We start from the raw sequence: 72,089 nt of genomic DNA on the forward strand, positions 1-72,089 counted from the left end.
ATCAAGAACTATTGAAGCTGAATATTAAACTTGAAGTGTTAACTTCAAGCATGTCATAAAATCTGAGGCGGAACTAGGTGGGTGTTCGTGGGTTCGGACGAATCCACTAGAGCTTGTTTTTTGTGTGTTTGTGTTATTTGTGAACCCCCTAACAAAATCGATTGACAGCTCAGTAGTACGGAAGGACGGTGAAAATATTTTTTAACCTATTGTTGTTGTGGGTTCCAACCCCACAATCAACAAAAAAAAAACCTCTAGTTTTTTTTTTAAGAAAGCATGCTTTGCAATAGTTTTTTCTTATGTCCTAAAATTTAGAACCCCTGACTTTATTTCTATTTCAAGTTTAACAAATTTAAAATATTTGATATGTTATAAAACTAAAGCAAAATAAGACAAGAAATATAGAAGATGAAAACAATAGAAATAGGGAGACAAGAGAAGAGAGCTTTTCTCATTATTCCAACTCTTCAAGTGTTCACCAAATCTTCAAGTGTATACAATATGAATCATTATGCCTCTATTTATCTATCTATATCTATATTACCTTAAAAGCATGAACTCCTAACTTGAATTTCAAATTACTATAATATCCCTAACTTAGGTTGTGACTTTTTCGATTAGTTGTGACTTTTTCGATGAGTTGTGACTTTTTCAATAAGTTGTGACTTTTTCGATGAGTTGTGACTTTTTCGATCAGTTGTGACTTTTCCAAAGAGTTGTGACTTTTTCAGTAAGTTGTGACTTTTTCAATAAGTTGTGACTTTTCTAAAGGGTTGTGACTTCTCGAAAAGGTCATGATGATTTTTTAGATAAGACACAAAAAACATTTGTTCATACTACCCTTTGTTGACTATAAATAGAGGGGCTTCCTCTCATTTTTCAACCACAATTTTTTAATCTTCTTCTCTTTTTCTTCTTGCCTTTTAAATTTTTTTGTGTGATTTATTGTCGTTGAGTGAGTTAGAAGTTTAGCGGCTATGAGGTACCACTATTCTGATGAGGTAAGTTGTTCTATCCTAAGAGGGTATATTCCGTAACCTCGAGTACTTGAGGAAAATAATTTTGATTATATAATAATTATTTTTTTCCTTAATATATACATTAGTATGTAATGTTCCAATACATGAAGTTAACATGATGTAGTCTAAATTCATTTGTTTTTGTTAAAGATTTCTCTTGTGATGTAGATATATGCTTCTTAATATCTTTTCCAAAATTTAAAGAATTGTCACGATTTGTTTTTGATCCTCAAGACAAAAGAATGACTTCATTTATCAATGCTACTTATGTGATTTAGTCTCTCATGAAGTTTGCTTCAAAATATTAATTACTATCTAAACATTGCCCTTTTGTTTTATTTATTTACTATTTCTTAAAATTTCAGTATTTTAGACAAAGAAAAGTTCATATGACTTGTAATAACGTCAGTTGAAGTTTGTATTAGTTTAATTTTTATTATTTCTTTAATATTTAATTTTATGAGATAAATAATTTCATTAATGCAAATATATATTTATATTTGGGTAGGTTTTTGTATTTAAATTAAAGTATTATATATGTCACATATCTTTTAATACGCTTTGAATGTTGCCTCGTTAAAAACCTTACCAGAAAAATCCAATTGGGATAAAACCATGGTTAAGGAAAAGAGTACAATGCGTAGTTTTCTCCCCCTGATAAAAATTTTACTTAATATCTCGGAGACGATGCATTCCAATCTTATATCATAACTTCTCAAATATTGATGTTGGCAATCCTTAGTGAATAAGTTTACAAGATTATCACTTGAATGGGTCTTTGAACGTCTATCTCACCATTTTGTTGAAGATCATGTGTGAAAAAAGACTTTTGGTGAAATATGCTTTGTCCGATCTCCTTTGATTGTTTTCTCCCTTCAATTGAGTTATATATTATTTTCGTATATGGTGGCTGGAATATCCTTTCCTAGAGAAAATAACATATTTTCTGAATGTGATAGATCATGATTTCAACCAAACACACTCCCGACTTAATTCATAGATCAATATTATTTTTGCATGCATGATTTGAAGAAGTGGTTACTAATGTGATTCTTTGAATGCCAAGATATTGTTGTGTCTCCATATGTAAATAAATAGTCCATTTGCGATCGAGCTTTATGCAGATCAAATAAATATTCTGCATCTACATAATTAAATCATTTCTGACTCGGAGATTGATTATTTCAATTTTATTGAAGTTCGTCTTTTCTTCTGAAAGAAAATCACACATCTTTTATGTGTTGAGTCACTTGCTTTGTTAGTTTCTTGTCATAACTTGAATGATAATATGGCATTCCCTTCACATAACTTTTGTTATGTATATAAAATATTCTTCTAGCATTTGCATAACCAACAATCTGTAAGTGCACCAATTGCACTAATACATGGCATTTTAAATCATTTTCATGAGATAAAAAGATTCTTTCTCTGTGTTAAACAGTCTCAGAACCATTGGGTACTCAATGGAATTGCTTTAAGACCTTTTAAATCCTTCAAGATTTTCATATAACCTTCATCGTCTAGTTAGACATAATAATCATTCATTATGCATATTCAAGTATTTCATCTATTGCCAGACTGAAACAAGTCTCATTGCATCCACCACTAGAGAATATATCTCCATTTAATAATGTCAGGATTTTTACAAAAACCCTTTATGCTCCGAGGCACAAACCGCACTTTATATCTTACGGTTTATACTTTCGCACAATGATTCATTTGTACCACACTGACATTATATTTTGATCCATGAACTATAAGATCAAAAACATCACTTTTCTAAGTGAAACAAAATATACTTGAATAGTGTCAATCATTTATCTATCCACACAATATGACAGATTCAAATTTAAGATCCTCGTAATCATTAGTAGAATTGAGTGCTACTTCATATCAAAGATACTGTCGACGGTCATTTTGATATCGATTCCAATACGACATATCTTATAGAGATCTCTTCATTTTTCATCATGTTCAGGTACCTGAACCTTTGCCAAGGTTTTATGAAGTGTTATGTCATAGTGCTCTTTCAAAGCACTTACCTCATTATCATGACCATTTTGATAATTTGCTCCTCTCCTTTCTCAAGGAGTTTTACGTTTGGAATCGATAAGTCTATCACGCTTCTGGCGTACCATAGACTCTGTCCTTCAAGGACTATTTATTGGAGCATTTGCAGTTTAATTAAAATATTGGATCAGCAAATACATCTGGCAATTTATTTGAAACATTTTGCAAATGAATTATCTCTTGAGCTTCAAGTTCACATTTTTTTTAACTAGGATCTAGATAATTCACGCCACACATAATTTTCAGCTGCTAAACATATCTCCCCTAATATTAGGAAATCTAACATTTACCCCCAACCGCATTTGGGGATCCATCTTTGTGCGTGGTGGAGCAATAAAATCATATGTGCACTCATCAAATTTTTAGATGGAAATTATTTGGTTCCTGACCTTGAACCAATTGTGATAGGAGAACCTTGTTGGCTTGATGCATACATGTTAAATAAACTCATCTCATACCAAATTTTATTTGAGAGATTTGTTCTCATAATTAGTGGTCTAGCTATAATTGGAGGCAAGCAATTTCTGTTAAACCAACCAGTATTATCACATAATTTTATCGTTTGGAACTGTGCTCTTAATTTAACAATTTGAGCAAACAACCTTACAAAAACCAATTTGTAAGTTGATACGAATGCACATGTGACCATACCATAGATGCATCTATTAAATCATAATAGTAAGCGGTCCACATGACAGGTGAACGGGTCCATATTCACCTTTTTATATGTTCCAAATAATTTCAGGGGATACAATCTCAACCTTAGCTAGTACAATGATCATTTTATCATGAGAACAAGCAACACAAGAGAATTCTAGAAGAATCTTTTATTTCTTCAAGCATATATATAGTCACATGAATTCTCAATTTCTTTTGCATCACATTTGAATCGGAATGACCAACCGATTATGCAAACTGATATTTATTCTAGTAAACTTTTAGTTTACTTTTGCATGTGATTCCATCATCATGCTCATATTTGTCTACAACAAACAACGAGAAAAAATGGGTAATCTTATACGTAAATATTTATAACCCACTTTGGTTGTAGCAATTTGAAGATATTAAATCTTCCCATAATTTATAGTCTCGATATAATATTTTTTCTTTTCAATTCTTCCGAAACTTAAAAAGTTTCTTTTGAGACTTACTACAACCCCAATATTATGAACACTTTCATTTCTCCGGATAGTAACAAATTAGCCTTTTCGAAACTCTCAATTAATTTTGTGTACTGCCACAAATTTCACAACGCCATTCTTATGGTGACCATCTCCTTCAAGGAGAAAATTATTATTATTGTCATGGTTAAAATTATCACATGCAAGACTTATTTCTTGACAACCAATGACAAATTTGTGTCGCCACACAACAATATTTATTTTGGTCATGGCCACAACCTTTATAAGAAAGAATTATTTCTTTCTTTTGTCCTTCAATAGTTCATAATTTAACATACCACAATATTTGTGTAGTACTTAAAGTATATGACTAAATGACCATTTATGTCATAATATTTCTTTTCAATCTCTCAAACCTCATGTAGAGGTGAGATGTGACATTTATCCAACAATACATGAACATGTTCTCATCCATAAGAACACAAGTCACATTTTCGGTAAGAAATGGACCATAACCATTTGAACATGCTCCATAAGTTTTTATTAGAAACTCATTGTCATGGTTTCACATTTATCAAATATATGTGACTCACCTCAACATCACTTTAAGAGGTCAAATGTACCAAATGTGCTATTACTTTGTATTCCTCTATTTTGATGGAGGAATTACATAACTTTTCAAATTGGATTGCACCAACAACAATGTGGCCAATAACTACTTTTCATACCACTTTAATGGATAAAAATTACCTTCACATTTTGAAGGATCATTTTAAGAATCCATATTGTTCTTTCTTTTAATTACCATAATGATGATCATTAACATTTTACCACGCGTATATTCATACATTAAATCACTTGTCATCTTTCAGACATATTATACACTGCTATCACATTCACATAAGAGAATGGAGCAAATCAATTGGGTGGATTTCATGACTTTTCACCAAAAGTTCATCATTTTGCCTTGGTCATTATCATATTATCACTATAGTGCATTAGGACTTAAACCCAATGTATTATCCATGTAAAGAAGACTTAGCCCATAAATCAATGGGACTTGAACCCAACATATTATTATTAGGACGCACCGAGACTTTAAATCGATGTCTTACACAGTTGGTGCGATGAAACTTGAATTCACCGTCTTACCCTCAATCAATGTCATAATAGGCCAAGTATACTTAAACTCGCCTTCAAACTATTTTGTAATTTTATACATAAATAAATTATTTCTTAACAAGACATGAAATATAGTCATATCACTCCAATTCAAGTTTCATGAAAAGACACAAAGACTAGCCCATCCACCTTTAGATCCAAAAATATCCAATTGTTAGATTAAAAAAAACAAATAAAAATGCATAAAATCTTAACTTACCCAATTATGCCATAAAAGTTGGTATGACTAATCTGCAGCTCAATAAATCATTAAGGCTCAAATATTATAAAAATATAGATACGATGAATTGAAATTATGAATGTGAACCACTTAGATTCTGGATCATCTATAGATAATATGTAAATAATTAAATACATATGTTATCACTGAGTTACTAAAGTAATATTAAATAACTCAAGTAACATTATAGTACATATTTTGTTGATCAAGAAACATACCAGTATATCACAAAGAGACCATTCGACCACTTCGAAAACAGAATTGCTCCATTCATGAATATCCCCTAATTAAATTGTGATACCAATATTATAAGAGAATCATGTTGATAACGTGTTATAAAACTAAAGCAAAATAAGACAAGAAATATAGAAGATGAAAACAATAGAAATAGGGAGACAAGAGATGAGAGCTTTTCTCATTATTCTAGCTATTCAAGTGTTCACCAAATCTTCAAGTGTATATAATATGAACCCTTATGCCTCTATTTATAGTGTAACATAGAGGCATACAAGAGGTTAGTCATAAACATGACATTAACATGAATATAATGGAGGAGGTTATGGAAGTGAAATGTTATAAGAATAATTGTTATAAAGTTGGAGGTTATGGAGGTTATGCTTATCTTCATAATGGAAACAAGTAATGAAGATAATGGATGAGAGTAACTTTTTGGTGTAGTGGACATCCACACTATAATATTTTATAACATGATACATATTAAGGGATAATGTATAAGTGCTTTCTAGACGATGATCGAAATCCTAATGGAATAAATGTCACCCTAAATGCTGACATGAAATACATAACCAAATGAGTACATTTTGGTGTATTACATGTGTTTCACTTTCTTTAAGCATTAAATTTTTTTCTCATTAAAATTCCTCTTTCTCTTTCTTAATTTCCGATGTTGTTTTTGATTTTCGAGGACTTATATTCCTTTTAATGGCAAATTTATTCTGTCAAGCAAAATTTTATTAGCTGAATTAGGAGTTACGAGAAAGCACGCACATTGAGCGGAGCTGATGATCAGAAGTCGCCAACAACTCATTTCTTTTCAATAATGTATGCTTATTTCATGATTGCACTTTGATGATAAGTTGCAGAAGAATGAAGTTGCAGGAGAATAAAATGATTTCAACGAGAAGACTAGGTTTAGGAGATGAATGAATCTAATTACTTAAATGTAACTAGTAAAATAACTCGCGTCTCGAGAGCGAATTTAATATCACGGAATTTATAAAATAATACTTAAAACATATCAGTTACTAAAACTAAAACACTATATTATATTATATACAAGATTACGTACTAACAAACACTAATAATGTAAAGGAAGATATAACTATAACATCTTATCATTTATCCTTCAATCAATCATCTTAAATTTGATTTTATAATTTATCCTTTTGCTTCCAAGAAGTGTTACTATTTGATATTTTTGGGGAATCAAATGAACACCAATCGAAGATATTAAATTTTCTAATAATAATTGTTGGTGAAGGAATAAATAAATTTTAAAAAACTGAAAAAAGTGAACAAATATTCTAATTTTAATGTGTAGAAAGTTCAGTCATACCGTTTGCTTTACATATATCATTTTAAAGTTTCTCATTTAAATGTTTCATAAGTAATTATTAAAATGAAAAATTAAAGGGAGAATGTATCATATAAGACAATAATCCAACTTATTATATATACTTGAAAGAGAAAACATTACATAAAGCTATTAAGTTTATTTGAGTGTTTTTTAAAAATCAACATACAATAGTGATGAAGTTCAATTTGAAACTACAATTTTAGTAGAAAAAACTTGCGTGAATACTCAATTAATGTGTGTTATTTAATCTATACTAACAAATACTTATAACAATAACTTTGCAGAAAAATAAACAACAAAGTATAAAACAAACATACCAGGATCTGTAACAATAAAATGAACCAGAAAGGAAAAAATTGATCCCATCGAATGCACAGTGTCCCCTTAAGGAAATTATTCTCCTCTAGTACCCCAGGTTTAAAGGAATAGATCCTCTCAGGATAGAACAATTATATTCAGCAGTGTATTGATACAAAATTAATATTTAATTGTGCAGAAGAAGAAGAAGTTCAGAATTTTCGTTGTTTTAAAATGAGATGAAATCCCTCTATTTATAGAAAACAAAGGATAGTGTGAACAAACATTTATTGTGTCTTATCGGAAAGGTCACAACTCTTTGAAAAAGTTACAATCCTTCGGAAAGGGCACAACCATTCATAAAAGTTACAACCCTTCGGAAAGGTCACAACCTTTCATAAAAGTCACAATTTTTCATAAAAGTCGCAACTCTTCATAAAAGTCGCAACTCTTCATAAAGGTCTCAACTTTTCATGAAAGGAGAATGCTAGTTTTGAAAATAAATAAATTTAAAAGGAAATTCTTGCTTGTGGTGGCGCCACGTAGGCGGCCTAAGGTTCTCTTCTCACCGACTCAACCAAAAAATCTATGAAAATAACCACCAAATAGTTTTTCATGAAAAAATAGTAAATTTTTAAATAGTGTTTATCCTCCAAACAAATGAGTTTGCAATGGACAAGTCTTTATTATAAATATTGATTCCAACAGGAAGGTTTTAACAAAGTTTTCTTTCAAAATATTGATTTCAATAGAAAGGTTTTAACCAAGTCATTTGAAAGTGTTTTTTTTTTTTAGAATTTATTGATTTGATTTTTAAATCATCTTATCATATTGGTGGAATGTATTCCTTTTGCGTTAGATGAGTTGTCAACATCTCAAGTAATCATTGAGCAACACTGAGCAAAAATCACTAGAGGGGATCTCATTCCCTAAAGATTATGTATATAATACATAAGAGCTTAATAAATAATAAAGTCATTTAATAATAATTAAATATAATTTTAGAAAAATAGTAAATGACAATTTCATCTATTGTAAAATCGTTTAAAGAAGGATAAGAAGTTCAATCAACATTTCTAAAACCCTTAATACTTTTAATTTAATTAGTTTAGTATATCAAAGTATGTACCTCATTTGTCAACAAACAGTACAAAGAAAATATTAAACTCATCTACGAATTCATCGTCAAACTATTGCTAAATTTTTTTAGCCAATATTTTCTTTAATTATTAGTTACTAATTTATCACTAAATAGAGTTAGTGATGAATTTTACTGTTTAATTTTACTTTTCGAAATACTTTTAATGTATTCAAAATTTTAAAGAATTTTTTTAAAAGAACTCAAATTCAATGTTGAGATAAATCCTCGGGGAAATTGATATGGTATATATTATAGTTACTCTAAATGATTCAAACAAGGAGAAAAAATTATGAAGTAAGATTTTAATTGATTTAATGTATAAACAATAAAATTTCCTGTAGATCCAAATAAGAAAATATTTAATATGCAAAATTTCTGTTGACTTTAAATTTCAAAATATTTAGAAAAATTAAATTACATGTTTGATCAATATGAAATCTATATTTAAAAGGTAGTATGATTTGATCAATGGTTAGTCTTCTTTTAAATTCGAAGAAAAAATAAATCAATCACTGATATTTAATAGAACAATCTTAAATAGCGAATAAATATATCTCCAGCTAAAATAATCAACAATAACCCAAATGTCAGAAAATCGATATGTGATTATTTATATACAATTTGATCAAAAGATTAAATCAGTAATAAAATTAAACATCTACGTATGCATCATCAAATGTAGTAAATTTAACTTGAAAATACAATATTTTTAGAACATAGTAAAATTAATGTATCTTCAATTAAATAATTGAGCAGCCAAATTTTCTTAGGTTAATGTCACGATCCAAAAATGGACGTGATGACACTCGTCTTATCCCACCAAGACAAGTCAGCCTAAAACTCAACCATTACATAAAATGAGGAAATTTTATAATCAACTCAAAAATATCTCCAAAATTTGGTTGTCACGCATACAAGCCTTTAAAGTATTACAATTGATTCAAAAGAAAAACACAAGTCTCAAATGACATTGTTTCCAGAATAGAACAAAATCATAAATAGGAGTAAGAATGTCCGCTGAAATGACAAGCAACTACCTCGCAAACCTCCACAAGAAGCCTCAGACAAGAAGATGAGAAATTATCACAAAGGTCCGGACTAGTAACCTACAAAAATGTAGAAGCAAGGGGTGAGTATCAAATCACACGGTACTCAGCAAGTAAACTTCTAAACACAAGCTAAGGTAATAAAATACGAGTACTCCTTACACCCCAACTGAACCTCCACAACTACAACCTGCATACAACCAGCCCAACCTAACAGTTCACAGTTTACATAATACACAGCTCAACAACAACACTTTAACAATTATATATCCTCAACAACAAACTCCCTATTCATCAAATCACAACTTCCACAGAAAAGCACTCACAAGATCAGCAACACACAAGATCAAGTTCATCAATGATAAAGATGTGCAATGTCAAGTATAGTGATGCATGTCTGACCTAACGATACACACCTGATGTCTCTCAGTCCGGGTGTCATGGGGGACATATCTATCCATGCATTCATCGCGGTGTGCGACACGTCCCTCAATAATAGTATCCATCGCGGCGCGCGACACGTCCCTCGAAATAGTACATCTTCTTTAATTTCTTATTCTTTCTCAATTCACATAACACTTGTCACAACCATGTCTCAGAACAATGCAAATGACATGTTCACATAAATAATGAGGAGATGACCATTTTCATAATAATGCACAATTCACAACAACACAATCGTTATGCTACATCAACAATGAGTCAATAAGCCTTTCAAACCATTCTCAACACATCACACATCAATAATTAATCACAAATTGCCTTTTATTACCACTTTTTCATCATTATAATTATTCAATATGGACAAGTCAACCCATCACCAAATCCCATTACTCCCCAACACATACCACAAGGAAATACACGATTCTATACACTTAACAAGGGTTTAGAAATCCACTTGCCTCAAATAACCGAACAATCACTCTGGGACTTGAGCCTTCTCTTTTCGTTGAGCTTCCAAATCAATGCAATCTATTCAAGTACATATTCACAATAAGATTTCAAAACTAACAACACACATTACTATGTGTCTAGTCTAGACCCAAAACCCACTCAAATCTATTATCAAGTTCCTAACATTGATGCTAATTAACATGTCAATCCTCATATTCTCTAAATTTCAAGCTTAGGATTAGGTCTTAATTCCTCCAAATATCATAAATCTTATGATATTCATATAATACAATACACCTATTATTCAATTACGTTCACCTAATTTATAAAAATCGAGAACTAGATCATACCTATAAAAATATTTCCAGGATGAACTTAACCCACCAAAATAATAACAGTTATGTAGAAATTACACCCATACACATTTTCTTTAATCGCTTTAGTTTACCCAGGGATTACCAATGGTTAATTGCAATCACTGCCCAATAATTACCCCAAGACTATTGGCCATTGATATTTGATGCCATATCGATATTCTACTGAAATTGGCATACTGCCAAAGGAAACATCAACATTAACTTCTCCAAAACTAACTAAAGACATATCTCATAATCATTATATAATTATCAACTAATTATTTCCTAATCACTTATAACCCTACAATTTTTTTGTTTAACCACGAATAGTACCTGTGATTTTAAACTCAACATCGAGGCTACACTTTCTCCTTCCAATAATAAGAATAATATAATAATAATAATATGACTCTTCATTAATTAGAAAAGAGCTAATCATTTACAACAATTATCAAATTGAAAATTATTACCTCAATGCATTGCTCTTATGCGACGGCGCCAGGTTGTATTCCCTCACCTTTTTCCTTTTCCTTCTCTTTCCTAAAATAAACCCTACTAACTTATTTTTAATAAATATGGGTCAAGTGAATAGGGTATTAAATATAGGGCAAACTACATAAATTCCTCTAATTTAAATTCTAATTACTAGAATTCACGATAGTTTCAAAAATTAATTCTTAAATCATATTTCTTCCTTTGGATACATGTATCATTACTCACCAGATACATGTATCCCACGGTTCTAAAAATTGGGATACATGTTTAATTAATTCATGGACAATTAATTCTAGAAATATTAATCAACTCCTTTATTATAAGGCGGAAATCAAGAAGTGTATCTATGTTTAATTAATTTTATTTTATTACTCTTTGAATTAATAAATTCATTAATATTATTAATAAAAGATAAAAACATGTATATCTTGATTATGAAATTTGATTAATTTCAACTTATTACTCTTAAAATAATAAATTCATTAATTTGATATATCTATTATCAATATATGATGTATCCAATAAAAATAAACAAATTCATTAATTTGATGTATCTATTATCAATATATCATGTATCCAATAAAAATAAACACTTAGATACATGATTGTACGGTATCTAGTATTAATTTCATGTATCTATTTACATACTCTAATATTAAATTCACGTATCTATTTATATGTATCTAGTATTAATTTGATGTATCAAGTATCAATTTAATACGTTATATCAAAAAAACATGTATCTCGAATACATATTGGTAAACATATACATCTAATTATGTGTATCTAACTATGAAATGTGATTGAAACACATGAATTTAGATTAAAAAAATCACAATTGTAGAGTATCTATCATGTCATTAATCCAAAAAAAAAATATTCAAAATTAATACCCAAGAAAGATTAGATACATGCATACTTAATAAGATACACTGATAAAAACTAGATACATATAATTGTATCTCAATTATGTGTCAGATACATCAATAATATGTCAAAAAGATGCGTAAATCTCCACTTATTGAAACTTTCCGATTACGTTCATGGCTGGTCAGAGCATCTCACCGTGGCGGTGTTTGCTTCACTTTTTAATTTGTCGATGTTGCTCATTACTCGCTGCACTTAGATCCAACTGACCTCGGTTAGATCTACCAAAAATTTAACATGAACACTCCTCCAATTGGGCCTTTCGACCTCTTAATCACCTCTGTCGTTGATGCGATCTTCGGATAGTAACAATTTGAAAACGAAAAGTTATAGATTAATTATATGAATATGCATTGATACATTTAATTTAAAGAGGGTAAGAAACAAGAAATTGATGAATAACTTGTACATAACTTCTGGTTGATTGTGGCAGAAACAATTTTAGATGTAAAAATCTTGACTAAACGTTAATTAGCAGGGGTGGGGGAGATATTGATAGGGTTGTAGATTGGTTGTCATTAAAACATTAAATGTGGAATTTAAATATAAAGATAATTAATCAATCCTAATTTTAAGGGATGTAGGTTCTTTGATTGTATCTTTAAAATATATGACATAAATTATTAAAAGTGGTAATATATGTAATTATTTGAAAGTAGAGGTAAAATTAGTATATATGGTAATGATGTAGGTATAGTTAGGTAGTTTTTCCTTAAATGCATTATGGACTTGACCCATTAACCATCAACAAGTAAATCAATTATTTAAAATTTACCCACTAATTAAATAAGCGTAGTTAAACGAGTAATTCAAAATTCACATTTAAAATTTATGGAAAGGATCTTTCATGAAAGGAAGAGGACTAATTCTCAAAATGATTTAACGGGTCATTACAGTTAAAATATACACATATAAAAAATAAAAGACGTAAAATTAGAAAATGTCAATGAATAAAATTAGAGCCGTCAATATGGGCTAGGCCCGTTGGGCCGGCCTGGCCTAACCCGTGATTTGATAGGGCTGGGCTACGATTTTTGGAGCCCATTTAAGAAAAGGGCTTTTTAGCCCGGCCTAAATAAGCTTGTCGATTTGTGGGGCTTGAGAAATATGGATAGGGCCGGCCCGTGGACCAAATAAAAATTAATTAAAAAGTAAAAATAAAATAGATTATTAAAAATAACAGGAGTCTACACTCAAAATCTTTTTAAAGTTTGAAATATTACAATTTAAATACAAATTATGTTTATAAAATGTGTACTACATAAAATAAAGTTCCTACAAATTATCATAGTTTTTGTGTTTTATTATGATCATTGGAAAACAATTAGGTTAATATTTCTATTTAACTATTTATGTTTTTACTTGAAATCAAACTTAATAAATATTATATAGATAATTTTATTTGTGCATTTGATTAACAAATAGTAATACTAGTCGATATTTATGATAATATATTTAAATTATAATTTAATTTAAAAAATTATTAAACAATATACTTTTAAGAAAAGAGGGTTGACCCGGCAAAGTCCGTAGCCCACACACTTCTGGGTTGGGCCGACCATTTTCTAACCCACATAAAAAATGGGCTAACCCAGCTTGACCCGTTAAATTGCAAAGCATGTATGAATTAGCTCGAATGGGGTGGATCAGCCCATATTGACACCCCTAAATAAAATGAAAAAAACACATACAATTATTCATAGTTAATAAAAAAGAAAAAAAAAAGAAAAAGAAAAAAGAAGATACTCATACTATCTTCACTCTATGGTTTATATGATCTAGGAAATATATAAATGTTAACATGTCTTCTTCTTTTTAATTTTTTTATCCAATAATGATTTGTACTTGTATGGATCTTGACTAAATTCGAATGCATGTTGAAAAGTCCATATTAAGGGAGATTGCTCCCTAACAACAACGAATATGTATGCTGCAGAATTCAAATATGAGATTTCTGATTAAAAATAAAGAATATTTATCACTCCACCATAATTCTTATTGATAAGATTAATATATCCAGATATCATAACATACAGAGAATCAACCATCAAATCGATTCTATAATCAATACGACTTGGCATATCAACAGTTTGTAGTCATAAATATTTAATATGAAAGACACATTAGAATTTTACATACATGAAAAATTAGAATCTTAGATAACAAAGACAAACAAAATTACAAAACAAACAAAGAAAAAAAAAATTAAACTAAAGATCCAGACTTCACGAACTTGACCAGTGACCACATATACATTAAGGTATGTATTTGTAATTAAACAAATATCAAGAACTATTGAAACTGAATATTAAACTTGAAGTGTTAACTTCAAGCATGTCATACGATCTGAGGCGGAACTAGGTGGGTGTTCATGGGTTCGAACGAATCCACTAGAGCTTTTTTTTTGTGTGTTTGTGTTAACTTGTAAACCCCTGACAAAATTGGTTGACAGCTCAGTAGTAAGGAAGGACAGTCAAAATATTTTTTAACCTACTATTGTTGTGGGTTCCAACCCCACAATCAACAAAAAAAAAAAAATTCTAGTTTTTTTTTAAGAAAGCATGATTGGCAATATTTTTCTCTTCTGTCCTAAAATTTAGAACCCCTGATTTTATTTCTATTTTAGGTTTAACAAATTTAAAATATTTGATACATATTAAGGGATAATGTATAAGTACCTCCTAGAATATGATCGAAATCCTAGCGACACACATTAAGTTAACTAGGGACTTACTATTACCCTGATCTATTTTAAAATGGAATAAATGTCACCCTAAGTTAACTAGGGACTTACTATACACCAAATGAGTACATTTTGGTGTATTACATGTGTTTCACTTTTTTTAAGCATTAAATTTTTTTTTGATTACAACTTTAGTCTTACAACTCATTTGATTCAAATATGCTATGACATGTACCCTCTCCGTCCGGAAACGACACTGGTTCTCATTAATTTTCTGTCAATATTTTGATCAACGATGGCTCGCCGGGGATATTTAGACGAAAGAGATGGGTGGTGCCCTTCGATTCTGACCATGACGGAAGAGATAGTAGTCCTAAAGGGAGAAAATAGAGAAGAATCAGAGATCTGATTTTTGGATTTGAAGTGCAGGTGTGGTACTTCGCATGGTGTTTACAGATGAAGAGAACGCTGGAATCGAGCGGCGAAATAGTGGTTAATAAAATGGAGACATGAGACTTAACAATTAAAAACAAACATGTGCTCAAAGTTGGATGACAAAAACAAATATATCAAAAATATGGCGAATGGTACATATAACCTTTTTTGAGAGTAGAGGGACGAATATAACACTTTTCTGATTAATTTATGTATGTTAGTCCTGTTTAAATTCAGATAAAATATATTTTTACCAGTAAATTAAAAATCAAAACAATAATGCTAAATTATGATTTGATGCAAACTATACAATATTGAGAGAAATTTTAATTTTTACTATCGAGATTATAATAAAAGAGAAAGACAAAACACTAAATCTAGCTACAAGCATAAAATCAATCCGTAAAATAAAAATTCAGAATTATCAAATCAATCATTTACACAACATTTCTCCTAAGTTGCTTCAAACACCAACAACGGTTGTGGTGGAGTGGTAAGTACTCCTTCATCTTTAACCAAGAAGTCTCGGGTTTGAGGCCCCTTGGTTACAAAGTCGCCTTTGTTAGGGAGCGTTTTACCCCCAATGTGAAACTTCCCGGTGCGAATTCGGATTTAGTCGGGCTCCAATGTGAGTACCCGACACCGGATGGAAAAAAAAAAAATTGCTTCAAACAAATCGCCACAAATAACTGGGGGCATATTAAAAAGAACAAACATCAAAATGAAAAAAATAACGACTTTGACAGACAAGTTTAAAAAATATGTGATCTATAGTTTAATAAATCTTATAACAAGGATGCTTTCAAACACTAGGCAGTGCGAGGATTATTCCAGCGCGCCAGCCAACAATATAAGGCAGTTTGGCCTTGACACAATTAGACAACAATATGAATGAAGAACAACATAATATAGTTTTACAAAAAAATCAACTCCCAGCTTGTATTATTTGAAGTGAATATAAGAACACTAGATTTCGTTCCACCATTAACACTAAGACGATCACCTAGACCTTACTTAAATTCTGCCCTCAAAAGTACTCCCTATTATTCTACGCAACACAATTCGTTTTTGCCCAATCATATGACATTGTCTTGCTTGCACCTTGTCAATTCCTCACCAAGCTGCCTTGCCACATCCAAGCCTTGGTTCACACTTGTCACTCCGATGTCAAGTCTTGGTGTAATTGTGCACATCTTTACTTCACAAACAGTCTAGTCCCATTGTCGACGCCTACCTTGCATTCTAATGTTGCTTCGGCGTATGCGTGTGACAATGCCAACATGACCACAACCTTGTCATTGTCGTCTACTATCCGAGCTCGTTAATCAAGGAGCTAATAGACCATAATAATCATACAAGTTTTTTTAATAACATGAATAACTTAGAATAAAAAATTGGAATGCATGTAACGACTATTTATGTCGTTATGAGTGAGAAAAAAATGTGTAAGAAAACTTTTGGTTTGAAGAGTTGAAAACTTCAGGTTAGGTAAGGCTTGAACGAAATCTAAGCGAGACGAGGTCTAGGACAGTTCGGAAATGAGATTGGGTGAAACGTCAAAGTGGGTATGTTTTTCTTACTGCTAAGACATTAATGAGTCCATAGGATTTCTCAAAAGTGAATTCGGGTAAGTAAAATTCATGATATCGAACTTGACACGAAGGAGTTAGTTTAGAACGTTAAGGTTTGAATATGTGTTGCGAATTTGATTCTTTTTTAAGGATTGTTGAGGTTCTATCTCGTGAAAGACTCTACAGCGAATGACATGTTATCTCCTGTATTCATATTAGCAAACCAAAAATAATAAAAGATGAAAAGAAAAACACAAAGAACTATCCGAGTCCACAGAACCTACTGTGTGTCCTTAAGAAATTTAATCCCCTCAAGTACCCGAGGTTGCAGATTAATTCCTCCCAAAATAAAACGGATTAACCATTAAAGAAGTAGTGATACCTCAAACTTCAATAATTTCAACGAACTCAAAATGACAACAACGAATCATACACACAGACACGATCGATCGATTTTATTTTGTAAGAAATGTATGCAAAAGAAGGGAAGAATTCGATGCCGAAAAATGGGAGAAATCCTCTCTATTTATAGCCAACAAAGGGTAAAGGTCACAACTCTTAGGAAAGAAGACAACCTTTCAGAAAGGTCACAACACTTTGGAAAAGACACAACCTTTCAAACGGTCACAACCTTTTAGAAATGACACAACCTTTCATAACGGTCACAACCCTTCGGCAAAGTCACAACCCTTCATTTCATGTTCACGCCTTTAAAACCCAACAATCCCCCACATGAATAGGGAATGACTATTGTTAAAACATATGCATGAAAAACTGTGTGATTCGTAAGTAAGGATTGATTGCATCTAGATAAGTGGGTTTCCCTTTGAACTTTCCATAGTGAACATACATCGGATATACTCGGTCAATCGATAGATTTGATATCTTTGAACCGTCGAGCTTTGGTGTATGCCTAGACAACATAAGTCACACAATCAACCCTTGAACTGTTTTTGGTTCTCATTGTTTTGTTCGTTTCAGCCATGAACACGTCTTGGTTTATAAGTGCATAGAGAACTGGCCTTACCAGATTCTCCTTCAAGAGTTTTACTTCACACTTACATAGGTGATTTCTAAATGTGTTATCCCATAGATACACCATTTGATATACCCTGTATCAAACTTAGAAACCATTAAAAAGTTATAATGTATTTATCCTTGTTACTGAACATTGTCTTATCATGAGAATGGACCATAAAAAATATTTTGACAATGTTAAACCGTCATCAATGACGTTGTTTGATCTCCTTGAACCTAGATCTTGGGATCTATAGTCTTCTAGGTAAAGTTACCGCCACAATGACTTATCCTCGGCCATAGTCTCATTCCTTTTGATAATCTATCAACTCCCTCTCTAGTTAGGCCTTTTATAAGTGGATCTGACACATTATCCTTTGACTTTACATAGTCAATTATGATAATTTCACTAGAGAGTAGTTCTCTAACGATATTATGTCTACGTCATATATGATGAGACTTTCCGTTATACATCATGCTCCATGCCATACCTATTGCAAATTAACTCTCACAGTGTATGCATACTGGAGCTAAAAGGTTTGAGCCAAAAATCTTTCAAGAAATTTTGGAGTCATTCAACTTCTTCGCCGGCCTTATCTAGAGTGATAAACTTTCATAGTAAAGTGAGAGATACATTTCTGTTTGGAAGATTTTCAAGAGACTGCTCCTCCACTAATAGTAAATACATACTCACTCGTGGATTTTACTTCATCTAATCTGGTGATTCAATTTACATCACTATATTCTTCCAATACTGTTGAATATTAGTTATAATGCAAAGCAATAGTTTTTTAAGTATGTTTTAAATACTCCAAAACTATTTTCACTGTCATCTAATGAGTTTGATTGAGATTACTCGTGAACCGCCTCAGTTTACTAATAGCACATGATATATCTGATCGCGTACACTTCATGATATATATCATACTTCTCAATACTCTAGCAAAATCCAATTGTGAGTCACTTTTCCCTTCATTCTTTTGAAGTACAAAACTCACATTTATTGAAGTCTTGACAATATTGAAATCCAAATGCTTGAACTTGTCAAGTACATTTTCAATCAGATCAGTAACTTCAATGTCTTTCATATCGAAGTTACTTTCTAGCATATGCTTAGTAGCATTTATGTCAGAAATGTCCCTTTTGATGATTTACATGTCATCAACATAAAAACAAACAATGACCTTGTGATTTGGAGTGTCTTTAATGTAAAAACATTTATCACATTCATTAATCTTGAATTCATTTGCCAACATAGTTTGGTCAAACTTCGCATATCATTATTTGGGCGCTTGTTATTAGTCCACAAAGTGACTTAACAAGTATACATACTTTCTTTTCTTTACCAGGAACCACAAAGCCCTCGAGTTGTTCCATGTAAATTTCTTCCTCCTATTCTCCATTTTTAAAAAATGTTGTCACATACATTTTGACGAATTTGAAGGCCATATACCGCAACTAATGCAATTAACATCTGAATTGATGTAATCCTAGTTAGTGGATATTTTGTGACAAAATAATCAAGGCTTTCTTATTGTCTAAAGCCTATGACAACAAGACTTGCTTTGTATTTGTCAATAGTTTCATCAATTTTCTTTTCCTTTTGTAGATCCACTTTGAACCCAAAGGTTTATTTCTTGGAGGAAGATCAACCAACTCTCAAGTACGGTTGCTCAAGATTGAATCTATCTTACTATTGATAGCCTCTTTCCAAAACGAATGATTCCACAGAGGACATATCTTCTTCGAATTTATGAGACTCATTTTCAAGAATAAATGTTACAAAATCAAACTCAAAGGAAGTAATTTGTCCATTGACATTTACTACGCCTCTGAATCTCTATATTAAGTATATTCTCATTTGGTTCTTTCCAAGGTCGTTTAGACCCTTTACTTGACTATCGACGGTTTGGATTTATGAACCATAAATCGACATGTTTTACTGTTTGTAGCATATCCAATGAACATACAATCCAAAGTCTTAGGTCCTATTTTGACCCGTTTGGGAATAGTTCCCTCATTTCCATTTCTCATATGAAATAGACTGTATTGGAAATTGTTTGATCACTCTCTTTCAAGAGTTATTGCTTGTATAAACTTTAAGGGACGACAAACAATTCTCTATGAGGATACAACAAAGCCTGAACAAACACAACTTTCTGTTGCTCTCTTTCTTAACAAACAAAAGTTTTTTTAAAAAAAAATTGTTACTCCCTTTACTAACAAACAAAACTTTTTGTTTCTCTCTTTCTGAACAAACAATATTTTTGTTGTTCTATTTTGATATAATGATAGCACCCCCCACAATTTTTGTGGTAAACCTGAACTTATAAATAGGACATTCAACATTTTCTTCAAAGTTTGGTTTTTTCCTGTCAATAATTTCATTAGATTGAGGTGAGAATGTGCAGTAATTTGATGGAATATTCCATTTTCCAAATATATTTCTGCAAAAGAAGATTCATATTCTCCATATCTACCACTTCTAATCATGACAATCTTTTTATCCAACTAATTTTCAACTTCAGTTTTATATGGCCAATATGTTTCTATTGATTCATCCTTACCATTCAGCAAATAAACATAACAATATCTAGTGCAATTGTTAATAAAATTTATGAAACACTTTTTGCCACCACGAGATGGTGTTGACTTCATATCACAAATGCCATTGTAAATCAATTCTAAGATATTAAACTTCCTTTCAACAACACGTACTTGACATTTTGATTTATTGCACTAGAAGTTAGGCAAAATATCTAAGTTGATCAGTTTTTGCAAGGTTTTGTAATTGACATGTCCCAAACATTTATGTCACAAACAATTTGATTCAAGCAAGTAAGAACAAACAGAAATACTAAGTTTGAAAAGACCTTCTGTGAGATAACCTTTTCCCACAAATATTTTGTTCTTTACTTTTTATAACTTTATCAAATACAGACATTGTTTTAAAGTCAACACCTTGCCATATGTCCTTTTCAGAAGGACCTTTCCATAACATTCAATTTGTTATAGAATTACCCATGATCATAGTCTCATCGGTCCAATAAGGGCAATATGACCCAAATGTTTGTTTTACAACACAAACATAACAGATCACTTTTCACCAATGTTCATGTCTATACAAAAAAAAATTAATTTAATAGACATACCTTTTCATGAAAAATCACAATATTTTAAATGAAATTTTTTCATCAAAGAATACAATTCTTTTGAACGAGTAATATAATTTGTGGTTTTATACTAGTCATATCATAAACTAGTAAAGAGAGACTCAATGTCCACAATATCGAATATACTCCAAGAATTTTGTGTGTTAATATAATACAAGAATGTCATTAAATTTCATATCTTGTACTTTCAAATTTAAATTAGATAGCAAGTCTAATTTTGTTTTTATCACAAGTAAAGAACCCCCCATATTTTAAATATGTTCTCAAAAATATTTTTCAAGTATTTGAAATTATTTTCCACATATTTTTTTCCATGCTTACACATTGGAAACACGAGGCTTTCTTTTGGAGATTTAATTATAAACACCCATTGCAAGCACAAAAATCACCAATTTTATGTCACTAATATTTTTTTCCCGTTTTGTCACAACTAGACAAACCAGTTAGTATTTAGAATACTAACAATAAAGATTCAATCTTTATACAACTTGTTTCTAGTTTAACGATGAAGGTTTTATATTCTTCTAATCGTTAACCGAATGAACCTTGAATTCTGATGAAGTTTTACTATTCTTCGAATCAGTTTCACATTCAGACAGAGTAGTAAACCAAAAAGGTTTTAATCTCCAGAAACCTCAAATACAACACTGTTTCGAGCTAACGATGAAGATTTTATCTTTTTCAATCATTTAGCCTTAATATTTCTGACAAAGATTTTGTACTCTTCAAGTCAGAATATTCATTCAAACAGAGTATTTAACATATTGGTGAAGTTTCTATATTCTTCAAACTAATGCACAATCTAATTTGTTCGTGAAGTTCTTATATTCTTCAAATCAAAGGAGTAAAAAAAAAATCTCCAAAAGTCAAACACAATCAGATTTCACATGGAGTAGAAAACTACAAAAGTTGTATATTTCCTCCTCTAAACAGAAATACATATTAATAATAATAAAGACATATTTTGAGATCATCACATGACCATCTATCCTAACATTTATGAAATAAATTTAATAACTTATAAAGGATAGAAAAAGAAAATAATAATGAAGGGAAATAAAGATAGAACCTGATTTTTACTCTCATTGAATTATATTCTATCTGTCAACGATAATTCCATGCAAGTCACTTTTCTTGCTAATTTTTTTTTCCTTTTCTCAGTTTCCATCATATTCCTATTTTCCTCAAGAAGACATTTAATTTCAACAAGAAACTAAACTCATGTTCAAATATTGTTAGGAGGCAACATATGTTCATTTACTTCTTCTCATAGTTACATAAAATCAAGAATATTGGGAAAAAATTAAAGTGTTCATCTTAGCCTTTATGTACAAATAACTTTTCTCGTTGAAAAGAAAACTGAAGGGGTGCAATGCTTGAATGCACTTGGGAAGAAAATAAAAATAATCTTACCCATCCAAGGAAAACTTACTACAAAAAATATACTCGAAGATATTAAAGTAGTACTAATTCATCCCAAATCTCTTTTATCATATGATAAAATAATTCTCTTTTTCTTCTTTTTCTTTCCCCAATAAAAAGAACTCAGAAAATAGAAGTAATTTCCTTACAACAAAAAATACCAACATTAAATTTCTTAAGCTTGTTATCTCATGTATTCATATTAGCAAACCAGAAATAATAAAAGATGAAAAGAAAAACACAAAGAACTATCCGAGTCCATAGAAGTCACTGTGTCCTTAAGAAATTTAATCCCCTCAAGTACCCGAGGTTGCAAATTAATTCCTCCCAAGATAAAACGGATTAACCATTAAAGAAGTAGCGGTACCTCAAACTTCGATAATTTCAACGAACTCAAAATGACAGCAACGAATCATACACACAGACACGATCGATCGATTTTGTTTTGTAAGAAATGTATGCAAAAGAAGGAAAGAATTCGATGCGGAAAAATGAGAGAAATCTTCTCTATTTATAGTCAACAAAGGGTAAAGGTCACAACTCTTAGGAAAGAAGACAACCTTTTAGAAAGGTCACAACCTTTCAAATGGTTACAACCTTTTAGAAATGACACAACCTTTCATAAAGATCACAACCTTTCGGCAAAGTCACAACCCTTCATTTCATGTTCACGCCTTTAAAACCCAACATGACATGCCACTAACACAACCCAGATTAATTTCCATTATAGCGGAAGATCCCGGTATAGCACCACCACTATAGTGAGATTGAGCCACTAAACGGGGTAAGTCGCTAAAAATGCAGAAAACTCCTAAATATCGCCCATTATCATCTAAGAACGTTTTGGAGAAGTGCAGAGGCGATCTAGAACAATTTTCACCTATTTTTTTAATTGAAATCACCCGTAAAGGTAAGTAAATTACTCCCCTAGCTTGGTAATTCAATTACTAAGCCTTAGAATCCATGGTAATAACATTAGGGGAGTGCGCTTTTGGTTGGACTAAATGGTGGTAAAATCCTGGTTTGGGTAAGAATATTATTAAATTGGCATGTGATTTGAGATTAGAATTTAATCCGGTTGTATTTAGATTATTCGGGTCTAATTATGTGTTATATTGATTGTTTGTGGACTAAGAACAAGCTAGGTATCTTAATAAGGGGGAAACACAGGTTCAATAGAGTATTTCAGACTTGATTCAAGGTAGATAATGATTGTTTTGTTTCTCGTTTAATGTTATATGTGTTTGCTAACTGCTTCGTTAGTATTACATTTATAGTGTATGCTTAGGAAAATAGAAGGAGTATAAATTGAAATGTTAGTCTATTGTCAATTTCATGTAATGAATGTGTTTATTTTGGGGGTATAAGTGTGATTTTATTCATTGTGATGTGTGATTGTCGGTTGGCTCGGGTACCACACCTAGTACATACTAACAGTTAGCTTGGGTACCACGCCTGGTACATGATATCACTTGGTTGGATCGAGTACACACTTGATACATATTCGGTTGGCTCGGGTACCACGCCTAGTACAAAATGTCCATGTGGTTAGCTCATATACCAAGTCGATATAGGTTACTAATGGTTGGCTCGGATTATCTCTCTTAATTATACCTTGGTTTGGCTTATCGCGAAATTAGACCTGCTATTAGTGTCGGGTTATCTGTTAGTCACGTCGAGTCTATGTGATTGTTTGTATATGGGTTCCATGAGTGAATTGGGTTGGCTTTGTTGTAATGTTGTTGATATTTTTATTGTGAATGTTGAGTCGGGATGAGAACAAAGAGTCTGGGTTATGATTTTGACTGTGGTTATAATTATATGTTATCTATTTTACTAAGTTGGGTTATCTGTTCATATTTTGTATAACTGGAGTTGATCGTTGATCCTATCAATACATTGTGAATTTTGTGTATTGATAGTATATTTGCTCTTTCTTTGTTGAGTACACGACATATTTAGGCGGCTGCTTCGCAACCTTAATTATGACTCCAACACTTTCCGAATCAATAGTGATATGGTTTTTTCGAGACACTATGAATTCCTCTTTTTCCTTTGGTTCATTTTCCAGACTATTTTTGTTTGCGGGTTGCATGCCCATATTCTAGATTACATTATAGATGTTTGATATACAACTTTCAGGTTTTATGGGGGGTTTTCACAAGTATTTTGATGATGGTTCATATAAAGACTTGTTTTATTTATTAAAAATGTTGTTTTAAGTTGATTAATTGCTTTTGTGTTGGTAGATAGTTGATTCTCCCACCAAGAGTGTAGTGTGGATGCCACTCATGACAAATTAGGTCGTGACAATGCCCAATTTAAATGCTATCAAAAAACTACTCTATTAATTCAATTGCTATGCATTTCTTTCATTTCTCCCTATCAATTAGAGTAACAATTTTTGAACAAATATTTTAAAATGAGACAAATTATTTTTTAATTTGGCTCGAAATTAATTATTCATGCTTTCAATTATTTTTAAGTTTTCGGAAAAGGGTCAAAATTGCCCCCGAACTATATGAAATAGACCATTTATACCCTTCGTTACATTTTGGGATAAAAAATGCCCCTGTTGTTATCCTAAGAGACCACAAATACCCTCAAGAGTTAACACCCCAAATTTTTGTTGACGTGGCAAGCCACGTGAGACTAATTCTTCCACCTAAGCGTTGCCAACTAGGATTCACTACAAAAGAACTAGACCTTTAGCGGCAACAACAGTCGCCACAAAAGCCCAGAAAATCGTCACTAAAAGTTTTTAACATTAAATTCTAATTTGTATTTTTTTCTTCATTGTTTTTAAAAAACCAAATATGATATCGATTAAGTAGGAGTTTGAAGACACTATATGTTTTATTTTTATGTCATATGTAAATGTATAAAATGTACAATGATGCATTATATATATATAATAGGAGATTTGAATCGAGAAGTAATTTTGATTATTTTTCGTAATAATATTGGATGTTTTTAATATGGATATTGCAAGTTATTTATTTTAGAAAATTAGGTCGCAATCGAAAATTAATTATCATATTTTTTTTTGAAAAAATAGGTTTTACTAGCGAGTGGTTGTTGGAGCTTTAGTCACCACTAAAAATACTTATAACCTTTAGTGGCAATATTTTGGGATTTTGTGGCGACTTTGTCGCCACTAAAAGTCAAGTTCTTTTGTAGTTAATCTTAGTTGGCAATGCTTAGGTGGAGGGATTAGTCCCATGTGGCTTGCCACATCACTAAAAAATTGGGGTGTTAAATCTTGAAGGTATTTGTGGTCTCCTGGGATAACTGCGGGGGTATTTTTAATCCCAAAATGTAATGAAGGGTATTAGTGGTCTATTTCGCATAGTTCAGGGGCAATTTTGATCCTTTTCCGTTAAGTTTTTCATACCTCCAACTGCATTAAATTCTAACTTTTCTATACTCCTCAAGTTAATCAAAATTTCATAATTCATTTAATTATAAAGTTTAATTGCAATTACTATGCATTTGTTTAATTTTTCTATAATAATTAAATAAATAGGTTTTGAACAAATTTTTGAAAATGGAACAAATCATTTATTAATTTGACTCTAAACAAATTATTTATGCTTTCATATTTCGTTTAATTATAAAGTTTAATTACAATTACTATGCATTTATTTTATTTTTCTCTAATAATTAAATAGGTTTTGAACAAATTTTGAAAATGAGACAAATCATTTATTAATTTGACTCAAAACAAATTATTTATGCTTTCAATTACTTCAAATTTCTCATACAAGTCATGTATTCCTCAAATAACTTTTCTATATTCCTCAAAAGTTAATGAATAGTACTTCATAATTCATTTAATTGTAAGAATTGAATTTAATTTCTTCTAAAAATAAAAATACAAATAGGGTAAAAGAAGCAACATATTGCTTATATTTTATACATTTTTTTTTTTTTTTTACAAAACAACAACTCTCTCCTTCTCTTCTTTTTCTCGTTTTGTTGCTTCAACAGCCGCACTGTCCTCCTTCTTCTTGTTGTTCTTCTTCATCAACACCATCTTCTAGGGTTTCTTTTAGGGTTTTCCAGAACCTTCTTGAAGCTGGATTCTCCTTCCTTCCTTCTCCCCATCTCTCACCGTCGCTGGTTCACTGGTTTCATTGATTAATCCTCAAGAAACAACCTTTTTCAATCTCCCTTTACCATCACTACTGAAACCCTGATCTTTATTGCAAATTACCGGATAAAAACGGTATCTTTAGGGTTTTTGGTATCTGGGTCGATCTGGGTTATGAGTTTCACTCCAAAATCTATTCGATTAGGGCAAGGTTAGGAAAATTTTCAGCTTCAATTATTGGCGATTTGAATGGCATTGGGGGATTTGATGGCGTCGAGGTTGTCACAATCATCAGCTGCTTTGGATGAGTTTGGACATGAGGATGGGGAAAGGAATAATGTTAGAGATTTGGACACTGCTAGTAGTAGCTATGTTGGTGGTGGGGTTGCTGATAATGCGATGACGACAACAAGTATGGCTTATTTTCCGCAGACAATTGTGTTGTGTGAGCTTAGGCATGATCGTTTTGAGGATTCTGTTCCTTCTGGTCCATCTGACACTGGGTTGGTCTCTAAATGGCGGCCTAGGGACCGAGTAAGTTGTGCTCTTTTCGTGTCATTTTCATTTGTTTATCTCAATGTCCTTGGTTTGCCATGAAAAATATTACTTACCAGTATTCGAATGAGATGAGCCAATTCATGAGGATTTATATCAAGTTGATGAGTAGTTTCTTGATTGTTACTCGTGGAGCATAAGTAAGGTGGTTAGTGGTGCAGTGCATCAGCTTGTTGCTTGATTTGTCAGCTGATTTTCATCTGAAAGTTGAATATTACTATCCATTGTAAGATAGCCTGCTTTCTCCAGAGTGAATCTTATTCTAGGATTGGCTTATAATTCAAAAAATTGGAAGAGAAAGTAGACATCAATGACATTTTAAATTGGGTATCCTGAGATTTAATTTAATAAAACAAGTTTGTTTCTAACAGCCAGTTCAAAGATGGAGGTTCGAACAAGAGATTCCAGCCTTTGCAGTTTGTGATTTTGGTATGACTACTCTGCGATCTGCAAGGAATTGGCGGAATTTGGGTATTAGATTAATTTAACGCTTCGTGATTCACTGTGAAGATTAGAACTGTATGGGAGCATGAGTTCTCATTTGTCACCATTGCAGAAGAAGTATCTTCCTTTGTGAGCCGTAGTAAAGCTGAAGCTTGTTTTCATCCTGGATGTTAACTTGGGGAGTTAGACATGACAATTTCCGTTAAACTAATTGCTTATTGTGCTCTTATTAGACGCGTTTGGCATAAACTTATGTCGAAAATGTTGTTACTTTGATTAGAGCACTTTGCACATGCCCGTAGTGTCTTCCAATATTGCAGAATCCGTCAACCAATATCAATCTTGACTAAAGACATCGACATACAATTCCTTAAAGATTAAGAGGATGAAGTGATTCTGCTATGAGATTAAATGTTTAAGTGGGTTTCTTAAAAAATTTCCTAGGTTTCTGTAATTCTGTTGAAATGTCATGTTTTGACTTCCAACATGTAGGATATTAAGGAGTCAATGGGGCTAGATACCAAATGGGGGAACTCATTGGGTCATTTTGTTCTTTTATTTTTTAAGGCTTAGAACATTGGACTTCAAGAGGCTTGTTAATTGCTGATCAGTATTCTGCCCACTGCCTTCCCGAAGTTGGGGTTCCCCTAAAGTGTACCAGTTTCTAGAAAGGGAGAAATTGATGTGTCAATCAAGACACTTGTTGATTAATGGGAGGGATTTCGTGGGAAGGTCTTCTGGTAAGACTGAAAGTAGAGTGTGCTTTAATTTGGTTAGAGTACAATATGTGGTTGAACACAATTTTCTTGCTATATGGATATTGTCTTTAGAGGGATCAATAGATAAATATGGACATTTAATTTGAGGCAAAGTGGGGCCCCCAAGGCCTAGGCTCAAGTGGCAAAAGGTGGAGGATTTGTGGCTTAGGTCGCAGGTTCAAGCCCCACACCATGCAAAGCGAAGCCTGGTATTTAAGTGGAGAAGGGTAGAGGGGCGGGCCCATCATCCACCGAGTTTAGAAGGCTGTGATTGGTCCAAAAGGGCGGGTCACAGACGGATTTCTCGGTTATCAAAAAAAAATAAAATAAATAAAATTGAGGCAAAGTGGGATAATGGATTTTATTAGAAACAGCTGGAAAGAAAAGAACATAGGAAGAGCTCATACGACTTTAACATATTTTAATATCACAAGCAAATGTTAAATTGTAAGCACCCAAGATTGTGGTCTAGCTGTCAATGTAGTGGGTGAAAATCATGAGAAACATCAGTTCAAATTTCAGCAGAGAGAGAAAGCACCAAGTCTTTTGTGTCTAAGACTTGATGGGCAGGCTACCCGACACTAGTGTTGATGGGAGGTAGTAGGTACCCCATGATATAATTGACGTGTGTGCAGGTTTCTGGACACTCACCTTATCTTGTGTTATTAAAAGTTATCACTTCATTACTTAAAAGCTATTGAAGCAGCGAAGCGAGGAGTTATCGTTTCATAGGTGAAGCTATATGCTTCAATGAAATGTGGGCTTTAACCAATGAGTGGCGAAGTGATCCAAACGAGAAGGGGTTGGTTCCTTAATTTCAGCTTTGAAGTTGGATTAATATTGACATTGCTATATATGGATGTTGGAATAGTTATATTAATTGCAATTTGATTAGCTTAGTACTAAATTCATGTATTTGGTGTTCTCTAATTTTCTCTAATTGTGCACTTTACCTTAAAGGAGCATATGCTTCACTTTTTGTTTTCTCTTCAAGCTCCCCGGACTTTGTCGCTTCTTTTGCGCTTTTTGCTTTTTAAAACATAGCCATCACATAAAAGCAAATATTCAATTTTTATGGATAGTGATGATTCATATACCTGTACCCAACTAATTCGGGATTGAGGAGTATAATAATAGTTTCTTCGGAAAGAAAAGTTGCAACTATTACGCTTCAATAGTATTAGTGGTAGAAGTAGTTGTATCAAAAGCCAAAATTTTAATAACAATGGCTGTCGAAGTCCGCACACATTTGACTTTGTGAGGTCCTCTTTTAGTGTTAATCTAGACATTTAAAATGAATTGGAGTATAGTTTGAAGATGCCATTGTTCATTATGCCCCTCAATAACTAAAATAAAATGCATAATAGCATATAGATAATTAGGGTTAAGAATTTGGCAACATATTGGATATGAGAACTTCAATTTGGATTTTTGGGTTTCTCGATTCAAGAAATTACAATCCAAATAAGTTCGGATTGGATTGGGTTTTCAAGTTAGGTTTTTTATTAATCAGTATGGTTATTTTTGGATTTTCAGTTTGAGCCTATAAGTTGAGCTCTTCTTCTTAGAAACAATTAACATCCAAATAAAGTTATTCATATTAAATTGCACCATCCATTAACCACAGTAAATGCATCTCAGTTTGCATTAATTATAACCTTAATAGGGTATATTAACTGATTTAGCCGGGTTCTTAACTTAGTATTGGGTATTTGGGCTTATGTCTAATGGGTAGGGATTAATATAAGGTATAGAGCATTCAGATTATCAGATATCCGAAAATTTGAAGTCTCAAATCCCAAATCCATTTTTTTTAAGAATTAATTCCAAAATCCAATTAATGGTATGGAATTCAAACGAATATTTCATAATATTTGGATTTTGGTTTGGATTTCAATTTTGCCCAATCCCCTAGAGATAATACAAGCATTGAGATGGAATGATGTTTTTCTATAAATCTGGGGGTTGATTAAGCTTACAATAAAGAGTGCCTTTACCTTAATTCTGAACTAACATCACTTTTTTTTTAACAAGCAAAACACTTTATTAGTTTTTTGGATTACAAAAAGGGAGTACGGTGTATAATACCATGTTGGCGTCAAAAGTATGTATATGATGAATATAGGACTGCACTGAAGTCATCCAGATTCATCTATCAAGATTGACTGTTTATACAATAAAGTATTATTCTCCTTGCACTGAAAGTATAAAAAATATATATTTAAATGGACTGCACTAGAGTCATCCATAGTATTCTTTAGTTTGTGAAATAACTAAGGTATTACCTCCCCTCTAATCGGAATAGAGGTCCATTACATGAGAAGTGGAGGCGATTATGGACCAATTTTTTTTTTTTTTTTTTAAATATGCATCTTTAGATTATGTCCAGGTACTATGATAAAGTGTATTCCTTCAACAATATATTGCGAATGGTGTACCCTTGTGTGCTAGTTACTGGTATCTGGATGTGATTGTTTACTTCTTTGAAAAAAGAGACAGCTTAGTGCTGGTAGATTTTTTTTTTTTGATGACAAGGGAAACCCGCAGCCGCTACCCTTTGGGTGCGCACAGGGTAAAACCCTCGCTCCTATGCAATAGCTCGCAAACCACATAGGAGAGGTAACCCGCACTAGGCAAGCCTGGTGCGACGAGCTCGACCCAGAAGGCAAACCCCTTGCTTTCGCTGGCAAGGGGTTTCGAACTTGAGACCTCCAACATGGAAGTCCCAAGCTCAAACCACTGGGCCACCCCGAAGGGTCTTAGTGCTGGTAGATTGAAACAACAGTTTTGCAAAGGAGTCCAGAAGTGACTTTGGATTCGTTGTTTGATAAAATTTGTTTTTACTTGTTGCTTATTAACCTGTAAAGTATTACTTGACACATGCAATGCCTGAGGAACAACGTGTTTCAACTGTATTTTGCCAGCTCGCTAATATAAGTTGCATTTGGAACTTACCCTCCATGCAGTAAACATGCCCAATCTTTTACCTTCTTGTCCATCTTAGCATGCAAAATTTTCTGCAGATGAAAACAGGATGTGTTGCCCTTGTTTTGTGTTTAAACATCAGCGTTGATCCACCTGATGTAATAAAGATATCTCCTTGTGCTCGAATGGAGTGTTGGGTTGGTACGTCTCTTCTTCTTCTTCTTGTTCTGCTTGTACAATAACTAGCTACCGATCTTCATTTTGCTATATTTGATTTAAATGGATGTTCTTTATTTCATTCTATTTACTTTTAGTAATTTTCAGTGTACTTTATATTCTGAAGGATGATTGTTCATAAATTCCCCCTTTTCCCCTAAGAAAGAAATGTCGGTGGTAAATTTGTTTTAAAGTGAGACCTTTTCTAAAGGATTATAACTTTTCAATTTTCTTACTTGCATTGTGATTGCGATAGTTGTTGAAAAGACAGACGATAGCTACAACTTCTCAAGAATTAGCTATTGATGAAGTTCACAAAGAAGACTTGAATTTGATATGCTCTGGCGGACTTGTTGCAAAAGCAACCTGGACTTTCAAATTTCAGGATAGACTTCTCCTGAAGCCATGGAAGTTTCATTTTTCAACACTTCCTTTTGTTCCTTGATAAATAACCGTAGTAAAGTTTTTTTTTTGATAATCAACCGTAGTAAACTTAATGATAGGTTCTCCACTCTCGTAGAAAGCTTTAAATGAATAAGTGCAAAATTTAACCATCTAGAACCTCAGCCAATGCACTGTGAGATCTTGGTAATTGCCTGCGTACCAAAAGGGGGGGGGGGGTTCTGCACAGTGGATGTGACATGCCATCAAGAATGTATGCTTTTCCAGTAGAGAATATTCACATTTTGCAAACTTACCGCCAGCAATTGTTGAATGTGTCCCAAAATTATAGATCCAACTAAAACCTCATTTTTCTTTTGTTTTAGCTGACTGAGAAATCCGTCTCAAGCCATCCCTTTGGGCCAACTGCAGTGGCTTCGGAACTCAGGGATGTCAGATCAATGGCTCAGAGAAGTGCCATTCTTGACAAGTAATATTTATAGGAACAGAGTCTCAAGCAGCTCCACTTACCCTGTGATATTTCAAAACCACCTAATCTAGGCTTCTCTAGCAATGTTTTGCTCCCCCTGGCTGATAAGAAGTCTCAACACAAGTCTGTCTAAGAAAAGTGCTTTGTCCCTATGATATACTTCAGTTGAAGAAGATTTCGGACATTGTTAGCATCCAGAAACGAACAGAGATGAAGACCTCAAGCCGAGTCTCTGGTCGGCTTTTCTCGGGGAAAAAGTTTGAGGAGACAAACAACAGAGTACCTGGACTGTAGTTCCTAATCTTAACTTTCTGCCTTTTACTTCGTTTCCTCCATCATCTGGTTCAGTTTGTCTTCTTTTACTTCTCAATGTGTCTCCAGTCTTCTGTCTACTTCAATTTGTTCAAAGCATTTGCCGTACTAACTGGATCCAGTAAGAGTCGCTTATTGGCATCAGCTTCCTGTCTTGTCCTTTCATGGTAGGGGATAAAGGAAGGATCTGATTTTGGCAAGTAAGTGAAGGATCTGTGCAACATAGGTTATTACTTTAGCAGTGACAAACAAATAAAAAATCATAATTGATGATGGTTCTTTTTGGCTGAGTCTGTTTCACTTGAAGCAATCTGAATATTTTTATCTCAGCAAACTTTCATGGTGTTGGTGTCATATTCTATTGGTCTGAGGGGGGGGGGGGGGGGGTATAAGATGTAATTTGAAAACTATAGGTTGTTTTATTTGCGTCCCAGCTTAATTTCAAAGATTAGTGCTTGAAATTCAACAGACTAATAATTACTAATGGTACTAATTCCTATCTCTTATTTGACAGATCCATTTTCGATGGCACCTCAAAAAGCACTTGAGACAATTGGGAGAACTTTGAACCAACAATATGAGAGGTGGCAACCTAGGGTAAGAAAATGTTTTGACCACCAATTTGATATCTACAGTTGATAAGGTCTTAGCCTTGATATATGAATGGGTAGGTTATGATGACCAAACACGATATGTAACCTTATGCAGGCTAAATATAAGATTTCCTTGGATCCTACTGTTGATGAAATCAAGAAGCTTTGCACAACTTGTCGAAAGTATGCTAAGTCAGAGCGAGTTCTATTCCATTATAATGGACACGGTGTTCCTAAACCTACAGCCAATGGTGAAATTTGGCTATTTAATAAGGTTTACTTTCTTACCCAGATTGCTTTCTCAGGGCTGTGGGTGATTTCTGCCTTTTCTTATTTGGGTGTTTGTTTTAGAGTTATACGCAGTATATTCCTTTGCCAATCAGTGACCTGGATTCCTGGTTGAAGACACCATCGATCTATGTATTTGACTGCTCTGCTGCTGGGATGATTGTTAATGCCTTCATAGAGGTATACTCTTAATTGTTTACGTCATATATGTACTTAATAACGCTGTAATGATGATCTATCCGTTCCTAATCACACTCTCATTAATATCGATGCTTTTGTTTGATCAGCTTCAGGACTGGACTGCTTCTGGTTCTTCTGCAACTTCTACAAGGGATAGTATTCTGCTTGCTGCTTGTGAAGCACATGAGACGCTTCCACAAAGTGCTGAGTTTCCAGCCGATGTGTTCACTTCCTGCCTCACAACACCCATCAAAATGGCATTGAGATGGTGACATGCTCTCTACAATAGTTTTTCATTTCTTCCTTTTCTCTTCTGCTTCTTTCTCCTACACTTATCCAATTCTTCAATGGAGCAGGCATAGCTGCAATTCTTGATTGATGGAAATTAGTAAAGTTTCCCTTGGCATTTTCATTTTATGATGTTACCTAGTTTCTCTCTCCCTCTAAAAATATTATAGGGGTCATCCCCATGTTCACTGTTAATGAATAGCCTCTAGCCAAAAAGATAAAAGAAGAGAAAAAGAACTCGAAATAATGGTTATATCTTGTGCCAGTCTGTGTAATAGGTAAAGCTATCTTAGTGAGTTTCCATATACAGTGTTTTAAGTAAATACTTTACTGTCTCTTAGTTGCCTTTGTGTGCTTGTGTTGCCAAGTCCTTAAACCTAGTATGCTGCTTCTTTCTTGTTTAAACTGATACATTTTCTTCTATCAAATAAGTTGATTTTAATTTTCTTTTTTCCTCGTATTTGTTAAGTGAGAGCATTTTTTCTTGCAACAATTGTTGACCATTTAAATCTTTCTTCCTCATGTGTTTTTGGCTTCTAGGTTTTGCACTCGTTCGTTGCTTCATGAGTCGCTTGATTACTCTCTGATTGATAGAATTCCTGGCCGGCAAACTGATCGGAAGACACTTCTTGGCGAGCTGAATTGGATTTTTACTGCAGTTACCGACACAATTGCCTGGAATGTTCTACCACATGGTAATGGAATAGATTATTTGGATTGATACAAATATGATAATTTATGCATTTTAGTCTCTTTCTGAAGTACGAGTTTCAAACATGCAGATCTATTTCAGAGACTGTTCAGGCAAGATCTGTTAGTTGCTAGTTTGTTCAGAAACTTCTTACTTGCTGAAAGAATCATGCGCTCTGCAAATTGTTCACCAATTTCATACCCGATGCTACCACCTACTCATCAGCACCATATGTGGTAACTCCATTGAATATTTCCACGTTATCTAAAGTTCATGTTTACCTTTCTCTCACCTGTGGTTTACATGTATGGTAGGGATGCATGGGACATGGCAGCAGAAATCTGTCTTTCACAGCTTCCAAATTTAGTTGAGGATCCCAATGCAGAATTTCAGGTGGGCTTAATGCTTACCATCCATTTGATATGTGTAGTCATAGTTCCAAATCCTGAAGAATATTATGCAGCGATTAAATATTCCCTGTTTTGTATGTCTTCAGCCAAGTCCATTTTTCACAGAGCAGTTGACAGCTTTTGAAGTATGGCTTGACCATGGATCAAAGGATAAAAAGCCTCCAGAGCAGCTGCCCATAGTGTTACAGGTAGGAAATTTCTCATGGTCCAAATAAGACGAGGGACTGTCCGTTGTTCTTCTTGCCATCTTGTAGGGATTTTAAGTAAATTTTCTGGGATGTAGGTTCCATCTATCCCCATCTCCTGTTTCTTTAATAATTTGATGAACAGGTGGAACAAAAATATTGGATATCCCTGCTGTAGTCAAATTCATTGGTCAATATCTTTTGTTGTTCCCTACTTATCAAGAAAATCAAAGAATTGTATTGGTTGCTCCTTACTTGATATAAAGCATTGGCTGCTGTCTCTTCTGGCTTTGATAGAAATGGTTTTTAGGAAAATAGTTATCATGCTTAAGATTTAGCTTTATTGAATTTTTAAAAAGGAAAATGTGACACAAATGCTTTGGCATGATGCTGAGGAATGTTTGAACCATCCCTCGTATTACGTCGAGATGCGGGTATGATTAAACTTTTTCCTGTTGTCATTTCTAACGCCTCCTAATGCTGTTTTAATATTCTTGGCACATCATGCATACTTCATTTCTTTCATAGGCCTTTTCAAGTTGAATTTTTGAACTTCCTTCCCATGTTTCCTGAAAAACGGAAGTGATCTATCAATTCTAGTAGATTAGTGCACTTCTTTTTGAATTTGTTTTTTTAATGATTATGGTGAATCTTACTTTGTATATGCAAAGAAATTAACCTGAGGAAAGTTATTAAAGTTTTGGGGTAGAAGCAAAGTTTTTCTAGTGAAATTGTTGAGGTAAAAAATGCATCATATCTGTCAGAGCAGATATTGTGGTTGGTCTGTTTGCTGGTTGAGCAGAGGATTTTTTTTGAATTATGAAGTAGGTTTGACTTACTTGATGATTATCCTCATGACACTCAGATATATAAAGAAACAGGAAACTGTAGTTCCCTCAAATATGAGCTGCTAGTGGTCATTGCTATTTATTGCTAGGGTTACTTTTACATTTGGTAGTCTTGTTACCTTTGTGCATTTTTTCCCTTCATGCATGCCTCTGTAACCAATTTACGTTTTTATTAGGTGTTACTTAGTCAATGCCACAGGTTTCGTGCACTTGTACTTCTTGGAAGATTTCTCGATATGGGACCTTGGGCTGTTGATCTGGTACTTACAATTGACTTCAGTTTTCCATTTTCTTTAATTGGTTGTGGCATCTACTTTGTGACTAATATGTAAGTGAACACTTCCAGGCCTTGTCTGTTGGAATATTTCCTTATGTTCTAAAACTTTTGCAAACCACCACTCCAGATCTTAGACAAATTCTTGTCTTTATCTGGACGAAGATCCTTGCACTCGATAAGGTACATGGTTTGGCTGTAACTCAACATCTATGTTGTCTAATATATCATTTCCAATGTATTTCATCTATGTGTTTATTTCTTCTATATGAAGTTCTCCATTTTCTTTTCTGTTATTGCTATCTAAGAAGCATGCACACCGAAATTTGGCTTGATAGATCAAACACCTGTTGGACTCCCGTGGACTCTATCCATGTCTTACTAGTTTTCCTCTTTTTATTTGTTTTATTTTGTGACATTTCATCATGTTTTTGGAGACCAATAGGACATGAGTTTGCAACTTTTGTGGTATTTAAACTTTTAAAGTTCTTTCCTTTGGTGTTTGGTGTACAAAGCAGAATTTTTGAAAGAATGGAGTGATACTTCTTCTGAGATGAAACTTGTGATAGACCTATAATCTCGAGCCTCTTTTACTGAACCAAGTGCTAATTGGGGAGCAAGAGGCGGAGTTCTTGCTTCAGCTTTCTGTTAGTTTGTTTTTTTTTTTTTTTTTTTTTTTTGTTTTTGTTCTTGTTTTTGTATATTTCAAACTACTTTGATTAGTTTGTAGTCTTTGTTCTGTTTTTTTCCAAATTTAGCGATTCTAATTTGCAATCTGTTACACCTATGGAGTATGTGTTTATATTGATACTTATTCTCTTTTGTTTTTGTAAGTTATGATATCATAAACTCTACCATCTACTTCTATACTAATAAGATTATTATTTTCCTTTGAGTCAAAAGTCTTGTCAGGTTGACCTTGTAAAGGATGGAGGACATACATATTTCATTAGATTTCTTGACAGTGTGGAGGCTTATCCAGAGCAAAGGGCAATGGCTGCATTTGTTTTAGCAGTCATTGTGGATGGTCACAGACGGGGTCAGGAGGCCTGTACTGAAGCGGGTCTTATACATGTCTGCTTGAAGCATCTTCAGGGATCGACGCCTAATGAGGCACAAACTGAACCACTTTTTCTTCAATGGCTGTGCCTTTGTCTGGGAAAACTGTGGGAGGATTTCACAGAGGCTCAAGTACTAGGTTTGCAGGCAGATGCACCAGCAATATTTGCGCCTCTCCTGTCTGAGCCCCAACCTGAGGTTTGTGTCGCCCCTCTTAATAGGAATAGGCTGAACTTGCCAACTGGTGAAAGGAAAGAACTGGGTTGTTTGATTTTGTGTCAAGTGGTTGCAAGTGGGTCTTCAGTGAAATATTCAGATTTTGACAATTAGCTAAAAAAATCATCATTTCAGGTGCGTGCTGCAGCTACTTTTGCTCTAGGGACTTTACTTGATGTTGGATTTGACTCAGCTAGGGATGGTGTTGGAGGAGATGAAGACTGTGATGATGAGGAGAAGGTTAGGACTGAAGTCAGTATAATTAAGAGCCTTTTAAGTGTTGCTTCTGATGGAAGCCCTTTGGTTCGAGTGGAGGTTGCTGTAGGTATGCTTTTGCTGAATCTTCTCCCTGAAGACTCTTCTTTTTGATACACTTACTGTTTTCACACCCTCAGTTCCCAATATTTGGTCTTTATTTCCTAGAAGGAAAAATACTTTTGTTGCAATATTATTTGAAAGGTTTTGCCACAGTTCCGTATGATGAGGTGCCTCATGCATGTTATCTGTCCCAATTATGAATTTTGCTTATCTTTCACTTTGAAGGATCCGTTATTTTCCTTTCGTTCCTGCTTTGATTACTTTTCTTTTGAGCTGAGTGTCTACCGGAAACAACCTCCCTATCCCCACAAAGGCAGGGGTAATGTGTGTATACATCCTACCCTCCCCAGATCACACTTGTGGGATTCTACTGGGTTTGTTGTTGTTGTTTCACTTTACAGGAGGAATCTGATGCCAAAAATATAATTCTTTGCTGTCATGTCACTTCTTTGTCCAAAAATCTTTCTTTTTTTTTGCTGTAAAATAAAATAAAAGAAAAAAAAAGTGATATCCATGTCTAAATGGCGAATCTTTACTGTGGTTGCTCAATTGTATACTTAGTAGTGCAAGTAATTCAGCCTGAAAGTTGCTTCTTTCATGCTTGGTGAGTTCTGATTGTTTGATGTGAATATCAGTTGCCTGACAATCATGCCTAGTTCTCTGATTTCCCGTTATAAGCCCCTTCTTGATCTTGTGTATACACCATGCAGTATTTCTTTTTGTGTAGTCACTGCTATGCACAGAATTCTAACTGGTAGGAGTTGGGTTCATGTTCTACCATCTTTTGCAGCTTTGGCACGTTTTGCCTTTGGGCATAACAAGCATCTGAAGTCAGTAGCCGCTGCATATTGGAAGCCTCAGGCTAATTCCTTGCTAACTTCCTTGCCTTCTTTCGCGGTCAAGAGTTCTTGTAGTGGGTATACAACCCCGACTCACAGTATTTCACATGGAAGTAGAGTTCCGTCTCCTATTGCTCCTTTATTGAGAGTGGGGGGTGACAGTCAGTCCATATCTCGGGATGGGAGAGTCTCAACCAGCAGCCCCCTTGCAACACCCGGCGTTATACATGGATCACCTTTATCTGATGATTCCTCTCAACTTTCTGATCCCGGAATCTTGAATGATGCTGTTACCAATGGTGTTGTAAATCATACAAGATCAAGGCCTCTAGACAATGCACTCTATTCTCAGTGTGTACTGGCTATGTGTGCCTTGGCAAAGGATCCGTCACCACGTATTGCAGGTCTTGGCCGGAGAGTCCTTTCCATTATCGGGATTGAACAGGTTGTTGCCAAATCTGTTAAGTCAACTGGTGAATCCACAACAGTTCCAAACACTGGTTATGCTGGATTGGCTCGATCTTCATCTTGGTTTGATATGAACGGAGGTAATTTTAGGGCTTCTGGGAGATTTGGTCCATTTCTTTTTTCTGGATGAATGTGATTACCATATTGTTACAGTCTATATACATCCGTAGTCCACTAACATTTCATTTTAATACCTCATTTAATACCTTTTTAGGAACTTTTTTGAAGTGATTCTGGCCTCGTTTAACTGTTGTTGCAGGACATTTACCTCTGACTTTTAGAACTCCTCCTGTTAGTCCCCCACGGCCTAGTTACTTGACAGGAATGCGAAGAGTTTGTTCTTTAGAGTTCAGGCCCCACCTAATGCACTCTCAAGACTCAGGATTAGCTGACCCATTGTTGGGGTCTGCTGGATCTTCTGGACCTTCAGAACGCAGTTTTCTTCCCCAACCAACTATCTACAATTGGAGTTGTGGCCACTTCTCAAAGCCACTTCTTACTGCAGCTGATGATAGTGAAGAGATGGTTGCTAGAAGGGAAGAGAAGGAAAAGTTGGCCCTTGACCTCATTGCGAAGTGCCAACACTCTTGTGAGTCTGTTCACGTGCTTTCCCTTTTGTATCCATACCTTCTCTTGTTTGTGTTTTCTCATAATTTATAAATAATGATATCTTTATCAAAATATTCTATATAAAATGAAGTTTAAATTTAATGAGCAATGTTTTTTTCTGTTTCAGCTGTAAGCAAACTACACAATCAAATTGCTAGTTGGGATACTAAGTTTGAGATTGGCACCAAAACTGCTTTGCTGCAGCCCTTCTCACCTATTGTTATTGCTGCAGATGAGAGTGAAAGAATCAGGTAGAAGAATCTCATCAACCTGAGTAATCCATTATTGCTGTAATAACTTGGTTCAGTTTATTATTGAAAAATACTGGATAGGATAGGTTGGTTCAGGTGCTATCTTAGTTGGAGCTGCATAATCTGCAATTTCAGCTTATCTAGTTGTCTCATGTCTGTCAGTAAACAGTCAATATCATGTGGAAAGTTTGAATGTGAGTCAATCTAAAAGAACATAATACATAATGGAAATATGCTCCTCCCGCCAAGAAAAATCATTAACATTTCTTGGAGTGTGTCATAGCGTTGAAGTTTTTCTCTTAGAGTTGGTGCTTGAGTTAGATTCTCTCGTTCAGTTATAGCAAATTAACAGAAAAAAGGTTAGTTAATGATGTTTCAATCTGTTCCATCAGAGGCATTCTCGTTGTGAATTAAATAATGTGTTAAAAGGAGGGTGATTTGTGATGTATACTATTCCTATTTCACTGCTTCACTATTCCTGTATCAGCTCATGGATTTTTCTTTCAGTTGCTTATCTTTGTCATTCTTTTGTTATCTCAAGTCTTCTAATGTTTTTTGCCATTAAGTTTGTATGTGATGCATAAAATATCATGCTCCTTGTGTTTTTATGAACAGGGTATGGAATTACGAGGAGGCTACCCTTCTTAATAGCTTTGATAACCACAGTTACCCTGATAAAGGAATTTCAAAACTGTGTCTTGTCAATGAGCTAGATGAGAGTTTGCTCCTTGTTGCTTCAAGTAAAGCTTTGCTGCAACAAACTTTTAATTTATATTGTTCATTGATGCCTAAAGTTTTAACAAACTTTTGTTTATATAAAAGGTGATGGGAACATCCGGATTTGGAAAGACTATACTGTAAGAGGCCGACAAAGACTAGTTTCTGCATTCTCGTCCATTCAAGGTCACAGACCTGGTGTCCGTAGTGTGAACGCTGTTGTGGATTGGCAGCAGCAGTCTGGATATCTGGTAATACCGTGTAATATTAGCTATTCAGACATTAATATATGAATGCACTAGTACCTTCAATTTCCATTTTGGTTAGATGTATTACTTTAAAAAATCCTTGAATTTCTTTCCTTTCATATCTCGGATTTATTCTGTATCTTTGTCTGGCTCATTTGTGCTATTAATGTTCTTATACAACTTTTTCAATTCGTTACCAGTTTTCATCTGGTGAAGTTTCGTCAATCATGGCTTGGGATCTTGACAAAGAACAACTTGTTAATACAATTCCAACATCCTCAGATTGCAGCATCTCAGCATTGGTGAGTTTTCGGAATTTCCCTTTAAGATTTATGGCATTAGTATATATTATCAATTACCATTAAGATTCTAATGCTCTTTGTCTGCAATAATTAGACTAATTGGTAAAAACCCAGCATCAGCTCATATTGATGCAGCATGAAATGCCAAAAGCCCATTTTGCTTCAATTGCTATTTTAGACTTTTGTGTGGTCGAGAAAAAATGACAAAAATTGTCCCTTATGTTTGAGGCTAGGGTCAAAGTAGCCCCTTAGGTATGTGCACTTAACAGTTTTGGTCCTTTAAGTTTACCACGAGTTGACAAAAATAGTCCTCAAATATGCACTCAACATTTTGGTCCTTTTAAGTTCCCTGAAATTTAGTACTTAAGTCTTTGGAAAAATATTTATCAAACTTTTATCTGTTAAATTTGCTGGAACTATGAATTTTTAAAATTATTAACACCAAGAAAGTTGCATCAAATCCTAAAATATTCAACACAAAAACTACACGGGACACTAAAGAATATTTTCACTCACAAAGCACTCCAGATCTCTTCAAAATACTATAGATTATCTGGCGTGTCTTCATTTATGCACAAACTTTTTTCCAGTATATTTTTTTCTTCAATAACTTTTTTCAAAAGATGTTCAAACCGCTCTAGTATATTATGTGTTTAGTAGAAATTTTTTGTACCCAGGGACAACACTTTGAAGCAGGTTGTTATGGCAACTCTTTAAATTATTAGCTGTTATGGTTGATATATCCCTATTTAGGAAGGAGTGGTTGTATGGGGAGCTGATATGTGGAAAAAATAGTGGTCTTGTTCATTGCAATCCCTTTAACAGCCTAATAACTTAAGATATTTGACTAAGTTCATGCTAAATTTAGTTTGATGTATCAAGCTAAGTTTGGGAATAGAGGTGGCATCAAGAGTTGACACTGCTGTCTAAAAGACATTGCTTTTGAAACACACCATGATTCAGGTTTGGTCAGAGGTGTATGCGTCTTGAATTGAACTGCCTTATAATATGGTTAGTCAAATAAACTTTTAAGGTTATAAAAGAACAAGTCATACAGATTTATTTGTAATGCTTACGGTTGGATGAAAAAGAGGTTAGGAGGCTTCTGCTGAGTCCTGCATTTAGTAGGAAGGGCTAGTCTTCTGAAAGGAGTTGGTTGTGGATGAATCCTTTCCCCCCTTTTTCAGTTATCCACAGTTTCTGTTATAAAATAAAGCACAAGTGAGTTTGTTACGCCTTTCCAACTAGGCGGCGACGTATGTTGCTTAGAATTTCAATGTGTATTCATTCTATCTCTGATAGATACTTACATTTTTTATCTCTCTGATGTACTGCAGTCAGCTTCTCAAGTTCACGCAGGACACTTTGCTGCTGGCTTTGTGGATGGATGTGTCAAACTATTTGATATTCGAATGCCTGAACTGTAAGTTGAAGCTTTTACTATATTTGGGTGATTTTCTTTTCTCCTTTCTACACATCTTCTATAGGATAATTGATGTGATGGCATAGGCATTGCATTATCCAACTTTTAGGTCTGTTCTCTTTTTCTTGTTTGAGAGTGGGTGTCCTGTAGGAGAAGCTTGTCTTTTGGTGTATGATTTGTAGGCTTTTAGGTGATATCCATCTTTTTTTTTATTCTATTAGACGGTGAGTTCAAATTCAGTACGCCAGGATGGGTATCCATTCTAGTAATTCGTCTTGTATGTTAACAGTGGGACTTACATGCATACATTTTTTGTTTTTGCATGAAATACTTGTGTCATTTCTCATTTAATGCTCAAATTGTATTTATTTAGGCTTGTTTGTGCTTCACGGCCGCACACCCAAAGAGTAGAGAGAGTAGTGGGGATCGGCTTTCAACCTGGACTTGAACCAGCAAAGGTGACCACTGTCATCTTGTTCAAATTTATTCTTTGATCTTCTTCTCTCTTTTGGCATACCAGTAATCATCAACTGTTTCTTTTGTTTCTTAGATCGTCAGTGCCTCTCAAGCTGGTGATATTCAGTTCCTTGATATGAGAAATCTCAAGGAAGCTTACTTAACAATTGATGCTCATAGGGGATCGCTAACAGCCCTAGCTGTTCATCGTCATGCACCCCTTATAGCAAGTGGTTCAGCTAAACAGCTAATCAAAGTCTTCAACCTGGAAGGTGAGCAATTAGGCACCATAAGATATTTGTCCACCTTCATGGCTCAGAAGATAGGTTCAGTCAGATGTCTTACCTTCCATCCCTATCAAGTGCTGCTTGCTGCTGGAGCAGCAGATTCTTGTGTTTCAATCTATGCTGATGAAATTGCCCAGACAAGATAATTTTCTGAAACACTCAAGATTGAGAACCAAAAAAGATTTTACAGACATAAGTTGAGGTGGTCAGCTGCAAAAATGGACTGTTGACATCTCTGAAACATATCAGCTCATTGAGGTCTTGTGCTACTTATTCATTGAGCCTCTGCAGCGACGAGTGTTGCCAAGTTGGGAAAAAATTCAACATATTGGAGGAGGTTTTAGCAAATAATTTGATAAATAGGTGGTAAAAGAAAGGTGTAAATATCTGTTATTCATTGTTTCTAGTTTGTAATTTTCTCCGTGTGCTTCCTTAGTTCAGCCCCCTCTACTTTCTTTTCTCCCTTGGTTCAATTTGTACAGCTGAATTCATAATTTATATATGTTGTTGGCAACCAGCGTTCTGTGTTCCATTGTTTGTGTTTTTTGGGTTTCTCACCACCCAGTGTTCGGTATCCACATTAGAGTCCGACTGTTCTGGATTTTGCCCCCATTTGGGAGGTAACGCTCCCTACCAAAGATTTTTCCATCCTAAGGTAGGAGCAGCCCCATCCATTGTTTTAGTTACAATCTTTAAATCCATTGTTTTAGTTGCAATCTTTTAAATCCGTTATTTTAGTTACAATCTTTAATTGAAGCTGAATGGCCAATTAATGTGTTAAATGGAATAAAAAAGATCATAATTCCTCTCCAAGTTAAACTTGCCCTTTAGCTACAACACTTTAATTTCCATGTTATAGTCTACGAAATTACCTCGAGCTGAAATACTTGCTCTTAAGCTTGAAGCAGAACTTCCTAAGTAGATTCCATTTATTTCCTTCAATTTCCCAGAGTATGAGGTGTGTATGCAACGTTAACCCTATTGAATTGGCCATCTATAAAGTCCCCTTAGAATTAGCCACACATGTAATCCCAAGTATTTCATTCACATTAATCATTCTAAGGTTGATTCATATAATTATATCATCACATGCAAGCCACACATCCACGTAATGTTTGTCTACAAGAACATTAGAACACCATTTCCGCCAGCCTAATCATATGATGTCTCCATCAATTCTATAATGTATCTACTTACATGTCACTAATCAAGTCTATACATAGAGTAAACCATATCCTAGCTCGACTAAATAAAAGTTCTAGCAGAACCTCACCATACTATTTGTTCATGTCTTTTTTTCTAGCATTGTCAATTTTTACCTATCCAGTTTAGTGCTCTGAATCAGGAAAGGAAATTGTGAATAGTAATAACACAAAACTCGAAATGTGAAGTCCCATTAGGATGCTGCTAGATTTCGGCAAGCTTCTTGCCAGCGGAGACGTCCAAGAGAAATCGTGAAAAGTGATCCATATGATTATGGAGAAAGGAAGGATGAAGTTGCAGACTCATCAGCAATAAGTTTTAAAGATAATCAAATCCTTATTGTGACGAAGAATAATCTTACAACAAATGGCAATATCACCAATTCAAGTTATTCACTGCCAGTATAGAGACATAAACCTAATCCCATAACAAAGAAGGGAGGAAAAATAAATCAACTCAATGGTAACTTCAGTAACAGATTTCAAACCTCATCACCCTAAGAGATTATTTAACTGTGGCATAACATAAACACGGATAATGTAACAGCCAACAGCCAGAATTAAATCAATCTTATAACACTATTCTGCCTGCAAACTCCAAAAAACCAAATCAAGGGAGGGTAGAAGGGGTGGGGGATGGTCCAATCATGTACATCATATTGACAGCATGGTATAGAAGATGTGCCACAAATGCTTCTCATTTTCGTCCACCAACCATACTTTGGCTGTTAGTTCCTGATAAACCAGAAGATGAGTTGTGTCTTTGATCCCCGTTGCCAAAAACATTAAGATCTTCAAACAGCCTATAAGATGGAATGAAGGTTCTTTGACCAGAAGCGGGAGTTGTTGTCTTGGGGTTGGGATGAACTTGAGTGTCACCATTAATAGCTAAACCATTGCTTCCCATATTGGGGAACGAGTTGATATTCTGTATGGGTCTAGCGCCTTGCAAAGACACAGGTGTATTTGTGGTTGCTTGTGGAGTTGAGTACATGTAGGTTGGTCTGGACGAAGGACTTGGATTGTTCAGATATCCGGGAGTTGCTGCCCAAGGTGGAGGTGGATAAGCAGAGCACTGTGGGAGCTGAGTCTGAGCACGTGGTGATAACAGTTGAGACTGAGGATGAAGTTCTTGCTGAGTTCTAGGTTGTTGGTTCAGTTCAGGTTGCAAAGGAGATTGTGGAAGCTGTTGTGATGTATGCTGAGATTGTAATGAAGATTCTTGGGGTTGCTGCGGTTGAGGCTGAGTGGATGATTGGGGTCGGGATTGATGATGAAGTTGTGATTGAGGTTGTTGGTGTGGATGAGGCTGAGGTTGGGGCTGGAACTGGGCTTGGGTTGGGTGTTGAAATTGAGGATGAAACTGAGGTTGGCCTTGGTGTTGATATTGAGGATGAAACTGGGGTGGTAACTGATGCTGGGGTTGGGGTTGGGGCTGAGCCCAAGGAGCTACATAACTGTTAAAGCTCTGATCTTGATACCCAATATAAGCTTGAGATGCGTATGGATTCCCATGTGTGGTTGAGGCAAGCGGCTCCTGATTGTTTTGAGTAGCTGAAGCAGAATTTTGTGATGTTTCGGGATATACACTTGACGACAAGGTGAGGCTCAAGAGATCAATTATGTCTTGTTCTTTCGTGGATGTTGCAGGTGGGTCACGAAGAATTAATGCATTGCTTGCGACAGGATCCAATGGTTCTCCCATAGAATTGCTAGTATTGGCAGAGACCACTCCTTCACTTGTTTGGGCTGATGGACTAGTTTTTGAATGTCTGCATCAGCACAAGCATGAACGTCATTAGAGTGGACAAACTACAGCCATAAAACCACCATACAGTCACAAAAAGAACTTCTGATTTCCAAAAACTTCTACCAAATCCAACTAAAAGTTACTAATCTTTCTGCTGAGCACTACCCACCCCCTTATCTTTCCTCTCTTCATCCAGATGAACTTTTGGGAAAATCAACATGACAATTAAAAAGAACTCTAACAGTGAGTCAAGGACGACTATTTTGAAATTTCCTTCGCATGAAAGTGTAATAACCTGCTAGTCTTGACATCTTACTGTTATATTGCCATGGCACTACATACATGCAATGTGGTACTTACAATTGGGAATAAATGCATCTGTTATCTCCATATTTACCTTCGAGCTAGTTGGGCAAAGTCGTCTTCCTCATCTTCCTCTTCATCAATTTGACCTGCGGTTGCTACAAGAACTGGTGCAGAAGGTTTGACATCTGCTGTTGGACTGGCTGGTTTAACTTCAACAGGTTTGAGGCTTGGATCATGCATTCCTCTTGCAGAGAAGTTGTCATTTGAGACTTGAGTTGGGAGTGGAGAACCAGAAGCTATTGCATCATGTTTAGCCAGTACAGTTTGGAGGTTATCATTCAATTCAAGACCCTGGGCAAGAAGTTCTTCATCCCTACGATAAATCAGAACAAATTTTAATAGAAGAAAATATACTGAAAAAATAAAGGAAACTAGCACCAGTCTAGTTAACATTTGCATCACCGTTTTCCCCATGAACACCACAAGAAACAAAAGACATAATTACCCCGTTGTTGTTAACATTTGCATCAACTTCTTCTGGTTAGAGCGACACCGGTCAACAAGATCAACTATAACTTCGTCCTTTACAGCCTAGACAGATAAAAGATAGTAAAGGGTTAAAGATTTTTTATTAATGAGGTGCATGAAGAGTAAAGTATGTACATACCAAACGATCGCCTGGGGTCACAGCTTGAAGCATATCAGCCAACAGATCAGCAACATCCCTCATAGAATTTATGCTGGACAAGCTGTAAGGCAAAAACTTAGTTTACAAAAGAAATGATAGTGTGAATCATAACACAAACCACCATAGTGCAACAACGTACGATCAATAGGTCTGCAAGGGCTAATTGACTTACCTTAAGTTTCCCACCTCTGCTGCCATTGCCTCGTCAAGTCTTGTTGATGAATTGCTTGGCATTCCATAACCAGGTTGCGCTTGTCTTGGTGCAGGATGAGTAACAGGAGGAGTAAAGATAGGAGCTGTATCAAATGAACGCTTGGGAAATTCAACACCAGCACGCTGCCATGATCATGACACCAAGGTGGTTACTAGAAAAGATAACTTCAATACAAAATGTTTAAGCATGGGATTTCACTCCTTGGAGAAGGTTTCTTTAGAAAGAAAGTGACACCCCACCCACCACATAGGGGAGAAAAACAACAAACAAAAGAACCAAAAAGAAAACATCTGAACAATTCCATTAAAAATATCAAAACACAGAAATGAACTGCATAAATCCCTTTCCCAACTGATCGTTGGAGGAAGAGATCATCTATCTCAAAGGTAATATTTCACACCAACAAATCAATGTCAATACAAGTATCTCAATGAAATCACAAGCCTATTAACACACAAAAAATGATTTTGAATTAAAACATCACATCTGAGTTACTAACCCTCAATTCTTCATAAGCCCAATAATACTGGGGATACTTTCCTCCAGGGCCACCAAATGCCTCTTGCCAAGAGTCCAGTAGTACTAGCACTTTATCTCTCACATGCATATCAGTCTGCAAAATCATCAAAAGAGTGGCAGAGTATTAAAATAAAAGGTCAAGAAAGTATGCCATATATTATCAAATGCAAATTGAGCTTGAGATTATACATGCATCTAATCAGAAAGAACTGAAATATTTTGCACAAAACTTGCCTTCTTCTTTACAATTTTGACCATGTCTTGCAATATGGTTCTTTCAGTAATTTGAAAGTGCACATTATCACCACAGTTCTTCACCATTGTCTCCATAAGCTGTAGGCAGAAGAGCAAGAAGAAAATCATTAGAGTCATCAAAAGTTAGCGCAGCTTGACAACCTTAAAAAGAGATTGGATATCAATACCAGGTAAAAAGAAATACTATTCTGCTTAGTTCTATTTTAGTCAATAATATGGCCCTCAGTTTATCAAAAGCGAAAAGCGTTAAAAAACACTCCAGGTCTATTGGGACTATAAGTGCAATATAAGTGTGGGCTTCATTTAAAAAGGTGCAACGAAGAAAAAAAAATGTAATACAAGAATTAAGTAAGAACTAAACAAAAAGAAACTTCATTCAGAATGATTTTCTTAACTATCATAAATATCTTTGGATTTCATATTTATTGTTTATTACCGCTCTGTTTAAGATGGAACTCGTGGGCAATGAGGCAAACACCATAGTGCCTTGCATACACTGAGGCGCAACCTAAATAAGGTGAGGTGGAGCGCTTACCCTGTTCTTCAAGGCTTACGTGTAGAGCCTCTGACACCACTGATGGCCCTAATTGCTAATGAAATTTTACTAACTGTAAATTATATAAATAAAGGAGAGGTTCCAACATACGTACTGTTAAAGCAAGTAGCTGAACTTTGGGGTTCTTGTGCTGCAACCTCTTTTTCACAGCTTTGACAACATCTTTTGCCAACCTGTATAGAGTGGGGAGAATTAAATCAAACCTTAAATTATTTTCCACTTGTTCTAGCTCTATGCATATAGTTTACATCAACTTCAAGCAATGGAGAATGGAGGATAGTAACTGAAACTAGGATGTGTGTAGTCCTTTAATTAAGTTCGATGTTCAAAGAACTAATTATCGAGAATCCCTACTTTCCTTGAAATATATTTAGTACTCTCATGAAATGAGAATGAGTAGTTTGTATATCCTTCTAAGATAATAGCTCAACACCTAGAAAAATCTAAACAAGAATAAGAAACAATTAAGAACTGGCTCCCCTTGATAATTCTTGGATACAAGTGAAAATCCATTCTTGGTTGCTATAAATTGTATACACATGTGAAGCTGGGTAATTCAACAACTTTGAACCTAAAAAGGTCTTACTTTGCTCCTACATGTTCCCTAACATTCAAAAGCTCCCCAAAGGCAAATGGAACACAGTAAAAAATCAAAATAAAGTACACTTCTAGACTGATAAGTCTTAAATAAGACTTCAAACTATCAGAATTTAGAAAAAAAGCACAGAAAGAAAATCCCAATACAAAAACAACACTAATTTCTATTGTCTTAGAAGAAACCCACACATGAATCAATAAGCCCAAACAGGACTGACTTCAGAAAAAAAAAACCCTTTTTTTCCATAAACCATCAAGAAAACACAGAAACAAAAACCCACCATTAAACTTACAAGAAACACAGAAAAAGGTAAACCCCATATAAAAAAAAGTCAACTTTCCCCCCTTTCACCATAAAAACAACAACAACAAAGAAGTAGAGAAAAAGGGGTTTTGCTAATTATGTAAAAAAGAGAAAAAACAATTTACCATTGGTTAGAATTGATTGTATCACAAATATCAATATTCATAGTCCAATCAGGACCGATCAAGAACTCGCTCGTTGCCTTCTCAACACGAACAGCAGCTGATGAAGATGATGAAGACGAAGAAGAAGTTGCACCCAATGATGAAATCATTTTCTTTTTTTGAAAAAAAAAAAAAAAAAACTTTACAAGGTTTGTTAGTTTGTGGGCAAAATATTTAAATTGTATTTTTTGCGAGAAAAACTAGGGAATTTTGGTTATTTGTTCGTGTATTATGGTGGGTGTTTGGTTTTTCCTTTTCTCTTTCCGGGAATTTCGTCTTTTTTTCCTTCTGCCCTTTTCTTCTTCTCAATTATCATCTTCTTCGCTCTGGAAAAGGTCTTTCTTTTTACTTACAATAGCTCACGCGCTATTATGGCAAGTTATACACACGCGCCTAAATTTGATAAATGGTCCCCCTATTTTTTTATATACTTTTTGGGTTCCGGAAGAGAGTATAGTATTCTTTCATTTTTATTTATTATTTATTATAAATATCAACTATATTATTTATTAATTAAAATGTTATTTTCTTTGGAAATTATAATTTTTTTATAATATCTTTAGTTTTTCTGAACGTCATTTAAGTAAAATCTCAATAAATTAATATTCAGTAAATTAATAATTTCTTTAAGATGATATTTCCTCGATTACGACTTTGATTAATGGAAAAAAAATCACTTATTTCGATAAGATAATAAGATTATATATTTTCAGAAGACCCCTTGTATAAATAAATGGTCCCATTAATGTTATGAATATAATAATTTTATAAAAGGACAAATATATGTAAGACAATTTAGTGAAATATGATTCTATTGTTTTTTTTTTTTTTGGTTAAAATTGAAATCTAGTTAAAGTTTATCTCTAACTTATCTTGTTACATTCAAAAGTTCCGGTGTACTTGCTATGATGACAAATCTCTTTGAGTGCATGTAGAATGATCTATTTTATATTCACATAATGCTTTACTTATTTGATATTTCCTTGCTAATTTTGTGATACCTTTTAAATGAGAAGCCATTTTTAAATATGGTTTCAAGAAATTTTTTATTTTGCTTATATAGTTTATTCTCTCACCATCATACATGAAATGTTTTTAGTAAAGATACAATGATTAATATTTGATTAGTAAGAAACAATGAACATTATGTATGGTGAATTTATTTTTATAATGAATCATTGAATTGTTGAATTTATTTTAGAATGAATCATTTAACAAAAAAATATAAATTACAATGAATCACACATATACATTGTACTCTATGTATAATGAATTCATTTTTTATATGAATCATTAAGTTCTTGAATTTATTTTACAATTAATCATTTAACAAAAAACATATTACAATGAATCATATAGACATTGTACTTTATGTATAATGATTTTTTTTTATAGAAATTCAATAAATATGTTACATAATTTAGTAAGATACAATATTTTTGATATTTTTATCGTACTTTATGTATAATATTAATATTCATGGTACTACCTATATTAATTTAGTGAGGATTTACTATATATTTTTTTATGCTGAAATAAATTAGAATTGTACATGATACATCAAAATTGTAAGAATTATCCATGTAATCACAAAAAAAAATCATCTATAAAACGTTTAATATGAACATGTCAAAACCAGATAACCATAGGACCAACACTATTCAATGATCCTTCTCTATTTTAGATAAGAAAACACTTGAAATTTTAAATAGTCTTACATCAGAATTCAATATTAGCTAAATATTCTAACAAAATGAGATTTCAAAAAGATAGTGTAATTCAATTTAAAGAATTATGCTAATTACTATACATATATCCTGAAGTATATAATCGTTCCTGATATACAATATCATATATGAAAAAAAGGCAATTTATAACAAAGTTAACACCATAGAAGTGTTGCTCAATCTAATTATCATATATGTTTTGCGTAATGTCACCTTCCCAACCCTATGATATCCACGTACTAATAAAATGAGCAAAATAGACATTTAATATTTTCACACACATCATTCATTTAATTAATTAACGAAAAGTGCAAACTAAAAAAGAGAAAATATTATATAAAAAAAATAACAAACCTAAACAACTCAAACTGTTGAATAACATTCATTATATTAGTGACATAATTTTTCTTGTACAATTTTTCTAGACAAACTCATTTAATTCTAGTGCACATGTAAATATCGCAATGCGTAAAAAAAAACCTAGAGACTAAAAAAAAGAAAATTAATTAATCATCCAAGTAAATAAATTACTAGACATCCACAACATAAGACTTTGATGGAGAAATAGATCACTTCAAAGAAGAAAATAATGTTCAAGTTATTATAAAATATTATTGTAGTTGGTGCTTTTATTTGCATCATTATTTCATATAGAGAAAAAATAGCCATGACAGATTACAAATTTCATCTCCATAACAAACTTCTTGTCATATTATACCAGTAATTCAAGAAAATTCTCACAGAAAATCATGATAAAGTTCACCAAAATTTTTCTGCATTGGTCAAATTAAGCAAAAAAAATTTAAATAATAATAATAATAATAATAGCAGAAATGAGATTGTTAATGTTCACATTGTCAATGATATATTCAAAACTTTCTTGAAATCAGTTATACTTATATCACTATTGGAATTATGTCAAAACTATATTTGATTCACACTATTTTCATTCTTCTTGATCGGAAAAGCAAAAATAGAGTTGAAAGTGGAGCCTCCAAATATAATCACTATATATGAGGATTTATATCATAATTTTTTCACTAAATTCTCCTATCAGATAAGACAATGAGATTATAGAGTGAGATTTTGTCTTCTAGACAAAAGAAGGGCAAGTCATTGTATTCTTCTTAGGAGTGGTTTAACACACTCCACTAAAATCATCCTCTCCATTATCAATATGAAGTTCTAACAAACAGTTTCATTAAGAGATCAAACCCCCCACTCACTAACATTATGTTATATGCTATAGCGGGTGGACAAATCTTGCAAAAGAAATATGACCAAATATATGCATTGTTGAATAAGTTCTCAAAGAGAAACTCGGTCGAACGACGTAACGAGTCTAAGGTTACAAAAGTCTTCGCCAACTTTGATAGGCATAGCATTGCAAGAAAATAGAGCAGAGAGCTTACCCTTTCTTTGAATTAAAGTCGCGAGCTTGTTGTAGTCGGTCCTAAGGGGAGAACCTTGCTTCTTACATGCTATATCTCCACCCGCTTTTAGAAATCTGAAAGGTGGCGGCTAAACTAGTAGGACTTGATTGAATCGATAGGCTTACCGGGCTTGAATAGGAGGAGAGGATGTGTACATTAGGGTAGTACAAAAGACAATTGGGGTATTAATTATAGCTTTAAATTATGTCGTTGTTATCTATAAAAATGACTGCAATTTAGAATCAGTTGAATAAGATGGTTGTGTGGAAATCTCAACCATATGTACATCCGATGAAGCAATCATATGTTGAGTTCTGTAAATAAAAAGGCATACTAGTGATATTGCCATCCAACTTATAATTCGTGTATTTTATCGGTAATGTCAATAAAGGGTAGTTTAATCACAATTAATATGATAATACTTACAATTCAAACTATTCACAGGGTCAATAACAAAACTATCAACATACATAGAGAGAGTTGCTCCTTTGAGTAGGATGAAAGATATGATGGCTAACATAAATAAATTGATGGCTGATTTATTTTTTTACCAAAATAGTGTTGATCTCATCCTCCTGTCATTTACCTTGATTTTTGTTGTGTATAGAAAATATATGCTCATGAGAACTAATTATTCCATAATAGTTGGACACATAAATAATTACCTTAAAACATTTTGGGATTTAGACTGGTGTAGCTTTGGACCTGTATGAAAATTGAGTATATACTTTCTCAAGTAGAACCCCCTTTAAGACCGAAATCTTTTTGAGAATCTGATCTATCTTTACATGAATTTCCTGGACATGCTTTAGGAATTTCCAGAGCTTTCACATTCTAATTGCTTGGTTGAATTCTTATTTACTGGACCTTAAGAGTAGGATTGTGGAAACTGACAGTATGTTAGAGCTAATTAGTTATATATGCTTTGCCCATGTTGCTCGAGGAATTTCATAATCTCGCTCTGCTGGACCGCCATTAGTCTAAGTGTATCTTTCATGTTCGACTCTTCGTTGTTCGTGTGGTTCCTTTGGCCTTTATCATCATCATTGGGAACTCATTCCCTTGAATTTTGTAAGTCAGACTCTCTAGCCATGACATGTACTAGTTGGGGTCCGTTCTTCAATCAACAATTGCATGTCCTTTTAGGATAAGGGGTGTCTGCTCGTTGTTTTGATCCGGAATGTCATTGTCTTAGTTGTCATTCAATTGTTTTTGTTGATGAAATTTTCTTTCGAAAAGAAAATTCTAAGTTAGCAAATAGACTGTTTAAACATCAAAATAACATCACAACTTCTCTAGCCCTATGATAGGAGCTAAACTATGTACCCAAATTCTAAGTTAGCAAATAGGTTTCATGCTGAAATATAGACATGAATCAATAACATCAAGGATCTCAATATAATGATAAATAACTCAATACTCAGTAATTAAGAACTCATAACTCAACAATATAACTCGTCTCAAGAATACTCAAAATCAAGGATAAAACCTTGGATTACTCTTTTACTGACTTTAGACATATGTAGAGTGTGAGGGCGAACTAGTCTAACACTTTGATAGCCTTACAACCTGGAAGAACAAGGTTCTTGAAGAAGCTTGAAGAAAAACTTTCTTGAAAACTTTGAACCTTAGCTTTGGTGTTTTCTTGAAGTTCTTAAGCATAGATTTTTTTTTTGAGAATGAGAGGGCTGAAATAATCAGAACTGATTGACTTTTTGCTTTTGAAAGAAATTAATTGTCATTGGTTGGGGCTTTGGGATGAGGAAAATACATAAACAACCTTCCTAAAATGCGAATTGGAGAGAAAACTAAAAGAATTTTGAAGTAACATGCGCGGTCGCGCAACTGAAGCTTAATTTGTGGGACACTTGACGCAACCTTAATAGTATCACTGAACTTGTCGCGCGGCCACGCGGCGGCTGTTTACTTCGCTGGTTCACGTAGACTACATAATGTCCAAAAAAATAGGCATAACTTTTAGCACATAACTTGGATTGACAAACAATCAAAACCGGTTGAAGAAAGACTCAAGGTCTTTCATATGGTTGGTATTAAGCCATACAACTCTTCATATATTAGGAGGTATGATTGATTGAAGTTGATCCTTGAATGAACTTACACGAAAAACTTAATCGTTAGAGAACTTCTCAACTCAACTTTGTGCTAAAGGTTCATTATGACCTTAACTCACATCCAAAGCACTTCTAATACCTAGGAATGTACCTTAACATACATTAACAAATAGTATATCACCCGACCCATATTGATACACTTACAACAATTGATTCAAATTCTAAAAGTAGAATTGTGAGGTGTTACAATATCTCCCCCTTGGGATCATTCGTCCTCGAATGATGACTAAGCTGGAATATAAGCGAAAGAAGCTACTCTGATTGTATATCTAAATTCTCAACTTGCCTACTAATGTTGATGGAACTGCTTCATTCTTGGAGTTGGGAACTCACTTTCATTTAAGATTACAAGATTAGAAATAATGGAAAGAAATTTCTAAGAATCACCATATGAAGGAGTCTATGTCCTCAAACATTTTTATCAAAACTTCTCATAAAATTTTATTGAAGGAGTCACGAGCATGATTCGTGTGGGACATCTGAGTTATGAAGCACTACCAGGGTCTGAGTATCTTAGTTAACTTACATGGGTTCATAAAGCATGAATGATATAGATTTGAATATAAATCACCCTCTATTTAAATTATGCACATGAAACATTGGTACCTTGGGAATGAAATAAGAATGAGACTACTATGCCTTGAGCGATACGATTGGTAGCTTTTTAGCTTAGAAACACTTCTTAACTATGCTCTTATTTCTGAATACTACACTTTATTAACTGCAACTCATGGCTCCCACAAGGATATATGACTACTCTTACCAAGGTCTAAGTCTAATTGCATGCTCTTACTATGTCCAACCTAACTTGGAGTCACAAGGTGCCACACTTAAGGTGATTATACTAATCTAAATCACAAGATTTAGGTTCTATACGTCTATAGGGAATCTCATCCCAAGAATACTACTCCTTACCACCACATTCAACCAACCTTGAGTCCTAATCATGAACCACCTAATACATCATGTATTCATCCACATTTTAAAGCCTGGTACTATAAAGCCTAGTACTATAACCACTCCATGGAATCCTACTAACCGGTCCTGATAATAATTCATCATTCTCTCGTCACCTCTACTAACTAAATTTCATGCATTACTACCATGAAACCGAATAATTACTCCCATCTAACTATTACTCATCGTAAAACCTCATCTCATTCTTCACCACATTTATAACCTTAGATGGAATAAGCACACCACCATTACCACAATAAGAAACATCAGCCATCTCTTTCTATCATCACTCAACTACTATCATCTACAACATTATCAAAACTAAAAGGATCATTAAGGGAGCTTAGATTGAAAGATTATCGGCACGATTCATTTGAGAAATATGATATAAAAATATGAATGACGTAACATTATGTTGCTAGCCATTGAGAGTAAATCATGAATTCGTGAAATTGAGCATACTATGAGACACATGTGCTTATATGAATAGGTTCATATCATGACTCTGATATTCATAACTTTATAGAGTGAGATTGATATCAATGGGTTAAAGTCTTTGCCTCCCATTCTGGGAACTAAGCATAGATGTGAATTTGTCTAAAGTGTATGAACATAGGTCATGGACACAATTCTTTTTCTGATGTTAGAAACATCAATATGATGTTGTAACGATTGAACTTTAAGGAATATTCTAGAGTATGAATGGATTGATATAATAATATAACTCTTTCTGAACACATCATTATCTGATTCTTAACACTTGACATAATTTCTCATCTTATCGTCTCCCCCTTAGGTCTGCAGCTGATATTTTAAATCTATGGATGTATTCCACCTTTTCTAAACTTATCTATATTCGATTAACTCTAAACTCGAGAAATACTTCTCTCATGGTTACTAAACTCTTTATGTGCAAATAGTAAGATTTCTTCTAGTGTTTATTTCTGAGATGCTTCTCTTAACCTTTTCTCATTGGCTTATAAGGCCATTTAATCTAATCTTAATAGTCTGACTTCTTCTTGGTCCACTAACACCTTCCTTCTAAGTCCATATCTACCTAAGTGGAGGAAATTTGAACTATAGTTAAGAGTCTCATCATTGACTTTATATAATCCTTTCGACCAAACTCTTAAGGGTAATAAATAATGCTTACATTAGCATACTCCACCTTGACATCTCAAATATATTATCTAAGCACAAAACATCATAAACTTAATTGGAACTTTGTCTGACTACATATTATCTCGGGTACACCTCTTAATACTCTTGTTAATCTAATGACTTAACCACACTTCATTTCTCTCATCTAAGGGTCGTAATAAACTTACTAAAGTATATCTCAAAACTAACATCATCACCCTTTTGTTACCATTCTTTTTATCACGACACTCATCTAAAATTCAAGATTAGTATCTAGTACTAAATACAGATATCAACATAATAGCTCACATATTATACTAACTTACTACTACTAGATAAAATTGAGAAACACTCGTCCACTAAGACCTCATGGCAAGTAGCCAATTTTTATCTCCAGTCTACCTATTTACTAATCATTGTCACATTCCCTTTCACAACTTAAGTACTATTTACCTTTCACTATACATCATTGCCTAATTAGTTTTATAACCCTCTGAATACCGTGAGGCTCTCCCTTCAAAAATCATAAGCGTAACTTAGGTCTATCACCTCATGAATACTCTGTCTTTTTATTCAACACATATACTTGACCTTCACTAACACAATGTTATATTGACATAAACTTATGAATAAAGTACACTCTAACTCATCCTAATTAGTAACTATTCATCTACCTTCTATCACATAAAAAATTATTATTCCTTAGTCTACACATAAATGAAAACTCTTCATTAATGACTTACTAGGTACATGACTGCAAATATACACTTTACTCAATAAATAGCCCCATTTCAAAGGTTACTACACTTCTAAATGCATACTTATAACTCTGGGCACTTCTACTACTGCTAATAACATTGCAACTCATACTATTTTTTGGGTGAAAATACTACCCAGACATTCTAAATCATACTCTACTCTTAAAGTGTATCACCTAAAACAAGGTTTAGAGAAAAGAGTCTGGGAGTACATCTTTCTTTGGCTCAAACGCATGATTCATATGAATAAGATACTTAAGATCACTCATAGGCTTCTCTCAAGCCCCTTTGCAGTCTCATGACTTTCTCAAGACTTTTTCTAATTGTAACTCATCAATAGGATCTGAGCTTTACTTTTCAACCACCTTGAGTATGAGGGGTAGTCGAATGGATTTGAGAAATACACGAGTTTGAATAAGTTTCTCATGGCACAGTTCTATTGCACAATTTAGAGTATGAAAGAAAGGAAACTTTTCTTAAATGTATGTAGTTCCTCATTTATAGAAGTGGGGCCCTCACAACCATAGATATGATCATACTGACATAGCTCCATACACATCCTTGGACACTTGAACTCTGTGCTCTCATACCAAGTTTTTCACGCCCTGAACCTACACCCTAGTTGTGGCCTGCACTCAAGAACCATTGTTGGTTCCCAAGTAAACCCTCGGTCTGGCTCACTACTCAGCGAAAGATTTGACTCAAACAAATTAAAAACTTTAAAGAGAAAAATAACTCAACTGTCTAAAATACTTATTTAAGCAAAATATAATATTTGCAGAACACTTTAAAGAAAGAATTTCTGCAAACAACTCAACTCTAGCTATCTATGAAGCCTTTAAGTTCAACATGGACATCGGGACAATAACCTTGACGCCTCAAAGTAAATACTAAAATGAAAATGGGGCCCTCCAGAATGCAAGGAGGACTCATCAAAACTCTCAAATAGGAAGTGGAAAGTGATCTCAACGAAGCACCCGTTGATGATCCTGAACATCTATATCTGCATCATAAAAAGATATAGGTTGAATGACATCAGTACAATGAATGTATAGTATGTAATGTAGCCAAAACAAAATGACCGAATGAAAGGACTGCAATAGATATAAATATATACTCAACGGAATGTAAAAAAAATAAAGGAGTGAAATCGTTTCAATTTAACAAATACTTACTAATCTTTGAACTCAACATATTATGTGATAAGATAAAAAATACACTTTTAACTCTAATTGGGAGATTCTCTAACCGACAATCATCACTGTGAGCAACATGATGATACAACGTCTCGCCCACATTGTTAGAACTTTCCTACACCATGCCAGAATATAGAATATCTCAACTAAGTGGATCCACTAAAGCTCTGCTTAAAAGCAATAAGGAGTCGTCTAAAAATTAAAATCCTTTACTCATGTTGGCTACATGGTTTGTGAGAAATGTGAGTTGTCTGAAATCATCCCCATATCGGTGCTCAATACTACTCTCAATAAATATATATACTCATGCTCAAATGTAAAAAATGTACTCTTTATCAATTTGAGGCAATTACTCAAAATATCCTCTTAAAAGAGGTAACTGCTTTGAAATATCTCTAAACTCATTAACTCATTTAGAAATCAAAGTTTTTTTTTTCAATGTAAAAAGTGATACATTTGGGAATACTTAATTCCCTTATACTCTTACTCAATTCATATTTAGGAACTCTTTCTCAAAACTTATTTTTTTATCTCCTCATAAATCAATTTAAAGACAAAACATTTATTTTGAAAGATTCTCAAATTTAACTCTACGGTAGGGTTCATGATGAAATATAAATATGAACCAAAAATATCAAAGATCTTATAATATTAAATAATTCAACACTCAGGAATTAAGAAGTCATAACTCAATAATATAACTTGTCTCAAGAATACTAAAAATTTAGGATAAAACCCTACATTACCCTTTTACTGAATTTAGACATATGTAGGGCCTCAAGACGAACTAGTCCAACACTATGATAACTTTATATACCTGGAATAACAAGTTTCTTGAATAAGCTTGAAGAAAAACTTGCTTGCAAACCTTGAACCCTAACTTTGGTGTTTTCTTGAGGTTCTTGAAAATAGATTTTTTTTTGAGAATGAGAGGGTTGAAATAATTAGAACTAATTGACTTTGGCTTTTTGAAGAAATTTATAGTCATTTGTTGAGGTTTTGGTATGAGGAAAAGATATAAACACCGTTCCTAAAATGTGAAAAGAAGAGAAAACTAAAAGAATTTTGAAGTAACGTGCGCGGTTGAGCAACTAAAGTTTAGTTCATGCGGCACTTCACACAACCTTAAAAGTAGCTCTGACCTTGCCCCTGGCCATGTGGAGGACGTCCACTTCACGTGCCGGTTCACATAGACTACGTAGTGTCCAGAAAAATAGATATAACTTTTAAGCACATAACTTGGATTGACGAACGGTCAAAATTGGTTGAAAGAATACTTCAAGGCCTTTCATATGGTTGATATTAAGACAAAAAACTCTTCATATATTATGAGGTATTATTTATTGAAGTTGATCTTTTAATAAACTTACACGATAAACTTAATCGTTAGAGAACCTCTCAACTCAACTTTGTGATAAAGGTTCATTGTGACCTTCTAATACTTAAGAATGAACCTTAACATATATGAACAAATATTATATCACCCGACCCAAGTTGATACACTTACGACAATCTATTCGAATTCTAAGAGTATAATTGTGAGGTGTTACATGTAGGGATTTCTATGGTCCGTATGTCTTTTCGACAGTTATTTTTTAAGGGTATTTAGGTCTTTCCCTACAACTTTAAGGCTTATAATATGTATTTTTACCCCTATTTCTAAGTCCCATAACTAAACTTCTACCCCAAAAATAACTTTAACTCTCTCATTCACTCAAAACCCTAATTCCTGTCCACATTCATCCTCTCTAAATTCTCTCAAGATCAAGGAAGAAGAAGTTCAAATTTTCAAATCAAGTCTCCTTTTTCACCATTGCTTTTGGGCTTTGAATAGAAAGGTATGTTGGATTTCATCAATGGGTTCCATTCACCCACTGAGCCCCAAGCTTTCTCAATTCTCCAAGACAAATTTCAATCAAATTGATTAGGTTTTCATTCAATTCCTCATGGATTCTAATTGTGATGATTCAGTTGTTTGATTTTATTCTTATTATGATTGTTTTGACTTAGTTACATTCTTTCCAATTGATTTCACATGAATTCATAAAATTGTCATGAGTTTGACTATGAACCCTAAATGAGATGGATTTATAAAAAAATCTTGAATCTATGAATTATATTTTTATGAAGACTATACATGATTTATGAAGAGAAGGGTTTTATGGTCTAGGTTGATTGAAGATGAGCATCAATGAAATTGTGAAAATATTTTCTCATATATTAAGAAATCATGGTTTGGTGAAAGGTTTTCTCCCACATTCTTGATTCAAGATTTAATGAGCTACTCTATTATACTTTAAGCTTGGATTAGTAACTAAACTGTAATTCTCCATGGGTGATGATATGTTTATGAATATAACTATTCCATTAGGATTTAACTTAGCACTGAGAGAACTTTAAGGTGGATGCTCAAATAGGGTAGTCTCTAATAGCAATCTCTAGTTTCAAACTACGTGCCCCCATAAGATTGTCTTAAATGGCCTAACTAATGGATCCACATATAGCATATGATATGATACGTAGTTCTACCATGGAAAATAGACTCTTTTCGGTGTGAGAGTTACATCAAATTCCATGTTACAGCTCATGGTCTATTTTCGATTAAAGTTATATCCCACAAAATGAACTAAGTTACTTTCAAAGGTTTTATGAAGCTTCATTAAGTTCTAAGATGCATTGACCATGTTCATAGTTTATGATTCTTCTTTACAAAGTTTTACAATGCTTCGCTTTGTCATGTATATCATGTTTTCGATTATGTCCTCTTATGCTCATGTTTCATATTTTATTGCATATCCCTTATACTTAGCACATTCCATGTACTAATGCATACTTGTGCCTACATTATTTCACTAATTTAGGGTCCAACGATCTTCCTCCTCCCGTTCGTGGCTAGTGGATTGCTTAGTAGATTGAAGACTAGGTGAGTCATCATGTTCCGAGAAACTTGTCACCTATGTTTACATTCATTTATTTCTTTATTTTTTGGATGTTGTATGTGGTGTACGGGTTACGTCTCGACCACTTCTTTTGAATTTATAATGGTTTGTCGAGACTAAGTTAGACTTCCTCTTTTATGTTAAACTCCCTCATATATGAAATATTCTATAATATATATATGTGTGTCAAGTGGCTTGTGTAGGGCCTCTCAGGTTCTTATACGTTATGTCACGTTTATGGTGTACTTTTGGTCCTGACAACAGACTACGTTGGCACCGATTCCGATGATGTGGATTTTGAAATCGTTTGATGCCAAACTTTATTCTTCAGCTTAGTCCTCAAAAGTGTTTGTTCATCATTCAATAATGTTTGTTTTTTAGATGGATGCTTATGTCACGTATTGCTATATCATTAGTCCACGTGAACAAGATCATTTTTACCCATGAAAATATAATTATAAGTAGGGGTGAACATGGTATGATATGGTATTTAAAACTCCGGTACAGTGATTTTGGTATTCGACTTTTGTAACTATTATATCATTATTGTACCAATTCAATTCAATATGTGTCATGACCCAAGGTATACCCTAGGTGTAACATGGCGTAAAGGACCCTGAGAGACCTTACACAAGCCACTTAACATGCATAAACAAGATAAAAAAACCAAGAGCTTTAAAAGACAATTCATAGTTTGATAAAACAAAGCGGAAGTCTACATAGTCTCAAAACCATCTATTACATCAAGAGTGACCGGGACGTAACCCTGGCATCATGTACAACATCTGAAAATTAAAGACTAAAAGCGATAAACGGTTCGATCCTCGAAATATGAGGACTCACCACTACTCAAGGTAAACAACGTGACCTATAGCCACATGGATGAGAAACTGGAACGTCGAACCCTACATTTGAGAAACAATAATGTAGGCCAGATTATGCGTTAGTACAAAAATGTACCAAGTATGAAAGTAATGCATAAAGATATAAAATCATGCTAAAAAGGACCTTTCATGTCATGCAAAGACCAAGTTAAAACCATAAGAAAGAGGTTATAAAACATCATAATAATCATGGTCAAATGCAAGTAAAACTCATATTTTGAACACTCGTGAGATACTTCGTGAAGTAACCTTAATTCATCATTATTGTAGGAAGCAACCTTAACCGACATAGAGACCATGTGATCTATAACATGGAATTCGGTGTCTGCCCCACGCCGAAAAGAGGTGTCTTTACTTGACAAGGCAAGAACCTTCAATTCTAGTTTATGTGGATCCACTAGCTAATGTCTATCTAATACAATCGTCTTATATCTAAGACAATCATCCTATGGTGGCACATATGTATGGGATAAGGAGATTGCTACTAGAAATCCGACCTCTAGCTATGGGAGAGCTTCCATTCCAATATCTTCTAGGAGCTAAGCATAAATCCCATGGAATAGTCATAATTCTTTACTTGACTTTTCTTTCATGGAAGGCACATCAAATAGCCAATCCAAGCTAAGTTACATTAGAATAGCTCCTAAAACTTGATTCTAAGTTAGTTGAGAAAGCCTTTCAACTCTTAAGAATCCTTATGTGAGAAAACCCTTTCACATGCATGTATTAAGTAGTAGGTGAGAAATCCTTTCACAACAACAACATATATGCTTCACTCTCAAAGCAATCTTAAATCATTTTCATCACTTTTATAAAGAACATGCATATCTTCATAAACTCTTCTTTTATAGATCAAGACCCATTTTGGACCATCATAGCTTAGAAAACATGGGTTACGCATGGGTTCACTGGGATTCATCTTTAAAACATGGAATTATCTCAATTCATGCATAATAACTCATAAAACAATCAAATGAATCAACATTGAAAGGAATCCATGACATAGAAGAATACCCTACCTTCAATTGGAGATTTCTAGTTTTGTAAATTAGAGAATTTAGGAACTCTATGGAGGAAAGATATCCATAGATTAAGACTATCATACTTTGATGCCAAAAGCTTGAAATCAACGGAGGATTAGGAGACTTGATCTTGAAACTCTGACTTCCTTCTTCTTCCTTAGAGAGAGAAATATTTGAGAGGCAGAATTGTTCAACTTTGGGAAATTTAGTAGAATGAATTGAATTGGGTGTTTTGGGATTTAAAAATCAATATATAGGGCTTTGGATAAAGGGTAAAATGACATAGTATTAGGTTGGAATAATTAGGAAAGACCCAAAATCCCCTTTAAAATAACCGTCGGACCTCGTCGACAACTGGACCCACGGTCCGTAGGTCCAACCACAGACCGTTCTGTTCAACTGTCGATGGGTTCAGAAACTTTTTTTCTAGGCCTTTGAACGACAGAACCCATGTAAGGTCTGTCGGTCAACTAACAGTCCGTACATGACCACCGTAAGTCTTTCTTTTGGTCCTCACAATTCCACTAAGTCTGTGACTCACTTACGAGATCTATATACATCCCGTGCATTAGACAACATACCGTCCTGGTGAACCGTATGAAAACATTAAAACCTTGACGTTTTGGAAAATTTTGGACTGGCCAACCACGGTCCCACTTACGGTCCATGGTCCGACCTATAGACCGTTGGTGGCTCCGTCCGTGCTGGGACTAGAGCTTTCGAAAAAACTATTTTTTTTGTCTTTTTTTGAAATTTGAGGCGTTACAATATCTGCCCCTTGGGAAGATTCGTCCTCGAATGGAATTCAAGACATCATATGGAGGATATGAACTTAACCCTAAAAACCCAATATAAATGCAATCATATAAGTGCAATCTTATAAATACACATATCCGAATCAACTCCAAGCTAGAGCACGTTCAAAACATCATTTCATAAGGTCTATATACAACTCATATTCAAATGCACATAAGCATGAAAAAATAAATCAATTTAACTCAGTATCTCAAAATTTAAGCTTTTCATGAACATACATAATGAGGTAATCATGAGAATATCTAAGACACATTACACCAAGAGAGTAAACCATGAGGAACTAAATACTTCAAGCTAGAGTAAGGACGGAAGGAAAGAGGTGAGGATAACGAGATATCATATCGGTCTCGGTCTCTCAAGTAGCACCCTCAATTAACTGATTCCTCCCAAGAACCTTCGCCGAAGCAATTTCTTTATTTCTTAACTTCCGAACTTGCCGGTCTAAGATCTCAATCGGAACTTCTTCATAAGAAAGGGTATCCTATATGCCAAGAATCTCCAAATGTACTATAGAGGTCAGATCACCAACACATTTCTTCAATAAGGAGACATGGAAAATCGGATGCACCGATTCCAAGTCATTAGGCAATTCAAGTTCATAAGCAACTTTATCAATACGCCTCAAAATCTGATAAGGGCCCACATAACGGGGATTAAGCTTCCCTTTCTTTCCAAATCTCATTACATCCTTCATGAGTGAAACTTTTAAGTAGACCCAATCTGTAACAACCCAAAAATTTCTAAGTTAAGCCCAATTAACAATTCTTGAATTGCGTATAATGTCGTACTGGGTGACTCTTAATTTTTCATAGGCGTTAAATTAAATTCTTTAGTGTGGAAATGATTTTGGATATCAATTAAGATCACTAGAAACTCATAGCAGAAACTAGAGTTGAAAGTTTCCTTATCGATTAAGTTTGAATGTAAGATTCTATACTTAGGTTAACTTCAAATGACCATATATCTTAGAATATAAAGAGTTACGTGGCCCATAACCTATCAAATTAAAGGTCTTTAATTTATATTTCCAACGCCACCAAGTTTGCGTCATTCCGCGTTCAGAGTAGAGAGTTATGATCATTTTACTAAATAATGTACTGCAGTTCCCTTTTTTGCCGTGGGAAAATTCTAAATAAGGTAATTTTCTTCTCCTTATAGCACTAGGAAAACCTTAAAAATAGATTTCTTAACTCCTATAAAGCCCTAAACAATCCTATTTCCATCTTTTAAATCCATCATTCTCTTTTCTCTCAAACCCTATGGCAAAATCCTTAGGAATTTTTTTAAAGTAGATGACTCCATTCAAGATTCTTTCAATCTTTTTCAAGATTCTTTCCATCTTTTTCAAGATTCTTCTTCAAGGTAAGTTTTTCTCCAAGAATTCCATTCTTTCAAACTCAAATTCCTCTATACAATTATGAATCACTAATGAAAATCATAAATCTTGGCAATAGAGATTTCAAGAAACTAATTCAAGAATCTCAAGAAAGGTTTTCTTGATTTTTTACCTTCAAGCTAGGGTTTCAAGGCTTCTAATCAAGTTCTTCTTCAAGATTCTTCCAGAACGTTGTTCTTCCAGGTATGTAAGGCTATCATAGTGTTGGACTAGTTCGTCCTCACTCCGTACTAGAGCACTTTCTCCCTTTAAGCATTGCTTTCTCGATCCACTACTATCTTACTAAAAAATAAAACAAAGAACTTCTGAGTTAAGAGAAAGTAAATAGGCACACCCTTACATAACCTTAATTAATAATAATATAGAGGGGGTCCTTGGGCCACTTGATTGTAAGGAGAGGAAAAGTATGGATTAGTTGAAAGAGATACTTCTTTGAGCTGAGTGGGGTCACGCCCCTTACTTCTTCTAATAAGAGAGAGCGAAAGACGCTAGGCACACTGGGGTCACGCCCCTTACTTCTTCTAATAAGAGAGAGCGAAAGACGCTAGGCACACTCTTATTTAAACCTTTCCAATCTCTCTTAGCTCCCGATCAAATTCCTATTCTAGCTCTTATTCACAGGAAATACTTTCTTTACTGGAGCAGGTAATGGAAATGCTGAAGTTTGAGCTTGTGTTTTCCTGTCTTCTCTGTCTTGCCCACTCCACCTTATTTGCTGGAGGGAGGATACGATTGTTGAAGCTGAAGTCCCATTCAATTCATAAAATTTTGCCTACTACCCTCTTACTCGCACGCCTACAAACTTGAATGAGGACAGTCAGACTAACCCCAAAAAAGAACTCTCACTCGAGAAAGCGACGCCTTTCTACCTTTCTTGCTTGATTCGTCTTTCATCTCAGTGTCTTATTCAGATTGAATGTATACTATCCCCCTATCGGACTAAGGGTTTTGATCGAATATTCCTAATACTGCATGAAAGTTAAGTTAGTAAAAGCGATGAGAGAATGGAGAATTATTGTAAGGTTTAGTTAGTAGGAGTTCATGGAGTGGTTATAATACTAGGATTAAATGTGGTGTTGGTAGCATGTGGATGAATGCATGATGCATTAGATGTTTCTTGATATGGGCTCAAGGTTGGTTGAAGGTAAGTAGGAAAGTTCAAAAGTCAGAAAGATAATAAGAGTAACTCCTTTCCTTCCATCCTCAGTTTAACCATCATTCGAGGACGAATGATCCTAAGGGAGAGATATTGTAACACCCCAATTTTTTTTAAGTTAAACCCAAACCATTCTTGAATTGCGTATAAGGTCAAACTGAGTGACTCTTAATTTTTCTTAGGTGTTAAGGTAAATTCTTTAGTGTGGGAATAATTTTGGTATATCAATTAAGGTCACTAGAAACTCCTAGCATAAAGTAGAGTTGGAAGTTTCCTTATCGATTAAGTTTGGATGTAAGATTCTACTTAGGTAAACTTCAAACGACCATATCTCCTAGATTATAAAGAGTTACGTGGCCCATAACCTTTCAAATAAATTTCTTTGAATTATCTTTCTAACACCACCAAGTTTGCGTCATTCCGCGTTCGGAGTAGAGAGTTATGATCATTTTACTAAATAATGTATTGCAGTTCCCTTTTAGCCACGGGAGAATTCTAAATAAGATAATTTTATTCTCCTTATACCACTAGGAAAGCCTTAAAAATGGATTTCTTAACTCCTATAAAGCCCTAAACAATCCTATTTCCATCTTTTAAATCCATCATTCTCTTCTCTCTCAAACCCTAAGGAAAAAATAATCAAAGTAGAAGACTCCATTCAAGATTCTTTCAATCTTTTTCAAGATTCTTCTTCAAGGTAAGTTTTTCTCCAAGAATTCCATTCTTTCAAACTCAAATTCCTCCATAAAATTATGAATCACTAATGAAAATCATAAATCTTGACAATAGAGATTTCAAGAAACTAATTCAAGAATCTCAAGAAAGGTTTTATTGATTTTTTTACCTTCAAGCTAGGGTTTCAAGGCTTCTAATCAAGTTCTTCTTCAAGATTCTTCAAGAACCTTGTTCTTCCAGGCATGTAAGACTATCATAGTGTTGGACTAGTTCGTCCTCACTCCCTACATCTACTTTCAAATCAGTAAAAGAGTAATCTAGGATTCTACCCCTAGATTTGAGTATTCTTGAGATGAGTTAATTTTGAGTTCTCGAGTTCCTAGTTCTTTTTGAAATTCTACTCCTAATTATTGAATTGCTATATGTTATGCATTAACATTCTTAAGTTGAGTCGTTCATGTTCAGAATTCCGTATGAACCCTATGATTTGAGTTATAAATTTTGAAAAGCTTTTTAAAGCCAACACTTGAGTTCTTAAACCGAGTTTTGAGAAAGTAAAGGTGAGTTTTGAGAAAAGAGTTCTAAAATATGATTAGTATGACAATCGAGTATGCCATCAATGTTTAAGCAGTATGGTATCTAGATATACCATGAATGTTTAAGCAGTATGACTTCTCGAGTCATCAATGATCATATTATAATATGATTTTGAAATATTTTTGAGAAAGATTTTTCAAGTATGAGTATAAGGGGACTATGTATTCCTAGAGGCATCATCAATTTTTACATTGATAAAAGAGAAACTGAGATTTCTGAATGAGTTATAAGTTCAAAAGTTATTTAAAGAGCAGTTACCTCTTTTAAGAGGGTAGTTTGAGCAATTATCTGAAACCAGAGGAAGAGTTACGTTTTTTTTAAATATATGAGCATGAGTATATATTATTGGGAGTAGTATTGAGCACCGATATGGGGGAGAGTACAAACAACTCACAGCCCCATAAACCATGTATGCCAACATGGCTAATGGGTCATACTTTTTAGATGAATCCTTATTGCTTTTAACCATATCTTAGTGGATCCACTTAGTAGTAGGTTCTATACCCCGGCAAGGTATATGACAGTTCTGGCGGCGTGGTCTAGACGATATATCATCACATAGCTTATAGTAATGGTTGTCGGTTAGAGAATCTCCCAAATAGAGTTAAAGTGTATTTTTATATATCACTTATTATGTCGAGTTCAGAGATGAGAAAGTATTTTGTAAAGCTTTAAATGATTTAACTCTTTTATTTCTTTACATTCCGCTTGAGTACACTGTTATCTATTCCAGTCTTTTCTTACAGTTATTTGTTATTCAACTATATTACATACTCGTACATTCAATGTACTGATGTCATTCGACCTGCATCTTTTAATTATGCAGACATAGGCTATTAGGATCCTCAACACGAGTCTGTTGAGATCACTTCATATGCTCGTCTGCTTATGAGTGAGACCACCTTACTTTTGGAGTACTCTAGTTTTATGAGTTGTTAGTAGTAGTTCTTTTGAGGAGTCGTGGGTCTTGTCCCGACACTCATCTTTGTATAGTAGAGGCTTCATAGATAGACAGTTTTGGACAGTCTTTTAGTTTCAGATGTTTTATTTAAAACAAATGTTTCATACTCAATATAGTCAACGAAGTTTTGAGATTCAGTAAACTATTTTTAAACGTTTCTTTCAACTTGATGCGTATGCATGCTCAAGTTAGTCTTCCGCTAGTAGTCAACCATGATGAGGGTTCGCTTGGGGACCAACAGTGGTTCTTGAGTGCCGGCCACGTCCAAGGTGTAGGCTCAAGTTGTGACACAATCATTCACATCAAACTCAACATCCTTTCTTCTATCGGCATAGGACTTTTGTCGACTTTGAGCCGTTTTCAACCTTCCTCTAATAAGCCAAATTTTATCCATTGCCTCATGTAACTACCCGGGACCTATCAAAGCAATTTCACCCACTTCAAACCAACCTATACGAGATCTACACATCCTACCATATAGAGCCTTAAATGGATCCATACCAATACTTGAGTGATAGCTATTGTTATACGCAGATTCAGTCAAAGGTAAGTGATCATCCCAATTATCCTTGAAGTCAATTACACATGCTCTCATTATATCTTCTAAAGTTTGGATAATACGCTCCACTTTCCTATCAATTTATGGATGAAAGTCATTGCTAAGCTTAACATGAGTACCAAGTCCTTTTTGGAAAGACTTCCAAAACTGGGACACGATCGGAGATGATGGGCAAGGAAACTCCATGCAACCTAACCATTTCCCTAAAATACAATTTAGCATAGTCCTCTGCCGAATAAGAAACCTTGACGGGAATAAAATGAACTGATTTTGTCATTCTATCTACTATAACCCAAATCGAATCGTGTTGTCGTCGGGTGCGAGGTAAACCAACAATGAAGTTCATATTCAAGTTTTCTCACTTCCAAGTAGGAATACTGATATCTTGGGACAAGCCTCCTGGTTTCTGATGCTCAACTTTCAATTGTTGACAATTAGGAACAAATTCCTCAATATTCTTCTTCATTCCATTCCACAAATATAATAGACCTCCCGCAAGTCATGGTATATCTTTGTGCCTCCTGAGTGAATGGAATATCAAGAACTATGAGCTTCTGATAAGATCTGCTCTCTCAAGTTATCTGTATTGGGAACATACAAAAGACCTTGATAACAAAGCATACCATCTCCCATTGGGAGAAAGCCTCAATGGACTTCTTAAGCACCACTTCCTTCAATTCTACCAAAGTCAGATCAAAACCTTGCTTGACTTTCACATCCGCAACAAAAGACGATTCTGAACCATAACACCACTTTTACTAGAGTCAACTAAGCGAACACCCATTCGGGACAATCTATGGACGTCTCTAACCAACTCCTTATTACTATCCTAAATTTGAGCAACACTACCCATTGCCAATCGACTAAGAGCATCCGCCACCACATTTTCTTTACCGGGGTGATAGAGAACACTCGTGTCATAGTCCATTAGTAACTCAAGCCACCTCATTTGGCAAAGATTTAGATCTTTCTGATTAAACACATATTACAAACTCTTGTGGTCGGTAAAGACATCGACATCAACACCATATAAGTAATGCCTCCAAATTTTTAAAGCAAACACAACCACAACTAGTTCTAAATCATGGGCATGATAGTTATTTTTGTGCACCTTAAGTTGCCTTGAGGCATAGGCAATGACTTTCCCATTTTACATAAGGACACATCCTAACCCAATTCTAGAAACATCATAATAAACAACAAACCCATCAGTTCCTTTCGATAAAGTCAACACCGGAGCGGAAGTAAGCCTATCTTTCAATTCTTGAAAACTCCTTTTACATGCTTCCAACCATAAGAGTTTGGCTTTTTTTTGGGTCAATGTTGTCAATGGAGAGGCAATCAATGCAAACCCTTCCACAAACCTTCTATAGTAAACAGATAAACCCAAGGAACG

General features: G+C 34.1%; 2 protein-coding genes across 2 annotated transcripts; one reads left to right on the forward strand and one right to left on the reverse strand.

Annotated features, from left to right (window-relative positions):
* Nucleotides 1–26,604: 26,604 nt before the first annotated feature.
* LOC125871703 (regulatory-associated protein of TOR 1-like) lies at nt 26,605–44,307 on the forward strand. Its single transcript, XM_049552351.1, has 23 exons — nt 26,605–27,293; nt 31,540–31,642; nt 33,355–33,437; nt 33,549–33,707; nt 33,785–33,901; nt 34,009–34,169; nt 34,730–34,884; nt 34,972–35,116; nt 35,195–35,273; nt 35,377–35,478; nt 36,500–36,583; nt 36,670–36,780; nt 37,501–37,854; nt 38,008–38,197; nt 38,981–39,577; nt 39,757–40,086; nt 40,234–40,357; nt 40,973–41,097; nt 41,180–41,325; nt 41,523–41,624; nt 42,962–43,047; nt 43,421–43,505; nt 43,598–44,307. The coding sequence occupies exons 1-23, from the start codon at nt 27,009–27,011 to the stop codon at nt 43,934–43,936; spliced, it is 4,062 nt and encodes a 1,353-aa protein (XP_049408308.1). The 5' UTR covers nt 26,605–27,008; the 3' UTR covers nt 43,937–44,307.
* A 1,129-nt stretch (nt 44,308–45,436) lies between these two features.
* Nucleotides 45,437–50,655, reverse strand: LOC125871705 (TOM1-like protein 6). Its single transcript, XM_049552352.1, has 9 exons — nt 50,307–50,655; nt 49,375–49,453; nt 48,704–48,802; nt 48,450–48,563; nt 47,909–48,072; nt 47,716–47,797; nt 47,554–47,639; nt 47,140–47,421; nt 45,437–46,764 (listed from the first exon to the last, which is right to left on the reverse strand). The coding sequence occupies exons 1-9, from the start codon at nt 50,453–50,455 to the stop codon at nt 45,690–45,692; spliced, it is 2,130 nt and encodes a 709-aa protein (XP_049408309.1). The 5' UTR covers nt 50,456–50,655; the 3' UTR covers nt 45,437–45,689.
* Nucleotides 50,656–72,089: the final 21,434 nt, after the last annotated feature.

Source organism: Solanum stenotomum, chromosome 7, assembly GCF_019186545.1.
Source record: "Solanum stenotomum isolate F172 chromosome 7, ASM1918654v1, whole genome shotgun sequence".
Taxonomy (NCBI): Eukaryota; Viridiplantae; Streptophyta; class Magnoliopsida; order Solanales; family Solanaceae; genus Solanum; species Solanum stenotomum.

Coding starts and splice junctions, on each gene's coding strand:
- LOC125871703 (XM_049552351.1), top strand. CDS start 27,009: ATGGCATTGGGGGATTTGATGGCGTCGAGGTTGTCACAATCATCAGCT. Junction 35,274..35,376: donor ATCCCAATGCAGAATTTCAG/GTGGGCTTAATG, acceptor GTATGTCTTCAG/CCAAGTCCATTTTTCACAGA. Junction 41,326..41,522: donor AGCAGCAGTCTGGATATCTG/GTAATACCGTGT, acceptor ATTCGTTACCAG/TTTTCATCTGGTGAAGTTTC.
- LOC125871705 (XM_049552352.1), bottom strand. CDS start 50,455: ATGATTTCATCATTGGGTGCAACTTCTTCTTCGTCTTCATCATCTTCA. Junction 48,073..48,449: donor GGGCTTATGAAGAATTGAGG/GTTAGTAACTCA, acceptor TGATCATGGCAG/CGTGCTGGTGTTGAATTTCC. Junction 47,640..47,715: donor TGACCCCAGGCGATCGTTTG/GTATGTACATAC, acceptor TTATCTGTCTAG/GCTGTAAAGGACGAAGTTAT.